The sequence below is a fragment of the Mesoplodon densirostris genome, chromosome 10, assembly GCF_025265405.1.
Source record: "Mesoplodon densirostris isolate mMesDen1 chromosome 10, mMesDen1 primary haplotype, whole genome shotgun sequence".
Classification (NCBI taxonomy): Eukaryota; Metazoa; Chordata; class Mammalia; order Artiodactyla; family Ziphiidae; genus Mesoplodon; species Mesoplodon densirostris.
Window position 1 is genome coordinate 28,929,116 of NC_082670.1, and position 72,089 is coordinate 29,001,204.

At 40.7% G+C, this 72,089-nt stretch overlaps 1 protein-coding gene across 1 annotated transcript; it reads left to right on the top strand.

Moving 5' to 3' along the window:
* Positions 1–12,924: 12,924 nt before the first annotated feature.
* ADGRF1 (adhesion G protein-coupled receptor F1) lies at positions 12,925–37,202 on the top strand. Its single transcript, XM_060110629.1, has 14 exons — positions 12,925–13,047; positions 15,176–15,233; positions 17,095–17,244; positions 18,221–18,394; positions 20,331–20,431; positions 21,442–21,500; positions 25,129–25,280; positions 26,431–26,594; positions 28,249–28,437; positions 30,752–32,125; positions 33,800–33,841; positions 34,849–34,908; positions 36,517–36,583; positions 37,129–37,202. The coding sequence occupies exons 1-14, from the start codon at positions 12,979–12,981 to the stop codon at positions 37,200–37,202; spliced, it is 2,733 nt and encodes a 910-aa protein (XP_059966612.1). The 5' UTR covers positions 12,925–12,978.
* The last annotated feature ends 34,887 nt before the right edge of the window (positions 37,203–72,089 follow it).

Here is a 72,089-nt window from a genome sequence, read left to right on the forward strand (position 1 = left end):
GTATTTATGTCAAACTTAATCTCCCAGTTCATCCCACCCTCCCTTCCCCCCACCACCATGTCCATATGTCTGGTCTCGGTGTCTACATCTCTATTCCTGTGACTCTCCTCTCTTATAGTTTCCCCTTTTTATAGTTCATACATATGAACTATACCTACATATAGTTTATGTATAGAACTTTTATAGTTTATGTTTCTTTATTTCTATTCTAATGTAATTGTATGCATTAGTATTGTAAGCCGCCTCAAATCATTTGTAAGTTATAGAGTGGTTTAAAGTGTCAACTACCTCAGGTCATTGGTAAATGTGGAGTGTCAGCTTTCAAATCAGATGACTCCTTAGAAAGAAACTGATGAAAGAAGTTAGTAAGGTTTAGCACGAGGTTTTCTAAGGACAAAGAACATACCGAAAGCCTTGGCCCTGGGCATGGATGCCGTTGCTCTCTTTTGCCCACCCCCATTCCATAGTATTCCACCCAGAAGTCCGAGGTGCCTTTGTCTGGGAAAGTAGCATGTTGATTCTTCAGCTTTGAGTGAGAAAGTGGGAAAAGGAAAAATAATATCTACCTCTCCCCCTACCTCACTGGAAAGACCCACCTCTCCCCAGCTGAAATTTATACATGAAAGGCTACATTCCTTCTGCTTTATGGGCTATAGCCCTGGGTGTCAAGAGGCTGGATGTGAAAGCTTGACAGAGTGGCATCGTGTGACACATGAATCTAGGACAGAAGTGTCCTGCATTCCCCTAGAGCATTTTTCTCCCATTTTCCTTCTGTGATTTCTGTGCTGGGAGAATCATTAGGTCTTGGGCTCTGAGCTCTTTCCTCTTACCAGGCCTGATAGGGACTTAAGTGGGAGGGAGAGTCAACATAAAGGTATTTCTCTCTTCCTTCTTGAAGAGGGTGTGTTCTGGGCTTGTCTGCCTACTGGGCAGCAACGTGCTGCAGGAGTTGCTGGTGAATCAGTGGCCTCTACGCCTGCCGGCGAGCTCCTGTGGCTCAGATATTACGATTACCTTTCCAAACAGAACAAGAAGTGATTGAGCCACGGTTACACCAGAGGAAGGGCTCCCTGGGGCTGTGATGTGAAGAGAGGAATCACAGGTAAGCCCCAAAGCTGTGATTTGATTCCTTAGAATGTATCTTACTATCATCCTTACAACCTGTTAATCTGAGATGATTTTTCCCCTCCTCATGGGGAAAACTCTGATTTCAATATCCCATTTCCTAAAGAAGGGTAACTAAAGGAACAGAGAGTGGAAAAAACAATGAGCAGATACAACAGAGTTCAGCTTCTCGGTAATTGTATAAATCGAGATGTTTGGTGAGTCTCAGACTAGAGGTTTGCTGACTCAAAGCACAGCCTTCTCTCTGTCGATTGCAACACGGTAACCCCTATTCTTGGGGGTGTGCCTGGGAGATGGATTGACTGGAATAAAGAAGGCTCGGCCAAGGGTAATTTTTAAAAACGTCTATCTCGCGGCTTCCATGAATTAGTCATAGATTTCCCCTAGCCATCTCTTGAAATAAAAATATTCTTGGTAAGGTCAAGTTTATTTTCACTTTAGGATGAATTAGTTTAAGCTTTGACCTAATTGGTATATTTCCAGGAAGTGCTTCCCGATTTAACTCCTTCCGTAGACTCTAAAAAATCCACAAACTACCCTTTTAATCCTTTCCTCTGTTCCCTCCCCAAATATAAAGCGATACACTATATTTTCTGACAGTCCTTGAAAATTAGTCATTTTTCTTTTCCCTTTTCTTCTTTTTCATGAAGAATTAATTTATGCAAACCTGATATTCTATGTAATCTATCCAGGCCAGATACTAAATAATGAGAAATTGCCAAAGGAGGTATAGGAAGAAGATCAGGGTGGAGAAATGTGGAAAAATGATGACGTTGGCATTTCCATGGAGAAATCCATTAAACTAAACCTGATAATAACACACATAGGCTGGAAATTACAGAGACAAGAGAAGTAACAAAAATAGATAAAAGTACATTCTATAATTTATCAGAGTATTAGCACAAGCCTTTTGCTATGTTCTTAATAAAACCACTATTAATTATTCAACCATAACCCAAATTTAAAAGGATTGTATGTTATATAGCCACATATAGTACTTTATTCAACCATTAACAAGTTACATAATCTTGAGCAAATTATTTAGCTTTTCTTATTCTGGTCACTTGATTTGCAAAATGATAGCCATGAACATGAAGTGTTAAAATGAGAGCCTGGGGCTTCCCTGGTGGCACAGTGGTTGAGAGTCCACCTGCCAATGCAGGGGATGCGGGTTCGTGCCCCGGTCTGGGAAGATCCCACATGCCGCGGAGCGGCTGGGCCCGTGAGCCACGGCCGCTGAGCCTGCGCGTCCGGAGCCTGTGCTCCGCAACGGGAGAGGCCACAGCAGTGAGAGGTCCGCGTACCGCAAAAAAAAAAAAAAAAAAAAAATGAGAGCCTGCCTGTGTTGAGTCTTAGAAACTTGACTTTCAAACACTCCTATTCTGTGCATGACCACAAGTTGATGGAAATTGTTGCCAACAGGCCTCAAAGGTACATAAGTCTTGCTTCTCTAAAAAGACAGTGTATTTCTTTATTCCTTTTTAAAAGCAAGGACAGGGTTTCCATCACAGGGTTTATCTCTTGTGGTGCTGGGGGTTAGGTGAGCATAATACTTTGGCATCCATGTGCCCTCTGGTGTCATTCATTCCACAATTAAAGGGATACAAATATCCTCCTAGGAAAAGTAAATGAACACATTCATTCAAACTAGGGTGTCAGTGACATTTTTTAGCACCTTGGCTGGGAGCAAGTGTGAACTGGATGAAGCAAGAGGGTACGGGGTACAGAAGGACATGAGCAGTGGCAGCAATGTGTCCCCAGGGTGAACAACCCAGAAAGTAGAGGGATGGCATCCCTAGGACAATGTCACTGAATTCACAGTTTTGCTTACGGCCGCTCCTTAAGAAACCACATTCTACCCAATCGAAACATATGTCTCTGCCGCTTTCAAAATAGTCTGCCTTGTTCTCTTTCTAAAGGTCTTTGGCAGGGAATATCCATAGCTACATAGAGTGTGTTTGAGCAGAGACATGCTCATAGGATGTCAAGGTCTCCGTAGTTCTGGACTGGATACACAGTCTTGATAGCTATGAAAATAATCTTAGAAACCTGGAGGGATGGTGCAAAAGATCTAGAACATCATCCTCTCTCCCATGCCCAGCTGGTTCTAGCCTTGCTGAATTCCACCACTGTAGCTACAGATAGCTAGAGCAAGCCACAGATAATCTCATCAAGGCTCCAGTTAAACGGCAGATTAACCACTGCGCCACCAGGGAAAACCTGGGCTCTGGGATGTTGAGGCCAAAAATCCATAAGAATTAATAAGTGTGAAAGTGCCCTGGCATTTCCTAGAATTATAGTAAATTTCCCATGCACAGTCAGTTGAATGAATAAAATGCAAAGAGGTGAACAGCCATGAGGTATGTAACCCTAAAATGCGCAAAATATAGTTAAATCTTGTTGATGAAGGTTATCTGGTCTTCATCGTGTCTCTGGGTCCTCAGTGAGAATGTCAGTCTTTAATCCCCAGAGGCCCACAAACCATGGAAACTCTAGTGGGTTTTTTTTGTGTGGTTTTAAAGAAAGTCTTTTAAACTAAAGACTTTAAATAAAGTCTTGAAGATAATTTCCTTATCACTTGCTTCTTTCTCATAAGACAAAATTTTTAAAAACCTGATCATAAGAATTCCTTTATTATTAGGGATAAGCAGGCATTTACTCTAAATTTGTAGTGTTAGGACAGCTTTGTCACAACAGAACAGATTCACACCTGCAAAGTTTTGGGTAAAGAGGTTTTGTATTAAGCAGATTATATTTTCCATGACGACCTATCACACTTGTGTTTGTACGTTAGCCTAATTTTGCTTAAAGACATTCCTATGCTTAATCTCTTAAGAGAATCGGGCTAATTATTTCTAAGAAGAGAATGACATATTTCTTAGGCGTATAACACTCTTCCACATTGTCAAACAAGTTGCCAATTAAGCAAGTCACTAGCAAAAGAAAAGACACAGATAGCATAGAATTTAAAAAATATTTAGGTTAGAATTTTATTATATGACTATGTGCACCTTTAAAATTGATAAAGAATTTTACAGGTTGTCTTGATAAAGAATGGTTTAGTCAAGAAATGTAGTTAGCGTAACTGGTTATTCATTTGGAGGAAAATGAAAGTAAACCCCTATTTTATACCGAAACCTAAAATAACTCCAGAAGGACTGAGAATTTAAAAGTATATAACAAACAAATGAGCTAACTCACTGAAAGAAGTGTTAGAAGATAATATAGGAGGATATGTTTACCATCTTTTTATAGAAAAAAAATTCTTAGCATGACCCCAGTTTAAAATCCACAATGGAAAGGGTTGACAGAGACATTCATTGATGAATGTCTTAAACTTTTGTGCCGAACAAGACAATGTAAAAAGTTAAAGACCAAAGACAAATGACGAGCACATATTTATAACACGAGTGACAAAGAGCTGATATCCATGCTATGATGAGCTCCCAGAAGCAGTTCTTAAGAAATAGGTGAACATTCCAATAGAAACACTTTGGACAATGACTTAAATAGTCAAGCCAGAAAAATATATATATAAATGATCAATAAACATCTGAAAAAAATGCTTAATTTTATTAATAATCAAAGGCATAAAAATTAAAGCAATTAGATAAATATTTGCCTATCAGTTTGGCAAATATTAAAAAGATGTGGGGGCCAGTGTGATGAAACAGGCATTTCTACACCTTACCAGGCACTGTAAATGGGTAAAAATTAGGAGGACCATTTGGCCATGTCTATCAAAACTCAAAATGTAATAACCTGGAATTAAAGATGCACAAGAAGAAGGTTAACAGAAGGAACATTTGAGGCAGATTATAGGAGTCTAAATAACAAATTTGCCATGATAATGTGTTAGATTTTCGTCTGTACGTAACGTGAAGCCCAGAGGTTTTTGAGTGTGGATTGGCATGATATTTGCAGGATAGGTAGAATGCCAGGCAACTGGCTTTATTTCTAGAAAAATCATTTGGGGAATATGACTGGAAAATGTGCTTTTACTTATTAGGAAATTATGATGAAAACACTGTTAATATGCTTAGGGAAGCTTAAAGAATGAGTGTTTTCTGGTAGATTTGAAACAATTGAGGTTTATCAGTGTGAGCACTGAATGAAAAGTCAGATATTGTTTTACTCTTATTTAAAAATAGATCACGCAAGAACAGTTTGTAACATCTTTAATCTGACATTTCACCCATGAAGATCCCACAAAGCCTGTTCTGTAGGTTCTTTCCAGTGGGCCTGATGAATTGTGTTTTCTCCCTTGAAGAGTTGAGTTTCCTTGGATGCTGGTGACACTCACATTGTTAGGAGGATAGCTTTGAAACATATATTCTTCTTTTTCCTGAATAAAGAAAGCTTAATTGTCAGGAACTCAGTTGGGGATCATCTTAATAATCATGACTAGGGCTTCCCTGGTGGCACAGTGGTTGAGAGTCTGCCTGCCAATGCAGGGGACACGGGTTCGTGCCCCGGTCTGGGAGGATCCCACATGCCACGGAGCGGCTGGGCCCATGAGCCATGGCCGCTGAGCCTGCGCGTCCAGAGCCTGTGCTCTGAAACGGGGGAGAGGCCACAACAGTGAGAGGCCCACGTACCGTAAAAAAAAAAAAAAAAAAAAAAAAAAAAATCATGACTCTATTAAAATCATGGCCCAAGCAACAAAACGAACTGGGCCCAGAGTCCAAGAGAAATAACAGGTTCTTTGGGTAGAGAAACTGAAGGAAATAGTCAATACATTCTTTTTATTTAGAATTTAGGTTTACCCTTCTCATTTTACACAAGTGTAAAACCAAAATAATTCCCACTTAATTGCCAAAATAATCAAAGCATTACGTCTGAAAGCATTTTGTAAATTAGAAAGAATTGTCCTATTTCTTCTTATGTAAATATCCCCGCCCTTGAGTGCGGTTCTGGTACTTTTTTCAAGCAAAAAGTCCAAGAGGAAGGTCAAATTCTCTGGGCTTTACTGATTGTCAGTAAGCAAATTCGAGTGGGGAAGATGGGAAACAATGACCTGGGGATTCCAGGAAGGCGGAGTCCCCAGTTGCTAAGCTGAAGTCTTGGCGGAAGAAAGAGCTTGGCACCTTTTCTGGAATGCCATTAATCATGCTTTAAGGGCTTGGTGGTAACTTATGTTCAACTGAACCATGAGTGACAGGAGCAAATCCTCAGTTACAGGGGGTTGGAATAGAGCCAACCCTTAAGGCTGGCAGTCAGGCTTTTTACAACAGAATTGAGCTAGGCTTGTCTGTGAGTGATAAACTCAACCAGTACACCCAAAGCAGTATTGGGTGATGAGCGAAGAACGACAAGCCATTCTGTATCTCTTCTAAGAAACAAAGCAGAGATAAATGAATTAAAAAAAACTAGAATCCGGGCTTCCCTGGTGGCGCAGTGGTTGAGAGTCCGCCTGCCGATGCAGGGCACATGGGTTCGTGCCCCGATCCGGGAAGATCCCACATGCCGCGGAGCAGCTGGGCCCGTGAGCCATGGCCGCTGAGCCTGTGCGTCCGGAGCCTGTGCTCCACGATGGGAGAGGCCACAACAGTGAGAGGCCCGCGTACAGCAAAAAAAAAAAAAAAACAAAACCAAAAACACCAAACCAGAATCCTTGTGATGAGGGAGCAGACAGCTGAGCTAGGCTGACAGCACCAGCAACAGGAGAAATGCTCTCTAGCTGAAGTTCCCATTCGTGGCAATGGACAGAAGGCCTCGTCAAAAACATATCTCAGTGTTTGGATGGAAAAGAATCAGATAAGAGGCATGGTCACAAACTGGACTCTGAAGGAAGATCCGTTCAATGAAACATCAGAGAGTTTAAATAGGGACCTTGGAACAGAGAGACCCCAGCAACCCAGCAGTTGTTTTCAAAAGTAGGTCCGATCATGGCTCTTGGAGTTTCCCCAAGTGGGTGGCACGAACACCCTGCCTGGGAAATGGGAGGTACTCAATACACAAGGCTCTCGATACACAAGTGATTGGACAAATCAAAGTTTAGCAGATTGGTAAAGTGTCGCAAGGAAAGGCACAACTTAGCTAAGTAATTCCTTTTGTCTCTTCCAGCCTTATAACTCCGTAGTTCTTCAAAAACCTACCGCTATTCTCAACCAAAGGGCTTAATTCTTATCAGGTTCTCAGCTCAGCTCAAAAGATGCTCAGGAATGGTAATAACCAGTTTGAGAAGGACACAGGAGCAGAGTCCAGTGAAAACAACTGAATCTTTCTGGACTCAGGTTTGATGACTGACAGACACTAATGAAAAGAACAATTACATATACAACTAGAAACTGGGAAATGGCCACATAATAATGGAATCTGAATGTGAACAGATCTGAGTGCACCCTATTTTCTTGCTTGCTTTATAGAAAAGGAAACTGAGTCCAGCAAGTTTTCTTTTTAACTTTCATAAATTCTAGCAGATAAGGGACAATGCTGAAGTTAGGGTCTAATTCATCTAGGTCTTTCCCCACAAAGTTTATTCAACATGAACACACTAAAAACATGCTGAAATATAAAATATGTGTTGAAAATTTTACTGGGAACACATGTTTATACAGACACTCACTGAACTTTTTTTTTTTTTTTTTTTTTTTTTTTGCGGTATGCGGGCCTCTCACTGCTGTGGCCTCTCCCGTTTCGGAGCACAGGCTCCGGACGCGCAGGCTCAGCGGCCGTGGCTCACGGGCCCAGCTGCTCCACGGCATGTGGGATCTTCCCAGACCGGGGCACGAACCCGTGTCCCCTGCATCGACAGGCGGATTCCCAACCACTGTGCCACCAGGGAAGCCCCCTCACTGAACTTTTAAATAACTTTATAGTCCTTCCAAAAGAAGTTGGTCTAGCTCATAAAAATTACCAAGCCACCAAACATTTTTCCATATATGACATTGGTTATCTTTTCTGTCTCCCACCTATATTCCCACCTGTCTTTACCATATCTACCTACTGAAAGGAATGCAAAGAAGCTCTTCTTAAAGGCAAATGGCCCAAGGACTCCTATACAAAGGCAGACCCCAATGAAAATGTGACCCAAAACTTATAAAATAAGACCAAGATTTTAAAGGTCCTCTGCCTATTAATCAGTTCTATTTGAATCCTGATTTCTTTCAGATCCCAGCTGGAGATCTGTTCTTTCCGTGTGTGTGTGTGTGTGTGTGTGTGTGTGTGTGTTATGCATGTGTGCACATGTGAGTCCAAGGCAGAGAGGAGGGTGACAGTTCTACTGGGAATTCTTCTATTTATAGAGGAAGAAATATAATCCCATAAATATTGATGCCAGGAAAACAGCCCAAGAGTTTAACTCTGCCTAAGAATAGAATGTTGCTAACAATGTTGGAAAATGTATGTGAGAGCAGTGCCAGTTAAGCACCACCGTTGATAAGGAGACAGCTGTTGATATAAATACATGATATTTGGATCCATAAATACATAACTGGAAGACTGAGGAGACAATGGGCAGCTGTCTCCAGAGGCGTAATAGCAAATTCTAATGATTGTTCTCTAAAAACTGAAGGACTGGGATTATCAGGAATGAATTCACTTGAATGAATTCAAGGAAGTGAGGGGAGTCCCACCACGGCCAAGCCTTCCCATGGATGCCAGGGCCTCCCATGGACGCCGGGGCCAACACAGCTGTAGGTCAGGCATTGCTGGCCCCCAGCTGCACAGAGAGACGTGTGTTGTAAACAAGCACACACACTCTGATGACAAAAACAGCTTCTCATCTATGGCAAGGGAACATGGATTCTGCGAATTTTTTAAAAAAATAATCAAGACCCTTCCAGCTTAGAAGGGACGTGCTGAAAATACCACGGGGTTTGCCTCTAGTGAAGGTAAAGTTAAGTTGGATTTCAGATTACACCTCCTCAACACACACACACACACACACACACACACACACACACAATATTTCTTGACCCTCTTTAGAGTCAGATAACTGAGTTACTGTAAAAATGTATTTTTACTACCTCCAAGCTGGGATCCCTGCATTTATACAATGCTAGCCATCAACCCAGGAGCACCTTTTATTTGATCAGTTAATTTGACTCAGATTGAAGTCAAATTCTGACACAATCCAACAAGTAACTACAAAAACTGGTGGTGAGATTGAAATGCTAGTCGTACTAATATTAGCAGCTATCAATCATTGAGGCTCACCACCTGTCTGGCATTGTTCTGAATCCTCTATATTCAATTACTCATTCAATTCTCCGAAGAACCTCTGAATTAGATACGACTTTCCCCATCTTATAGATGAGCAAACCGAGGCATAGAAAGCCTAAAAAAAGGTCCAAAGGTGTCCGGTTGATAAACGCCAGGACCTGAAGCCTTTGCAGGCTAGCCACAGACCTGTTTTGACCCATGCACCTGGAGATAACGATTTTCCTCCTTTTGATTAGTTGTCAAATACAGCCCAGTTAAATTTGAATTTCAGAAAAACAGCTGTAATTCTGGACAATGAATAGTGTCCCAAATATTGTGTGGCACATACTTACACTAAAAAATTATTTGTTATTTATCTGAAAGTCAATCTTCCAACCCTACCCCAGAGGGAGCTGAGTGCACCAAGGAAGAAAAGAAAACATTTTGATAAATTTGACGTTTGGTCCCAAACCCCAAAGGAGAATTCAAATCTCAGTACTAGCCTCAGGGCAGAACCCTTTTTCCCTCTCCTAGAAGCAGTCTAGAATAACAGCTCTCAAAGCTGTCTGGGGGTCAGCCTCACTTGGGAAGCTTTAATAATGCACATGGCTCTGCCTGATCTGCATGAGATTTAGTAGGCTTACTGTGGGATAGGGGCACCATTATTTTCAAATGAGTCCCTAAGTGTTTCCTTGTCTCCTTCCCAGTTCCTCCCCCTTTTTCATAGTCCAGCTATTCATGACTGGCCTATAGACCAGTGACTGGGAATCACTGGTCTGAAACCCTGATTTTAAGTTCCAGTTTACCATTTCTAGCCAGTCCAAGGAGACAGCCCAGGCTCCACCCTCCAGTGTGGGAAGAAGAGAGAATTAACAGGCTGAGAGGATGAGAGAGTTTCCTCACAATGCTTGGAGCTCACACCCAGGCCTCCTCACGTTGGGTTTGCAGCCTCAGGCCTGAATGCTACATGCGAGAAAGAGATTTTTTCAAAGAGAGAGAGATGGAGAGAAAGAGCCATATGAGGGCCAGGCCTCCCGTTTGGAAGCAGGCCCTGGCACAAGAGAGGGTAGATCATGTTAAAAATTGTCCCTGGAAGTGGAGGAAAATGGGAAAGGGGCTGGAAAGAGCACAAGCTCTGTCTGCAATGTGGCTGCACTCCAGGAGGGTACTGGGAAAAAAATTTAGCAGGATGTGGCAATTGACCAATAAATAAACAAATAACATATATAAATAAAAACAGAAAATATCCAAAGGGCACAGAAAAAGAAGTTCTATTTCACAAAACTGCTCAGCTATTTTACATATATATAAAATTTTCATTATATGTGAGTGTGTATATATATATATATACATAATACAGATAATATGTACACATTTTATCATGTGTGTATCTATATCCTCATGTTATAAAATATGTTTCTTTCTATGGGGTCAAAAATATTTGAAAAACACCACTCCAGAGACAAACATCCATCACTTTTGGAAAGCAGAAAGCACAGACCAGAGCGAATAGGACTCAGAGCAGGTTTTGGGAAGCAAGATGGGGAAGAATGATCTGGAGACTGGACAGCTGCCCCGAGAAAGTTAAAGCAGTCGATTTAGGGGGAGTCTTGGCAGGCAGGTGGATGGGAGCACGTGAGGACCATTCACTAAGGGGAGAAGGTAAGTACAAAACGGGTATGTGTCTCATGGTTTATTTTTCATGCTGCCCTAGAAAGCCCTAGAAAGAATCTCTGCTGACATGTAGGCCACATCTGTGGGAGTCGTTACCCTGTCTCTAATGCCTTTTCTCTTTTCTTTTTTTTATCAATATTTTTTAAAATTGAAGTATAGTTGATTTACAATGTTGTATTAATTTCTGCTGTATAGCAAAGTGATTCAGTTATATGTATATATACATTCTTTTTTAAAATATTCTTTTCCATTATGGTTTATCCCAGGACGTTCAATACAGTCCCCTGTGCTATACAGTAGGACCTTGTTGTTTGTCCATTCTATATATAAAAGCTTACATCTGCTAATCCCCACCTCTCACTCCATCCTTCCCCACCTGTTCTCTTTTCTTGTAGGTCAGAGAGCAAAGCCTGAGGCCGCACTGTTGGGATGGCAGGGCGTGTATGAAGTGTAAAGTGCACCCAGGAAGCAAGGTAAGGGCTGGAGAACCAACCCTGGGCTTCTGTGCTGCTGACCCCAGGCACTTATTCCAATGGTGGGTTATTGAGCTTGGGAATCATAACTCTTCATCTTTTCCTATGGAGATGTAAAGAGAAAGGGAATTTTATGACCATGACTATGGACTTTTGTCTAAATTATTCTAAATTATTTTGTCTAAATTATTCTGAACTTGAGGACAATTTGTTGCTAACCACATCAGCTCTGACGAAGGCCACAGGGAAGTATTCCTTCCTATTCTGTCAATACTGGCCAATAAAACATTTTTAAAAATTTTGTTAACAAAACCCCACACAACATAAAACGTACCATCTTAGCCATTTTTAAGTGTAAAGTTCAGCAGTGTTAAATATATTCACACCGTTGTGCCACAGATTTCTAGAACTTTTCCTTTTGGCAAAATTGAAACTCTATACCCACTGAATAACAACTCACCTCTAACCCCTCCTCCCAGCCCCTGGCAACCGCTTTCTTCTGTCTATTTCTATGAGTCTGACGTCTTTAGATCCTCATATAAGTGGAATCATATAGTTCTTGCCATTTTGTGATTGGCTTATGTCATCTAACATAATGCCCTTAAGGTTCATCCATGTTTATAGCATGTAACAGAATTTTTTTTCTTTTTAAAGGCTGAATAATATTCCATGCCCAATAAAACTTTTGGCAATGACGGAAGTGTTCTGTGTCTATACTGCCTAACATGGTAACCACTAGCCACACGTGGTTATTGAGCACTTGAAATGTGGCTAGTATGACTGAGAAATTGTTTTTCATTTCATTTTATTCTAATTAAAATGAAAATTATTCTAATTAAAATTAGACTGTCACATGTGGCTAGTGGCTACTACATTGAACAGAACAGTTCTAACTCGTGATTTTTTTCATTGCCACCAAATAACCTGTGTGTAAATGATTAAATCTTGTGACCATGACTATGGGCTGAGTGTTGTCTAAATTATTCAAAGATACCCATGAACTTGAGCACAGTTGGTTGCTAATTACATGAACTATGAAGAAGGAAAGTTGCTGGATTGGTTCACTATTATTTTTATGCTGAAATACTCAGAGTCTATCTTTATATTAATGGTTCTAGGGTCCTTGGTTATTTGAATGCTTGTCTTTACTGAGATGAAAAGAAAACCTCAGTGAAACATAAAAGGCTGGATGTTAAATGCACCCAGCTACAAAGTTAAGCAAGCCATGATTTTAAAATAGCCTGTGTTGAGTCAAATGTGATCAGTTAGATCAAACTTAAACTTAGAAGAGAGTTCTGGAGAAATTTTCCAGTAGGTTTGCAAAGAGAAAAATTCACTAGCTCTGCAGTGGGAGTGGAAGTGATGTCTCCAGTGGAAAAAAATAACCAAATGCTCAGGGCTTCTGATGAGCCCAGCTAGGCTTTACCCCTGTGTGCATTTAAAATTTTTGTCTTGAATGACTTGTTTTTGTGCCTCAGCCTTGCATGGCGCACACGTCTAGTCACAGACTGTGACTCCAGCTGTTCTTGTCCTATCCAGAAGCAGGAGGGGCCAGGGGAAGATGAGAGTTCCTACGCTCGGGCTCTTCTCCTTCTTCATGATCACCGAGGGCTGGAATGGTTTCCTGGGGGTGAGTTTGTGTACATCCTGTTTTCTTCTCTACCACTTCCCCTCTGTCATTCTGGCACTTTGAGCGGCAGTCACTCTCTAGGCAACCGCAATGACAAAATTTCATAGACTTGGCATCAGAAGTGGTGGGTTCTTGTCTCAACATTACCAGCATTAGCTGTGTGGCCTTGGGTGAGTCATTTCATCTCTTGGAGCTTAGATGACCTGACTGCAAAAACCAGGATCTTGGACTAAGCCACACTGGAGATCTTTTCTAACTCAGCGCATCCTCTCCTATGGCCTCTTTGATGGAGAAAAAGCATATAGATCGACATTAGCAGTCCTTGGCCTCTTTCCTACCTATACTCACTTTCTTTTTTTTTTTCCAATAACCTTTTTTTTAATTGAAGTAATAATTTACATATTTTAGTTTAGTTTACATAGTTAATTTACAATGTTGTGTTAGCTTCAGGTATACAGCAAAGTGATTCAGTTGTACATATATATATGTATACATATACATATTCTTTTTCAGATTCCTTTCCATTATAGGTTATTATAAGACTTTGAGTATAGTTCCCTGTGCTATACAGTAGGTCCTTGTTGTTTATCTGTTTTATACATAGTAGTGTGTATCTGTTAATCCCAAACTCCTAATTTATACCTCCCCCCCGCCCCTGTCCCCTCTGGTGACCATAAGTCTGTTCCCTAAGTCTGTGAGTCTGTCTCTGTTTTGTAAGTAAGTTTGTTTGTATCATTGTTTTAGATTCCCCATATAAGTGATATCATATGATATTTGTCCTTCTCTTTCTGACACACTTCCCTTAGTATGATAATCTCTAGGTCTATCCATGTTGCTGCAAATGGCATTATTTCATTCTTTTATATGCCTGAGTAATATTCCACATTTATGCCACGTCTTCTTTATCCATTCATCCGTCAATGGACACTTAGGTAGTTTCCATGTCTTGGCTATTGTAAATAGTGCTGCTGTGAACATTGGGGTGTATGTATCTTTTCAGATTAGAGTTTTCTCTGGATATATGCCCAGGAGTGGGATTGCAGGATCATATGGCAACACTATTTTTAGTTTTTTTAAGGAACCTCCATACTGCTCTCCATAGTGCCTGCACCAATTTACATTCCCACCAACAGTGTAGGAGGGTCCCTTTTTCTCCACACTCTACTCACTTTCTTGATGCTTTCAACTGGGGTCATGGTTTTAATGTTCTCTGCATGCCAATGACTCCAAAATCTGTGTCTCCTTCTCACACCTGTCCCCCGAACGCCACACTCACCTATCTACTACCTACTTGGTATCTCCAGTTGGGTGCCAATATCCCCTCAACTTAGTATGTCCAAAATTAAACTCTCGGTTTTTTCTCACCAAACCTGCTTCTCCTTGCCCATCTCAGCAAGTGGTATCACTGTCTCTCCAGCTGCTTAGGCAGAAAACTTATTATTATGCTTGACACTTCTCATAATCCATGTCTAAACCATTAGATCTTTTTTTTCTGGTTTTCTCTTTAAAATATATCCAGACTCCAAACACTTCTCACCAACTCCATGGCTACCATCCTGATCCACACCTTCATCATCTCTCGCCTATATTACTTCGATAGCTCCTGAAACGCTCTCATTGCTTCGGTGCTTGTCTATTCCCAACACGGCCGCAGGATTGAGCCTTCTAAAAAGTGGAGTAGAACACATCTTTCCTCTGTTCAGAACTCTCCAGCGGGCTCCCATCCCACTCAAGCAAAAGCTAAGCCCTTGCCACAGCCCAGAAGGAGCTCCAGGATCTGCCTCCCCAGAGATACTCTCTGACGTCACTTCCTGCCCTGCCTCCCCGACTCCACTTAGCTACTCTGGCCTTCACGTGCCAGGCATAGTCTTATCCCAGGGCCTTTGCACCTGTTCTTCCCTCCTCCTGGGAAGTTCTTTCTCAGGGATCCTCACTTTCCTGCTTCCTTCAGGTTTGTGCTCAAAAGGTGCCTCAGCGATGTCCTTTTCTGCCCCCCTCCCCCACCATCCCTGGCTTGCGTTTTAGATCCATGATTTCAGTTTATCTGGGAAATCCAACAAGGCCTTATGAAATACAATATGACCAAGTCTCGCTGTAATTCTTCTTTCTTTTTTTTTCCTCTTAACAGAGTGATGATGGCATCAAAACAAAGCAAGAACTCATTTTGAATAAGAAAAAGCCTCTAGGTGAGACTCCCTCAGATAGCATGGTACAGCACACACGGGAGCCCAGAGAGCAGGGCTCAAATCCCAGGAGTGCTTCTGATGGGTTTTATGATCTGTGGCACATCGTTAAATACCTCAAATCTGTAAAACGATAATTATAGTAATTCCTTGTGAGGATGAAATAATATAATAAAGGCATAGTATCCTGTCCCATAACCAGCCAGTAGCTGCTCCATACTCTTCCTTTCCTTCTTCATCTTGATCCCAATAATGTAACGAATGGCACAGACTTCAGTCTAGGAATGAGTTGTGGTCTGAAATTTGATTTGCGGATCTGATGTTTCAAGCCTGGGTCAGTCCTCAAAAGCCTTTTTACGGTGCCATGAATCTGCCATCCAACGATGTGCTAATAGGGCCATAGACCTTACCACATTGTAGCAAAGCTACAATTCTTTGGGAAAATGAAACCAGAACTTCAACTTGGAATGCCATGGAAAGGTAAAAGCACAAGTATATATTAAACTGTTACCAGTGCCAGGCACTATTCTAAGTGTGTTAGATGAATTAAATCCTCACAGAGATCCTCTGAGTTAGGTACAATCGCCATCTTTATTTTACAGATAGTGAAACTGACAAGGCCGGTGGGTAGGTGGGGCAGGATTCAACGCCCAGTCAGTCTGGCTCCAGGACCAGAGTCATTAATCTTTCCCCCCTTCCCCACCTATTACCTGCTTGGGCCACAGGAGTGGATATCCCCTTAGCTTACATCCCTTGGAGTAATTCCCAAGGCCGGGACAGAGTTTCCGGCCTTAAGGAGATGCGGGGAAGGGTGAGTTGGTGGCAACTACAGCAGGCAGGGGTCTCCTGTAAATGTCCTGGGACATGCTGCAGCTTCTGGATTTCCTTCTGAGAAGCCTAGGGATTGATGCAGCTGCTTTTCTTCCCTATAAATCTCCCAGCTCCTCCGGACCCTTAAGAAATGGGACAGTCTCATAGAAGCTCCCCATCTCACCTGTGCCTGTAGAAAGCATGGTCCCGTCCTGAGAGATCTAAGGGATTCTAAGAGGTTTCACTGCCGATGATAACAAAATGAGACCCAGGAAAAAAGGATGTTCACCTTTTGCCTCTTTTTCTCTGAGGCCCTTCACATTCTTAACCTGGGGTCCACAGAGGACCTTGGGAGGACCTTGAGACCCCCATGGAACTTCATACAGAGTTTCATGTGAATGTGCCTAAGTGAATTCTGGGTGGGATTCCTCTTCTCTCCCAGCCCAAAACACCTAATGGTCTCTTCTTAGGGAAACAAAAGGTACTTCTCAGAAACGATAAGGTGGAGGTGAGGATGCATCAAGGCTCAAGTAAGGTTTGGTTTGGTTTTACTCGTGCATTTCATCTCAGTATCAAATTCAGCGAATTAGTGGAACATTTGTACAGGAGAAGGAAGGGCTCTTTGGAGAGGAAAGAGGGGACTGGGGGTTTTATATCAGAGATACGTTCAGGAGACCAGAGCTGGGGGAGGAGGAGGGGAGAGTGACCAGGACTTTCTCACCTCTTCTCCCTTCAGTCTTGACCCTGAAACTTAACTCTGGATGTGACCTGAGAAGTATGTAAAGTCAGGAGGGCGATGCTTGGGTGGGTCAGAGAGCGCAGAGCAGCTGGCCTGGCAGAAGTCAGAGGAGAGAGGTGTCTTAGGCACCTGTGGACCATCTGATGCTTTGCTCGAGATGCTCATTTTTAGTCCATGTCTGGATGAATGGAAGTGACCAAGCCATGTCCGTGATCCTCAGGCTGAATCTGACAAGTGCTCTGAGGTCATTTGCTCTGCAATATCTCCCTCCCAGCCTGAGAAAAGAAGCCTTTGACTGTCTCTCTTTCTCTCTAGGTCCAATCCAGGAGTACGAGCTGCTGCTTCAGGTAGCCTATCGAGATTCCAAGGAGAAAAGAGATGTGAAGAACTTTCTGAAGCTTTTGGAGCCTTACCCTTTTTTTCTACCTGGGTCGGTGAAGATTATCAGAGCAAAGGCCACCACGTGTGAGTCAGTCTCTGGTAACTGGGAGTGGAAATGGGGAAGGTGGTGTGTGAGTCAGGAGAGGTTAGGTTATGCTGGGGAATCAATCATCCCCCCAGTATCTGTGGCTGAAAAGAATAAATGCTTGTAAAAAATATCTGGCCAACAACACTAATGACCACCACAGTGGGGTTAGGAGAAGTTAAATGATTTATCTAAAGTAAGGTTTCTCAGAGTGTGGTACCCAGACCGATAGTAGCAGCAGCATCAGGGAACTTAAAAGAAATGCAGATCCCTGGCTCCATTCCAGACTTACTGAATCATAAACTTTGGGATGAGACCCCTCCCCAAAGAGTCTGATGCATGATCAAGTTTGAGAACCATTTACTGCACACCATTGTGCATATTTTCACAACCGTATGTGGTGACTTTGCCCCATTTTTTTTTTTTTTTTTTTGGTCTACTGAAAAGGAAAGGTTTCTTAGTGGGAGTTTTAGGTCCAATACAAGCATACAGGATTGCTTAATAAAATTTTTCATCATGACTCTCACTATACAGGTCTCTCTGCCTTTGCCATATTGCTAACAGGGACTTTGGGGGAGTGATGCTAGGTGGATGGGAGCCTCCGATAAGACAGTGGACAAATACCATCTGGAACCCTTTAAATAACTCTCATATTTAACTCTCGACATATCCTCTTCTGCTTCTTTCTCCATGTAAGTGGTACCGACTGGGCACACATCCTTCTTTTAGATGCTAGCCCCAGACATTTGATTGTTATGTTAGCTGGGTTTCTGATCCAATCTCAGTATCTATTGAGTGGGACGTTTCCTTAACCTTAAACATACTTGTTTCTGTCTTGTTTTCATCCTTATAGCTTTTGGAGAGAAATATCTCTAGCTTTTGGTTCAGATTCTATATCAGAACCAAAGGTGAGAACTCAGCCATAGCCAATTTATTAACCAGGTCCCGTGAGACCAAGCTCTGTTTCTTGTGCAGACTGTGGCATCCAGAACAGGGTCCTGCGCTGTGCCTGTGACGACGGCTACTCCTGGTTTTCTCCCTCGTGCCTTGATCCCCAGAAATGCTACCTTCACACGGAGGGATCTCTCCAGAGCTGTGATTGTCATCTCAACAACCTCACCCAGAGTGTCCATTTCTGTGAGAGAACAAGTAAGTGTGTAAGGATACCAAGAGGGGAGCTGGGGCCCCTCCTACCTCCACATGTGACAGAGAGAGAAGGACCACTTGGTCTGTGCCCCAGTGTTTCTCTCTGCCTCCCAGAGAAGAGCCAGTGTTTACAGGGAGTTGGAAGGGCAATGATGACGTACCCTGCTAGGCTTGGCTGGACACAGTGAGAGCTTCGTAAGTGCAGAAAATTCAGAAACGCGAGCTGATGTTTGGGCGCCAGTTCAACCTGGAGGTACATCCAGCTCACCTCGACAATTCTACAATTCTTCTGAGACTTAGGGAGATTCCCTGAAATTCCAAGTAGGGGAACAGCTTGACTAAATAACGTTTTTCTTCCCACCTTCTGTTTACTTCTTTGGCCTACATCAATTTCCAGAAAATAAAAATTTAGAGGTGTGCAAGCAGGGATGGTTACCTAGTGATTATAATGAAAGATATTCTGTAAATTGCCAACAAATATGTTGCCAAATTGCCAAAACCAAACAAAAGTTGAAAGTCTAGTTTAGGAACCAGTGGACGCTGAGGGAGCTACTGCTGACTTAGGTTGATGTTCAGTGGATGATGGGGTGAGCCAGATGACGAGGGCTCCAACAGCTTGAAGGACTTTAAGAAACATCCCCAAAGACTAGTCCAGTTATCTTGAAGCTCCAGATTTTGGTAGAGTGGAGCAAAGAGTGAAGGAGGACCTGAAATAGCCCAGCTTTCCTGGGTCTCCCTGGGTCCCTTTTCCAGAACCACAGCAGTTCAGGTTAAGGTAACACTTATTTGTTTATTTATTTTAAAAATTTGATTGAAGTATAGTTGATTTATAATGTTGTGTTTAATTTCTGCTGTACAGAAAAGTGACTCAGTTTTATATACATCTATCTATCTATCTATCTATACTTTTTCATATTCTTTTCCATTATGGGTTATCAAAGGATATTGAATACAGTTCCCTGTGCTATGCAGTAGGACCTGTTGATTATCCATCCTGTATATAATAGTTTGCATCTGCTAATCCCAGACTCCTAATCCTTCCCGCCTCAAGTAACACGTATTTATTAAACACCATCTTTATACCCAGATCTGGGGCAAATTCTGGGAGGTCACCATGATCAATTAGCAAGCTACTTGGGGAGGCCAGGCTGTTAACACATGAAAGAAGACAATGTGATCTCTTCAACAAATTTTGATGAAAGCCTACACTTTGAAAAGTGGTCCAAGTCTGATCCATCTTTGGGGGATACAAAGATGGATCAGACAGGGATTACACTGACAAGGAGCTTCCCAAAGCAGAGTGGGGACAGACATACATGAGGTGTGTTCACAGATGGATGTGTAGGTGAAGAGGCTGGAAGGGAGGTATGGATAAAGTACTGTAAGAATTTAAAGGAGAGGAAGACTCTTCATCTGGGGTCCAGGGAAGGTCTTGCTAAAGAGGTGCATTTAACTAAGTCCTGAATGAAAGATACACAGGACTTGTCCATCCAGAGGTGGGGAATAACCTGTCCCAGAGGAGAAAAGCACCAGTGATGGGTAAGCAAGGGGTAAGTTGGAGTTAGCAAGTAGTGATTTTTTTTTTTAATTTTTAAATAGGGACAACGTTTATGCTCAGGGCCTAGACTGGGATAAGTGACTGCCTTTTATAACCACATGTGAGTGGCTACTCATTTACCTGCTTATAAGGTCATCTTGATGATCGCACTTTCCCATTATGTTCCAAATCCACAAAAGAAAATTCTGGTTTTATTGATGCTTCCTATATTACCTTAGGTGAACATTCATCATAAAAAGAAATTGACAAAAAAAAGAAGAAAAAAAGGAGTTGAAGTACCACTGTCAAATAGATGGGTTGAATTAGACTTCTGTAATTTTAAGCTATAATATATCAAGTGAGTAATTGTTATCTCTGTAAATTTCTTTTTATTTTCCATAGAGGTTTGGGGTACTTTCAAGATTAATGAAACATTTACAAAAGACCTTTTGGATTCATCTTCTGCTATATACTCCAAATATACCACTGGAATTGAAAGTCAAGTAAGCACCTTCTACTTATTACAAAAGAAATCGTTGCCTAAACGTAAGTTCAGATGTTTCCAATTCAACATATTTATTTAACACATATTCTTAATTATTCATTTTCAATGAGTTATTACATAACAGTTAATCACTCTGCCCACAAGTGATCTACTTTGAACATTTTCTTCCAAGGAGCGTTAAGCAATTGACTTCTTCCCATTTCTTTAGTGTTTAGTTTTGCTCATTTGTTAGGGTAATATTAAACCAAGCCATCTTGATTATTTTCTTTTTTCTTTTTTTTTTTTAAGTACTAAGGATCTTTATTCTCAGGTCTGATATTGAATCTGTGGCTGCAGATAATGTCACTATTTTGAGAATAAAAGTTCCCATTATCTTCATTCTTTGTAAGTCTTCAGCTGCAAAGTTACACATTATTCTCATAACAAGATAAGTGAATCAAGCCTTCTTGATTATTTTCTGATTTTTATTTGTCAAAAGAAAGTTTTCATGATCTAAGCTCAATTGTTAACATTTGGGATTTGTTCCTTAAAGAGGGTTACTGACCAAAATTTTGGACTTCATAATGAAGTCACATAAAACTACCTCTACCTAGGATGGTGGTTTAGATGTGGTTCTAACTGAAGACATGCACAAACACTTCACAGGTAGATTCAGTTTAAGCATCTATTGAAATCAATAGCTTATTTAGGGGAAGAAGAAAATAGATTTTGGATGAATTTATTACATTATCTGGCACCCGACCCATCCTCTAGCCTAAGCAGTTGGTTCTACATTCTTTATTAGCAACCTCAAAATTAAATTATATGTGTGTGCGCAGGCGTGTGTGCGTACATTCTCTGCTATCATTTTAAATGTATTTCTATAACGTGCAACTACCTCTCGCCTTACCTCTTTTCTTTTCTTGGTGCTTCCGTTGGTTATTTATTGTCTGCGACCATTTTTTGCTGAAATGTCTTGCTTGTGTGGGGACAAAGATCAACATATTGCTCTTTGCTCTCTTTGTAAAGCTTAAAGAAGCATACAGAAGTATCCAAGGTTTTGAGTCAGTTCAAGTCACCCAATTTCGGTAAGTAATACAATGGTCTTAGAAAGGCATACCTGGAATCATGCACCCGTCCTGCAGGATGCCTCATCCTGTTTCCAAGTGACCTTGACAGAAAATAAGTCAACTGCATTTTTTTTTTTTTTTTGCGGTACGCGGGCCTCTCACTGCTGTGGCCTCTCCCATTGCGGAGCACAGGCTCTGGAGGCGCAGGCTCAGTGGCCATGGCTCACGGGCCCAGCCGCTCAGCGGCGTGCGAGACCCTCCCGGACCGGGGCATGAACCCACATCCCCTGCACCGGCAGGCGGACCCTCAACCACTGCGCCACCAGGGAAGCCCAGTCAACTGCTTTTTGAAGTAGAATTCTTACTAAAACTGGATAAAAGTCTGTGGTGCTTTAAAAAATCTTAAGAAGAAAGCCTATATTCTCATTTAAATGCCTTTGCGAATATAAATATTAAATGGCATTCTCGAAGCTATGGATCAGAAACTAGAATTGGAAACCCGCATGGCTTGGAAGGAAGCAGGAGGACGTGGTGTGCATGCATGGGAAGGGGCGAGTGGTGGTGACAAAGGTTGTGGGTTGAGGAGGGATGGGTTTTCTCCTTCCATTAACACAGAGGGTGTGATGTTGTATAACTGGGGGCCAGAAGGGGCTCCTTGGGTAGAATATTATATTTTTGTGTAGATATCATGGATGCACCATAGTTCAAAGCCCAGTAGTCATTGTCTACAGCAAATAAAGAGATATTTAGTAAATTAGCCTTTTGTTTATACTTCAATTCAAAAGTTATTTGGTTAGTTACCCGTGTGTGTATTGATTACCAGCTATTTATAGTCTGCTTGATAGAGGAAGTGACTTAGAGGTCAGAGAACTTAACTTCTTATATACTTTTTTCACAGCTAAAGAATAGCTAAAGGAAATTTTCAGTAACTTTTGCTATAAATATACTGTCCTGGACATTATCCTTTAAGCCCTCTCATGTACTTATAAAAAGGCTCACATGTATAATATTCTTTAAAATTCAGTGCTAGGAAAAACACTGCTTCTTTTTTCTTATATCAAGGTCTATATAATTAATCTAACTTCTGTTTTTGACTTTGCTGTCATTGAATTCATAGACAGCATTGAAACTCAATCAACAGTTTTGTATTCAATATTCACATGTTTCTTTTCCTTGGTCCTGGTTTTCTATTTATATTTCTAATTTATATCCCATCATATCTATCTATCTATCTATCTATATATATCTTACAAACTGTCTCCAATAATTTGTAGACAAAATCACAGTAAAAGTAGACATAAGTCTATAAAATAAAACTATTTTGGTTTTACTCTTTACATACATGATCTAAAGTAAATCTTAGTCTCTCACAGTCTCAATTTATTTATCTGTCAAACAGGACTGTTAATACCTGTGGAATTTGATTTAACCTCATTACATAAAATGAAATAATAGAAAAACACTTTTCAAAGACTATAGAAGGGCCATATCAATGAGAAGACATTGTGATCATCACAGCCTAAAAGGGTATTTGGGTTTATTTATTGTGAGTTCATTGTAGTTCAATGTTAGTTCAATGTAGTGATTAAGAATTTGAGCTTTAGAGAGCCAGAGGTTCATATCCATCAATTAATCATTAATGACTTGACCCAACTTCTTTAAGACTCAGTTCTCTTATCTATAAAGTGAGAATAACCCTAACCCTAACCCTCATGGAGTTGCAGGATTAAATTAATCCACGTTATCCCACTTGCTTTCATAACTCCAAAAACCATCTGTATACAGATGGGTTCTAAATTTATTACTTGACCTCAGCCTCTCCCCTAAACTCTGGACTCCAATATCCAATGCCTATTAACATCTCCAGGTGATTTTCTAGTAGGCATGTCAAATGTAACATGTCCAAAATGGGAGTCCTCCAACTCCCCCCCGTCATAAGCTTTCAACTCCTTCTCCCACTGCCTTCCCCATCTCATTTCCAGAGATGCTGTTCTTCTAATTGCACAGACCCAAATCTTAGAGGTATCCTGTCTTAATTTATTTTACAATAAATTATACTTAATTATTGAAGTATAATTTACATACAGTGATATGCTCAAAACTTAATTGTACAGCTTTATTAGCTTTGACAAATACTAATACACGCCACCTCCTATCAAGACAGACCATTTCCATTATCCCCAAAGTTCCCTTGTGCCCCTTTCCAGCCAATCTCCATGCACATTCCTACCTCCCTACCAGAAATAACCACTGATCTTATTTCTTTCACCACAGGCTGGTTTTATTTATGCTAGAACTTTACCTAAATGGAATCATCTACTGTATAGTTTTTTGTGTGTGCCTGGCTTCTTTCACTCAGCCTAAGGCCTTTGAGACTCATCCTTGGCTTTTTGAGTATCAGTGACTCCTTCCTTTTTATTGCCCAGTAATAGTCCATTGTATGAATATACTACAATTTGTTTTTCAATTCCTTGGGGTCGTTCTTGCCTGGTTTCTTTCTCCCACACCCAAAATCTGCTCAGTTAGCAAGTCTTCTGGCTCTGTCTTCAAATACAACCTGAAACTGACCAGTTCACTTTCTCCCCCCACACACTGCTACTCAATCAGTTCAGGGCACCACCCTCTCCTTCCTAACTAGTTTTCCTGCTTCTCTGCTTCCTGCCTTCACCTATTTTCTACACAGCAGCCAGAGTGATGATCTTAAACTATAAATCTGATCATGCCATGCCTTTTCAAAAAGAATAAAACCTTTTAATAAAAGATGAAATTCAGACTCAAATTCACACTGCTCCATCTGGCTCCTGGGTACCTCTCGAGGGTCATCTCCTATCCATCTCTCACCTGCTCATTGAATTTTAGTCACGTTAGCCTTGAAGTTTGTCAGACTCACAGGCATTTTCTTGCCTCCAGTCCTTCTCAGGTGCTGGCCATGCTGTACCAATTCTCTTTGCATCACTGGCTGTTTCTTTTCATCCTTCAGGTCTCAGCTTCAAAGTTCCTCTGCACAGAGAAGCCTTTCCTGACCAGTCTTATTTAAAGTGGGCCTCACGTCTACTTGATATATATATTTTTAAAGATCTACATGAAGAAACCTTTATTTTATTTTAAAAGTTTTATTGGTGTGTTGTTGATTTACAGCGTTGTCTTAGTTTCAGGTGTACAGCAAAGTGAATCAGTTATACATATACATATATCCACCCTTTTTTAGATTCTTTCCCCATATAGGCCATTATAAAGTATTAGGTAGAGTTCCCTGTGCTGTACAGTAGGTCCTTATTAGTTATCTATTTTATATATAGGAGTGTGTATATGTCCATCCCAATCTCCCAATTTCTCCCTCCCCCCACCTTACCCTCTGGTAACCATAAGTTTGTTTTCTACATCTGTAACTCTATCCCTGAACTTGTCTCTCATAACACTTAACAAAACTTGGAATTATATATATATATATATATATATATATGTATATTTGGTGGTTATTTGTTTCTTATTTGCCTTGCCTTCTCCACTGGCACATAAGCTCCAAGAAGGCAAAGACCAAATCTGTTTGATCTATTCCCACGGACCCAATGCCATCCCCACACAGAATAAGCCTTGAGTGACTGAATGAATGAATCTCATTTTTCTTTCCACGTCATCATTGTAGAAATGGAAGCATCATTGCTGGGTATGAAGTTGTTGGTTCCAGCAACACATCTGAACTGCTGTCAGGCATTGGGCAGGCGGCTAAGAAGGCTAAGACAGGCCTGCATCAGCTTTTTCCACTAGAAGACAACTCTTTCAGAGTGTTCGGAAAAGGTAACACTGGATTCCCGTCCTCTGTAGGGAAGTAGATTAGGGGAGCCTAATTAGTAGATTGTATTATATTTTGGAGATGTTCCTGACACAGAATTGTTCTAAGACTGAATTTTAGTAGAAACAAGTAGCTGTTTCTCCTCCCAACCAGGATGAAACTCACTTTCAGCTCACTATTTCAGGCTCTTGCTCATGCGTCAGCTGAGCTCCAATTCTTAGTGTAAACATCACACAAGACTGATTCACTGCAGGCACTGATGGAAATGATTCAGCAATAGTTTCCTGGTATACATGCTGGAAGAGCCCTGGGGCTGATGAAATTCCTAAATCATAATCCAAGGGACCCAGGAAAGAAAGCATTTTTTCCAGGTCATTCACATACACCCAGACACACAAACACACACAGATATACATAGACATACACACCCTACTTCTTTTCCTCAGATGTTTAAAAAATTCTTTACATTCAGTTTTAAACCTCTCTTACCAAGATTTGTGCCCCTTTCAACATTTATTCAACAAATATTTACTAGGTATCCAAAGTGATTAGGCACTTAAGACACAGCAGCGGGGAAAAGAAACAAAATTCATAGCCCTTGTGGTTCTTCCTTTCAAGGCTTCCTCTTCGCAGTCCTCACGTGGTAAGAATATATTATGAAGGGCCAGTTGCAAGAGGAACTAGTGGCTGATCACCATGTGAGAAGCCTTTAAAGGGGCACAAAGTAGGACATGTCATCCCCAAATGGCAACTGCCTATCTTTTAACCCTATCATGACTGCTTTGTCCCATAGTGTCTTGAAGATTTTCTGGTTTTCTAGCATTCTCTTAAAGAGTGAAAATATTTCCTGGGAAGGATCACACCCTGTCTTATTTTCACCGAATAGTTAACTATTTGATAGCCCGTTAAATTCAGATTGTTGGCATAGATCAGACACCTGGAGGGAAAGGGGGCCAGCCTTGGGGAGGGTAGCACATCAGGAAAGGGGAAAAGGGGCTGATGGCGTGAAGCTGGGCATCAAAGACAAACTTCTCCTACTCCTGAGTTTTGCCTGGGTTTTGTCTGAAAACATGACTTAAAAAGTACTGCTTTATAGTTTATAGAGAGTGTCAAAATATTGAGACATTTTTCTTCTTTGTTTCCATTCTTTTCCAGCCCAGTGTAACAGCATATTCTTTGGATTTGGGTCTAAGAATGATGAGTATACTCTTCCCTGTAGCAGCGGCTACTCTGGAAGCATCACGGCCAGGTGCCAACCCTCTGGGTGGCATGTCCTCAGGGAGACATGTGTGCTCTCTGAGCTGGAAGAACTGAAGAAGGTAAAAAAAGCATTTCCACCTTGAAGATTTGCCCTGGTTTTGAGTTTCACAGTGGGTGTCTCCCAGTGAGCATGGCTCATGGTGGAAGGTAAAATGTATCCATTTGTCTCATTGGTCAGAAGTCAGTGACATCAGACCCTGGGAAACCCAGGGAGTGTAGACGTGAGTCGTGAGTCTAGGTAGCAGCCGAGAACCTCAGAAATGTAAGATTGGGTGGTTTTGGGGGGAGGGTGCTGCAGAGGTGTGAATCGATGCTGAAGAGAGCTGAAGATGGCAGAACAGCAAGTAAGCTGGCCTCTGAAAGCCTGGGAATCAAAGATCCAAGTGAAGGTATCAGTCAGAAGCTATAACCTTACTACATTTGCCAGAAAGCGGGGCAGGGACTGAGTCAGCCATATAGAATGATAGAACTCCAGTGGCTCTCCAGGGCCACGTGCCTCACCAACTTCCTTCTGTAGATCAGAAAAGGGGAGACTGAGGGGCTAGTGGCCCCTCTGGTCACAGTAGTGTTGAACTAGAAACGTGGTCCCTTGATTTCCAGTCCAGTGCTATGACCTCCACATGATGCTCTCTTAGGAAGTTTCAAGTACTTAAGACGTAGTAGATGGAAAGAAGATGGAAGCAAACGGTGAGGAGTTAAAACTCAAGTCACGGAAGACGAACTCCAAGACCAGTTCACAGACACTGTCCTGCAAATAGTTCATAGTGAGGAGAACTTCAGTCCCAGCCAGAGACCCTGCTTTGGAAGCAGAGAACCCCACGATATTCACCAAGGGACTGTGGAAGGTTTACGGCTCTCTTTCTGGACCTCAGTTTTCTCATCTGTAAACTGGGGAGGGAGATTGGAGCAGATGTCTTCTGAGGTTTATCCTTGTTCTTGCCTTCTTTGGCCCAGTTTCTGGACATGAATCGTAGCTGGGACTAGGTCACCCCAGGGTGTAAGGACAGTCAGATCCCAGGCACCCTAGGCAGAAAACAGCTCTGTCAGCTGAGAAGAATAAAAAAGGAAAACAGGGGGGATCTGGGATCCTGGGTTGATGTGCTTTCAACAAAGAGAATATCCCTCTCGGCTGCCTTCCAAATTAGCTCAGTGTCCTGGAAGCAGATGGGAGCCTCAAGGAAGAAGTAAAACCCCAAATCCAGTGACCAAGTGTAGCAAAATCTCCCTGTATGTCCCTCTAAATCCTCTCTAGGGATTTCTCAGCATAGTATAATGGATATAACATAGGATTTAGTGCCAAGTAGACCCTACCTTTCCACTTCCTAGCTGGGTACTGTTTGGAAAGTCACTGAATCTCACTGAACATCAGGTTCTGTATCATCAGGGTAACAATTTATATAAAAGTGCTTCTTAGTGAATCTCTTCAAGTTTCAGTTTCCTTAATCATAAAATGAAAATGATCATGGTACCTCCTTTAAAGGGTAGTATAAAGATGAAATCAGTGAATCCCCAGTAAAACATTTAGCACACTGTATGGAAAATAAAAAACACTGAATGACAACCATTATATTGTTGTTATTATTGTTATATGATTATCCTACGTTATAATGCACCATACAAATTCTGGTTATTCGTGGCCATGAAATCTGATTTAAGTCTGATGAAGCACAAGCATTTCATTGTTTTCTAGAACATAACCATTTCTATTCCTAGAATTTCAGTGTGATGGCCAGCAACGCCACTGAGGCAACCGTGTCTTCCTTGGTGCAGAATCTTTCAGTGGTCATTCAGCAAAACCTATCAACCACAGCCGGGAATCTGGCTTCTGTGGTGTCAATTCTGGGCAATATCTCATCCCTGTCCCTAGGACGACACTTCAATGTGTCCAGTTCGACAATGGAGGTAAGGTCTGCCTGAGCTTGAATGGCTCACTTTAAATGCTCAATCTTGCAGGAGGAATGGCAGAAGCCCCAGTTGATGGGGTGCCATTGAAAAGGACCAAAGAGCCATGTAACAGTCTTGACGTGAGCTTCACTGCTTCCTCAGCAGTGTATAAGCAACCTCCGGGATCAATTATGTGAGTTCAATGTGAGAGGGAGCTGCCTCCAGGCAGACTGCCTGGACAGCATCTGGCTGAGGGGAAGGCGTGAGCCTCTGCTCTGAATGACACAGTGCCAAGTTTTTAATATTTAATATTGAGTCGGCAGTTGTTCCTTCCCGTGGCCATAAGCTCTGACTTTAGTATATGATATTTAATATATTTTAAGAACTCCATTTTTTCGACTGGGGAATTCATGATTTAGTTTGGATATTTAAAAATTAACTTTAGGGCTTCCCTGGTGGCGCAGTGGTTGAGAGTCCGCCTGCCGATGCAGGGGATACGGGTTCGTGCCCCGGTCTGGGAAGATCCCACATGCCGCGGAGAGGCTGGGCCCGTGAGCCATGGCCGCTGGGCCTGTGCGTCCGGAGCCTGTGCTCCGCAATGGGGGAGGCCACAACAGTGAGAGGCCCGTGTACAGAAAAAAAAAAAAAAAAAAAAAAAAAAAAAAAAAAAAAAAAAAAATTAACTTTAAAAATTACTCAAATGAGACATGCTCAGTATAAGATATGCAAATAAACAAAAAGAAAAATAAGTGATATGTAATCTTGTCACCCTAGAATAGCCACTGCTTACATTTTGCGTGTCACCTCCGTGCCTAGAAAATTGACAAAGGACACATAGCAGGTACTCAATAAATATTTGTTAAATAAATATCCCTCCAAACACTTTGGATGTGTGCATTTTATATGTTAAAGCATATAATATTTTACAAAATTGGGTTATATAATGTATATGTCACATAATCCCACAATCCTGCTTAACTATATAAGGTGAACATAACATCAGAGATGACATTAAGTGTGAATAAGTTAAACCCCCTGAATCAAAGATGCTCAGATTTGTTTTGTTTTTTAGAGTCTGGCTATGCATTGTTTACAAGAGACTAACTAAAACAAGATGACACAAAAAGGCTAAAAATAAGATGAAGGACAAAAACAGAGCAGCAAACACAAACAAAAAGAAGGCAGAGGTTGCTGGGGCAATAGGAGAAGCTCACTGTGGGATTCGGGCCAGAAGCCACAGAGGGCTCAGTTAGGGTAAGACTCAGCCAGAGGGATAGACGCCCGCAGCAGATGCCTGGGAACCAGACCCGTAAGAGTGAGTGAGGGTCCTGGGTGAGAAAACGCTGCCTTCCAGGTACGTTTGGAAAAGGAACCTGGTTTTTGTTGTTGCAATTGTTTTTGTTTGTTTGTTTGGCCTTACTGCTTGAGGGATGTTAGTTCCCCAACCAGGGATGGATCCTGGGCCTTCAGCAGTGAAAGCACAGAATCCTAACCACTGAATTGCCAGGGAATTCCTTTAAAATGAATCTCAAACTGAGACTGACCCTTAAAACCCACAACAACTCAATGCTTCCTTGTTGCATGTCCAGTGTTTAAGGATTTTTGCTATATATTCTCCTCTATTAAAGAAAAGTCATAAATACAAATGAATTAAAACTTGAACATTCATGACATGAATTTAGAACTTCTAATATTAGCAGAAAAACATGATATGGGAAAGCAATTGCAAGTAACGTTTCACTCTTGGACCCTCAGCCTGAGGACTCATGCAGTCCCGTTTGGCATCTCAGAAGGAAGAAAATGCACACTCTGCAGCACCCATTGCAGGATTCTCCTCCTCTATGCCAAAGCCCCAACCGGAGTATGAATACCCAGGGGTGATCACCCTGGAACTGACATGATTCTGCTGACCCTCATTTCTTTTTTTTTTTTTTTTTTTTTTTTGCGGTACGCGGGCCTGTCACTGTTGTGGCCTCTCCCGTTGTGGAGCACAGGCTCCGGACTCGCAGGCTCAGTGGCCATGGCTCAACGACCCAGCCGCTCCACGACATGTGGGATCTTCCCGGACCGGGGCACGAACCTGTGTCCCCTGCATCGGCAGGCAGACTCTCAACCACTGCGCCACCAGGGAAGCCCTGACCCTCATTTCTTAACCCAATGCTTCCACTGCGTGGAGCACCAGAGCTGAATTTCATTGCTGAGTTTTAATGTGGTCCTCAACTGAGCCAATTCTCTGGGCAATTTTCCTGAGCTTAAGACTAATGACTATCCACCCGTAGTCCTCTGACCTGTTTACTCAAAATCCAACCTGACTTTCACCCTTGTATTTCAGAATGTCATCAGTATATCTGACCACATCCTTAATTCTGCCTCGGTAACCAACTGGACAGTGTTACTTCAGAAAGAAAAGAATGCTGGATCCCAGTTACTAGAGTCACTGGAAAATATCAGCGTTCTAGTCCCTTCGACAGCTCTGCCTCTGGAATTTTCTCGAGAATTCATTGACTGGAAAGGGATTCCAGCATCCTCAAATCAAAGCAATTTGGGTTATAACTATCAGACTGAAATGTTCCCCCAAAACTCCTCCATTCCCATCAGAGGCCATGCATTAATTAGGTCAGACCAATTCCGGGAACCCCTTCCAGAAACTATCATCAGCATGACCTCCTTGACCCTGGGGAACATTCTACCTGCTACCAAAAATGGAAATGCTCAGGTCAATGGGCCCGTGATATCCATAGTTATCGCAAACTATTCCATCAATGAAATTTTCCTGACTTTTTCCAAGATAGAATCAAATCTGAGCCAGCCTCATTGTATGTTTTGGGATTTCAACCATTTGCAGTGGAACGATAATGGCTGCCACCTAGTGAATGAAACTCCAGACTCTGTGACGTGCCGCTGTACTCACCTGACCTCCTTCTCCATGCTGATGTCACCCTCTGTCCCCCCTCCCATCGTTCCCGTTGTGAAATGGATCACCTTTGTGGGACTGGGGGTCTCCATCGGAAGTCTCATCTTATATCTGACCATCGAAGCTCTGTTTTGGAAGCAGGTCAACAAAAGCCAAACCTCACACACACGTCACATTTGCATGGTGAACATAGCCCTGTGCCTCCTGATCGCAGACATCTGGTTTATTGTCGCTACCTCCGTGGACACCACGGCAAACCCTTCTGGAGTCTGCACAGCTGCAGTGTTCTTTACACACTTTTTCTACCTCTCCTTGTTCTTTTGGATGCTTACGCTCGGCTTCCTGCTGGCTTATCGGGTTATCCTCGTGTTCCACCACATGGCCACGCCTTTGTTGGTGGCTGTCGGGTTCTGCCTGGGCTATGGGTGTCCTCTCATTATATCCATCATCACCATTGCGGTCACACAACCCAGCAATGGCTATGAAAGGAAGGATGTGTGTTGGCTTAACTGGTCCGATGGGAGCAAACCTCTCTTGGCCTTTGCGGGTCCTGCCCTGACTATTGTGGCTGTGAATTTGGTGGTGGTCCTGTTAGTTCTCACGAAGCTCTGGAGGCCCGCTGTTGGAGAAAGGCTGACTCAGGAGAGCAAGGCCACTGTCGTCCGTATAGGGAGGAGCCTTCTCGTTCTGACCCCCCTGCTAGGGCTCACCTGGGGGTTTGGCATAGGAACAATGGTTGACAGCCAGAATCTGGCCTGGCATGTTATTTTCGCATCACTCAATGCATCCCAGGTAAGAGCGATGAGAACAACCTATTACATCATCGGGTAATTGGAATAAATGTAGAGAAGTGAGGATGGGAAGACCACTCTGGGGGCGATCTCATTTCCCTGCCTCTAGCAGGACTATTATAACCCAAATTGCCTGGCAACAGTGAATAGAAAAAAATAAAATAAAAAAAGATCCCGTCTTCCCAACAGTTATTCTCATACTGAAGCAGAATATTAGGCTTCTTCAGTAATCCATTCCGGGGTTTTAAATCTGTTAGAGTTCACGTAGTTAACTCTCATCTCTCTTGCCGTTGACCCAGTCCTCTTTGTCTTGTGCTGATGTCTGTTAAAGCACACAGGGAAAGGGAAATAAATCCAGAGTGCTTTTTGAGTCTGAATGGTGCAAGGGAAGTCCCCAACGTGCCATAAAGCAGGGCCTGGCCAACTGTAGGCAGCACTGTCTTTGTAAATAAAGTTTTATTGGAACACAGCCATGCCCATTCATCTACATAGGGTCTGTGGCTGTCTTCCTTGCACAGGCAGAACTGAGCAGTTGTAAGAGACTGGATGACCTGCAAAACCTGAAATATTTACTCTCTGGCTCTTTACAGAAAAAGTTTGCCAAACTCTGCTGCCAAGGCTGGGTTTTACATGCCATGATCAGAGAGTGTTCAGGGAGTAGGTGGGCAAAGCAATCCTTAGGTTTTGGTGAATCGGGAAGAGAGTGTTCAGTCCTGGTTCAAGAAATATTTACTGGTTCTCCTCTGGACAATGACTCAGGGTAGTGGTGGTTAAATGTTTGAGCTCTGGAGTTAAATAGCTCTGGGCTCAAATATGTCATGCTATCCAACTGTGTGACTGCTAACAAATTATTTAATTTCTCTATACCTTAATTCTCTCATTTGGTACACAGGGATAATATTATTACCTGTATCTTAGAGTAAATGTGAAGAGTAAATGAGATCATTTAGCACTTAGTGCAGTGCCTGGCACAGAGTAAGTGCTCAGTAAGTATCTCCTGAATCCAGTTGGTTCTCCACCTACTGCAACAAACCAGGGTACATTTAGGTGGTGGCACAGAGGGCAGTCATGGAGAGCACACACCTAATGGTGACAGGTTTAGGGAACTTCTGTCCAGGGCCCTTGGTGACATGCTGTCTGAACAGACACCAATTGAGGGTCCTCTGCCTGGGAGGAGAATTTCAAGGTCCAAGAAAGACTCTGCCAAGGGTTACAGAAGGGCTGGATGGACCTGATGGAAAGGATGCTGATATAGTCAACTTCCTCTACTTGGCCTTGGGGTCGGACTTCAGTGACTGCTGACATCATAGACGCTTAGTTAACGTTTGTTTAATGCCTAAAGAAAGACTAAGACATAGAAGCAAATGGAAGTTCTTTGTTTTGGGTTTAGGATGACACAAAGGGGAAAATGATGCTCCATGTGTGTTTCAGACCTTATTCATGCAATAATTTAATTATATGTTCAACCAAAAAAAAAATGTTTGCATACTTTGTGTTAATCCAGGCATCGTGGAGTTTACACAGTATCCTTACCTTCAAGGACCCACAGTCAACAGGGGGACAGACAAGGAAATAATTTCAATGTTGGGGGATATAATAGAATAGTAATACATAAAAATGCTTTCTTTACTGGAAAAGGAAAAGATAATACATGTGCCTTATTCCTTTTTTTAAGGGCTTTTTCATCTTATGTTTTGGAATGCTCTTGGATAGTAAGGTATGTGTATTCATTTCTCTCTTTCTCCTTTAACCCAGGCATCTAGTCCCTCCCCTTCAGTTCTAGGGCCCTTATTCATATATAAGAAGTTAGACCATGGGTACCTGCATAATAAAATTCTATAATTTCACAAAAGGCAGGTTCAGTCAGGAGACAAAGAAACTAAACACTCATTGCTGATAATAGAGCTGTAGAGAACTAACCACAACATATAATGTGAACATTGTAGAAAAAAAGGGGAAACTTGTTTTTACTTTTAAATTATGATTTGGCATAATTAACCAGCAGAAAAACTTTCCTTAGGGGTGAATTCCTTTTTGCTCCTTTACTTAATTTATTCATTCACTTAGAATATGCTGAAAGGCCTATCTATTTGTATGTTTCTAGAATTTTATATAGTAAATATTACATAGCCTCTAACATTAAATAGAATTCCTAATGAAGGATGACCAATGTAAGTAAATGATAATAGAAAAAACCTTAAACTTCTTTCATTATTTTTCTAAGCTTTGAGCAATTCTGCAGAGAGAGGTAAAGACAATAAGCTAAAAAATGTAGCCTCTGTTTTAATAAGAAGATAAGGATATTTTATAATTATCATAATTGGTGCACATGCCTCCAAACCCCTGTTTACAAAGAAGCAATTTGCCTCCTTCTTGATTGGACTAAATAATTCTGTTGTTGGCACCATTCACTTGATGAGGACACTCTCCACTTCAAAGACAAACTTCGATTTAGCCACTATTGCCAATTACTAATGTCTAGAATCTGAATTATTATGTTTTTTGGTACTGTTGCTCTTTGTTTCATTCTAGATTTGTTTACGGGTAAAGAAAAGAAATAAAGGAAAAGCAATCCTTTCATCAGATCCACATGCTTAAAGTCTATTAAATGTTTCTGGGAAATACTACTACTAAATAACAATTACACTCTGCAGTTTTGTTCTTGATTTGCCTCTGTATGATTGCCTATGTGTAGTTCCTCACTATTTCTTTTTTGCCCTGTAGCTGCAAAAGCTGCTACTCAACAAGTTGTCTCCTTTAAGCTTTTGGAATCAAGCATCAAAGGTAATCATCTCCTGCAGTGGTGGAGGCAATTCGTGGAGTTCCAGTTTTGCACTTTTATACACAGTCCCACGGCAAGCCCACTTTTGTGTAAACCCCTTGAGTTTCTGTCACGTTATATTCCTGGTATCTGGCACGATGTCCAGCACATGGTCAATACTCATTAAAGAGCTGTTGAATGAATGAGTGAATGAGTGAATGGATGAATGGATGCGAAGGTGTGGAAAGCTTCAAGGATGCTCAGGCATGGGGTTCTGTGGTGCTCTTGTGAGCAAATACATTTCAACAGTGTTGTTTGTTATAGTCTGACTTGTCTCCCAATATCTAGAATCAATAGGGTCCTTCTCTCTGCCTGCCTGTCTAGATCTCCTGCAGACCCCTTTTCCTTCTCCAGAAAATCAGAGGGGGAAGTCTACATTAACTTCTAATATATAAAAGGATCTTTATGAATTTTCTCTTATGCTGGTGTACCTGACTTTGTCCCTTGCAATTTTAGCTCTTCAGTCTACAAACTGACAAGTTTGTATGGAAACAAAGGATTCTTGTTTTCATTCTTTGCCACAAAAGTGCAATCCATGTAAGGAACAGTATAGTTAGGATCAAAAGTACTTGCCTCTCGGTTTTGTATTTTTGACGTTAACTCAGACTTTTGTCTTTTAGCAAGACACGGAGGGCCTTTCAGAAAGGGTTCTAAAGCAGAAATTTCTGTGTGTGATAAAAATCAGCCAATTTAAGTGCATGAAAAACTACATGGATATTTAGAGATTTTTAACAAGGGATAATATAACGTTTTGAAATAAAAAAAACAGTGAGGAAATTAGCCTCTGACATTTTTATAAAATAATTTTCCTGCGTCTGCATTTCATAGGAGAGGGCTGTGGGTTAGGAAGCTGCGACCCCAGGAGCTGGCAGACCTGCCCTGTATTTCTGACTCAGTAACCAATTGGCTGTGTGACCTCAGGAAAGTCACTTAGTACCTTTTGGTTTCAATGTTCTCAAGATGTAAAAATTAAGTGTTAGACTAGTTACTCAAAGCAGAAGTTCTAATATTCTGTGATTTTGATTTTATGTCTTGAAGAACTAAAATCCCTTGAACCAGAAAATGTGAAACTAATGAATCATTCTCTACTCTTAAGAAAAGGAGGGAGTTAACAGCATGTGTGACTGCATTAAAGTCGAACCTTAGTTGGTAAAGCAAGACAGGACACTCCCCGCCCTACGAAGCAGGAAGTCAGAGTTTTTCTCATTGGAAGGGCAAAGAGAGAAAAACACTGAAAAGTAAAATACACCAAAACCAAAAGTAAAGATGCCTGACAGTGGTTTATCTCCCTGTTTTTAATGTAAATTGTTGACCCTTTTCAGAAGGCAACAGTGGTCAGTGAGGGCTTTGCATCTTCTGGATTTGTACCCCTTCTCCAGTTTCACTTTCAAATTAGGTGACAAAAATGAGATTTTGTTTTCTTGGTAGGTGGCTCATTTGCTTTAAAGTAAATGTACATTTGGCAGAAGAAAAAAATGAGTATTTGTAATTTCTGAGGGAGTTTGAATGAAAAAGCAGGCACCTAGAAGAATACTTTGAATGCCTAAATGACTTGGTTTTCTTTTGTGCAGCAAAACTCATCAGATTCATCTGTCAAACCCAGATTCAAAAAGACTTTCAACCCATTCCAACACAAAGGTGAGTTACAACAAACCAAAGGTTCTAAGGGGTAGGAAGAAAGAGCATGAATCCATCATGGGCAACTCACTTTAGAGTCCAATCAAAATTCTTTGAAGTTCAGATAAAGTTCAAGTGTCGGAACTTGAAAAAGCATATTTCCCTCCCCAAATGCTCCATGTGCTCATCCAGAAGCTTTGGGTCCTGTTATCACTGCCACCAACCAGCCTGAGGGCTTTTAATAAATCTCTTTATCTTTTTGGACCTTTGTTCCTCATCAGTAAAAAGAAAAACTAAGAGATCACTAAGTTTCCTTCCAGCAGTAACATTCAGTGATCTCAAACCAATCTCATTCCCCAGCGTCTGAAAATACGGTGCTTCTCTTCTCAAATGAGAGATGTCTGACGAATGTAAGCTTCTATGGCATTAATAAAATGCTGTACACCCTAACCTCTTCCTAACACTGTCCAGAATTGTAAGGAATTGCATAGGCTTATTTTTATTTTGGTCTTATGCTTGATTCCAACATAATAGCAATAATTCTTATCCTCTTTTTCCTCTTTTAGGCATTTATGTACTTTCTTATACTGGAGAGTCCTCAAATGACATCATGCTAACTCAGTTTTCATCAACTGAATAAGGCCAGGAGCCCTAAAATCAAGGAAAATTTTTTGGAGCAAATTGACATTAGAGCTCAGTGTCAGTGAAGAAATCATGCTCAATATTCAATGAATTTTTCTGATTTTGGAGTCTGAGAATATAATAAGGAACTCTCAGCAGTTTCATGACAGCCATCTTTATTTTCAGTTAAATGGAGAGATTTACTTCCATGGGTTTTGATTCAAAGGAATTGCTTCATAAATGTAGAAGATTAGGTTTTTGTCGGAAATTATGTCAGTTGTACTAGCCCCTCACTGCCACAAACTATGGTTTCCTTTTTCATAAAATAGCATTATTCATGTGACATTTCTAATCACCTGAATTGGAGTAAGGAAATGTCATGAAATCACTTTAGATACATTGATGGACCATGTTCACTTTCTTATAAAAAAGTCACTGGTGAAATTTCCTAGAGAAAAGGCGTTTTCCTCCAAAAACTTCCAGTTGGATTTTATGCTTGTTTTTGCTTTTTAGGTACAGTCACTGAACTTTGAAAGTTAATCAGAAACAAAATAGAAGTGTCCATTTCAGATAGCTTCATAGTCGTTACTTAGGAAGTATAAAGCAGTATTTTATATATATATATATATAAATATATAAAATGCATTAGTTTTCAGTTTACAAGTCACTTTCATCTGGTCCCCCATCCAATAATGTGAGGTGTCCAGGCAGACCTAGTGCAGAGATGATGAAATAGAGGCTTGGACAGGTGAAGTGACTTCCCAAAGTGAAGCCAGTAAAGGGCGCTTTTAGGACTTTTGGTTCCTAGTCCATTTCTACAACCTCATAACAGTCTTGAAAATTACCTGCAATCCTAAGCAAGCCTTATGAGGTTAGATACGAGATTCATCCTCCCAGAATTCTCTCTATGTAAGAGGAAAATTGAGGGAGAATTTGGTTGTCAGCATCCAGAAAGACCTTAAAGCACCTGGTTTTCTTTCATAATACACTATAGGCACTTTTGGAAGTTATTTACATGTATGGCCGATACATGTATCAGCCATACATGTAAATATATGTATTATATATTACATGTAATATATATTACATGTAATAATACATGTATTATTACATGTATGGCTACTTTTGGATGAGATAGAAAGCAGCAGGTGAAGGCACTGTAGGAAGCAACATTTCCCTTCCATACTACCATCACTTGGGGCTCACCTGAGTTTCAGTCCTGACCACAGTGCCCAGAAGAACTAAGCCCTTTGATTCATCCTTGCTTCCAGAGTCTCCTAGAAATCTGCTGTGGCATTTTTAAAGCAAGTGTTGATTTTTTTCAATAACAATTGCAGTGTTGATGATGATGACGGTGGTGGTAAGAAGTCATAAAAGAAGAAGCAACATGTAGAGAGTGCTCACTATGTGTTAGGCATTATTCTAAGTGCTTTGCATCTATTAACTCATGTAATCTTCACAATAAGCTTGTGAAGGGGGAATAATATTATCCCTGTTTTACAGCTGCTGAAACTAAGGCACAGAGAGGTGAGATGTGAGCAGGGCAACATGGATGGTAAATGGCTATGCCAGGGTAGTAGTTATGGAAGTTGAATTACAATAAGAAGAGGGTTATATAAGTCAGCCTAGCAGGATTGGAACTGCTAATTTAATTGTAATTAGAATCCTAGACTCCTTGGCTGCAAGGGAGCTCAGGCATCATCTAGCTACTATTTTATGAGTAGCCCTGATGTCCTAAGTCTCAGCAGCCTGTGATTACAAAAGTAAGTCAAGTCCACATTTACTGCTATCTGTAGGAGTATATTAGTCAGCTCAGACTGCCATAACAGAACATCACAGACCAGTGGTTTAGACAACAGAAATTTATTTTCTCATGGTTCAGGAGTCCAGGAAGTCCAAGTTGAAGCTGCCGTTGGGCTTGTTTTCTAGTGAGACTGCTCTTCTGTCTTGTCTGTGTCCTCACATGGCCTCTTCTCCATGTACATGCAAATAGAGCTCTCTGGTGTCTCCTCCTCTTCTTATAAGGACACCGATCCTATCAAATTAGGGCCCCACCCTTATCAGCTCATTTCACCTTAATTACTTCCTTACTGACCCTGTCTCCAAATAATCACATTGGCGGTTAGAGCTTTGACATATGAATTTTGCAAGGACACTATTCAGTCCATAACAAGTAGCTAGAATTTTTATTTGCCTGTTTAATTGAAATTAGGGTCTTTTAAAAGTGTGTTGGATCACATACCATATATCATGTTTGTCTAACCCACTGACTACACACACATTCAGCTCAGCTCCCTTCCAGAATGGCTACTGAAACAACAATAAAAGAATTAAAAAAGGAGAAAGACATTAGAATATTTTCTATGGCTGTGTAAAAAACTGCCACAAACTTAGGGGTTTAAAACAACCTGCATTTATTTTCTCACAGTTTCCCTGGGTCAAGAGTCCAGACACAGCTTAATTGGGTCCTCTGCTCAGGGTCTCACAAGACTGAAGGAGCTAGCTGGTCTACATCTTTATCTGGAGGCTCGACTGGAGAAGAATCCACCTCCAACTCATTCAGTTTATGGGCAGAATTTATTTCCTTGCAGCTGTGGTAAAGACAACCTTGGCTTTTCGCTGACTATTGGCCAGAGGCTACCTTGGGACACTAGAGGTCACCTACACATCCCTGCCACTGGGATTTTCCAAAATGGCCACTTATGTCATTAAGCCTGCAAGGAGTGTCTCTTAGTCCAGTCTGCTTTTAAGACAGAGTCTTGTACAATATAAGGTAATCAGGGGAGCGACATCCTATAACTTTTTCCATATTCTATTGGCTAGAAGTGAGTCACAAGTCCTGGCCACACTCAAGGGAAGGGAATTTTTAAAGGTGTGAACAGCAGGAGGAGGGGATTACCGGACCTGAGCTACTAAGGATAAGGAGAGAGAGAGGAAGCAACAGCAATAGAACTTTGGAAAGCAGGTGGGGTGAGTGCAAACTGACTTAGCTTGCCTAAGAAAGCTAAATATGAAGCCAGAAGCGGGGGAAGCCAAGAAGCAAGCTGCTTTACCCTGCAGAATCCCCCAAGACACTTGAGACTTGGCAGCACCAGTGCTTCCGTAAGAAGTGAAGTGAAGGTGGAACTAAACCGTACAGTTGTTCAAAGTCAGTTTAGGAAACAGACTCTCAGATGCCTCCCTCAGCCCAAGCAACCAAGTAACCATCCCTTCTTCCATCCTAGCAATAGAATATATGGATATGTGGGAAAAACATGGGATTTGGGGACTGAGAGACTTCAGAAGCATTTGAGGGAGAGTTTACCATCTCCAAAACAGAGAGATTCAGTGAAAGTTAACATATAACACCAGCAGCGAGGTTTACCTCCTCCTGGCAAGAGACTGGAACGATCCTCTCTGGAGAATCTGATCACCAGGAGAAAACACTGAAAGATACTGACTCTGGGTGTTTGCTAATGAAATGTTCACACAGCTCACCCTACAGTGAAGCCAAGAGCCATCAGACGCACTTTGTTCACAGACCTTCCAATCAGCTCTTCAATGTCCTACTCTGAAAAGTATAGCCAAACTGTCACAGCCCACTAGGCTCTCTAGGAAAGCACCCAGTATTAAATGCAGAAGCCAAAACAAACAAAGAGCCAGTATGGTGTCACCTAGAATCCAGTTCTATGAGCTCGACTAGAAGATGAAGGAGAAAACAGAGAAAGGAAGCTGGGGCAGGGGCAGGCGGGTGGGGGGACATGACTAGAAAGAGGGGGAAGGGCAGAGATCAATACTAACCTCCAACAGAACATTGCCTTTATGAACAGGGTGCTATAAAAAGGCACACTGGGGCCACAAAAAGAATCTTTGGAACTAAAAATAGAATAACATAACCACTAAAACACTTCAACTGAGGGGATGGAAGAGAAAGTTGAGGCAATGACCTGGAAAATAGAAATAAAAGAAAAAGATGTAAAATGAAAGAGAAAAAAATTAGAGGACTAGACCCAGAATTTCACCATTTGAATCGTAGGATTTTCAGAAAGAAAGACTAGAGGAACAAAAGGAAGGGCATCATTAAAGTAATAAATAGAGAACAATTCTTGGTCACTTAGGGTCATGAGTTTCTCTACTGAAAAGGCCCACAGAATGCCCAGTATGATAAGTGAAAATAGACCCACAGTTAGACATGCTATCATCTGAATATGTCTTCCCCCAATTCATATGTTAGTACCTAGTCCCCAGGGTGATGGAGGTAGGAAGTGGGGCCTTTGGGAAGTGTTTGGGCCATGAGGGTGGATGTTGCATGAATGAGATTCGGGCTCTTATAAAAGAGGTCTCACAGAGCTCCCCAGCCCTTTCCACCACCCGAGGATGTAGCAAGAAGCCGGACATCTGCAACCTGGAAGAACCTTCACCAGATCTTGTACTTCCCACCTCCAGAACTGTGATGAATAAGTATTTGTTGTTTATATGGCATCCAGTCTATAGTATTTTTCTATGGCAGCCCAAATGGACTGAGACAACATTATTGTGAAATTTCAGGTCACAGAAGAAAAAAAAAGACAATGCAAATATTTTCAGAGAGAAAAAGTGGGATTTACCTGAAGGATCCAAATCAGAAGATTATCAGGACTCTTCACAGCAGCAGTATAAGCTAGAAAACAATGGAAAATGTCTTCAAAGTGTTGAGAAGAAAAGATTGCAACCTAAAAGCAATTAAGTGTGAGGAAGAATAAAGATAGTTTCAGATGCAGAAATTCTTGACACGTTTTCCTGCAGTACTTCCTTTCCCAAAGGTTACTGGGGCATAGGCTGCACCAAAGGCAGCAATAAGCCCAGAAAGACTTGGGACACAAGATGCAGTAGAAGAGAGAGAGAGAGGGAACCTCTAGGGTGGGAATAAGGGAGTCGCTAGCCAGACAGCTGCCGTGGGGCAGGTCCAGGCTGGACCCACAGGGGAAATTGCTCAACAAGGTGAAAATGATAGGATACCTGATATACTTGAGTGTTATTTAGAAGAGACCTACATACTTTGAGGTAGGTTGGGTATGGATTTTTCATAAGAACACAGAAATCTAAGCAAGTAAAAAAAAGTTACACCTAACAAAAATAAAATCTTGTGCAGAAAAGGAAGAGCAATTAAGCATACTACTTGGCTCAGCTATGAATAGAGCATACAGAGTGCCAATAATGTGAAATGATTTTGATATAACCAAAATAATAACAATGTATCGGGAAGGTGGAGAATAGGAAGTATATTTGAGAGGATAGGAAAAGAGATCTAAATACTCATTCTTTGTTTTTGGAAATCAATAAAACTGAGAAACCAAGAAGTAGCATTATAGTCATGTTATTTAGAAACATAGAAATAAATATCAAAAGAATCAACTAAATCAGTTAAAAGAGTTTGTCTCTGAGAAGCAGGGAATTATAGAGTTATTTGACTCTTGAAATCATATCCATGTGACTTTGGTTTAATGTGTGTGTGTGTGTATAATTGGAGATACCATGGGACATCCTGAAATAGGAAGTCACCTTGATTGATTTGATTGGCCACAAGCTTATGTAGCCTTGGTCAGCTGCTTCAGTTCTTGGAGATGCCTATGAAACCTTCAATTTGTAATGTCCAGTAGGCCACTTGGCATACCAATCTATTGTTCAAGGGAAAATCTGGGCTAGAGATACACTCTTAGGGTCTTCACCCTGGAGATTATGGTTAAAGCCATGGGACCAGATGAAATCACCTAGCAGGTACAGGGAAAGAAGTGAGTAGGTCTAAGCATTGAGCTTTAAGGGTACCCCCATCATTTAGAAGTAGGAAGAGGAGGAGGATTCAGTAAAGAGGAAGGAGAAGGGAAGCCTGTGAAGTAGGAGGGAAACCAGGACAATGAGACCCAGAAGCAAAGGAAAGCATTTCAAGAAGGAGTTCAAGGACAGCAATTGGGTTAACTACTGCTGAGAGTCCAGAAAGATAAAGAGCCCGACTTGCCCATTCCAGTTTGAATGTGAAGATCTTTAATGTATGAATATAATAGGTACTCAGAGTAAGAAATTCCACTAGTGGAAAGTTTCACACTGAATACAGAGAACGGAATCGTGTTTAGATGTTGCCATCCCTCATATTGGATAAGCTCTTCCAGATCTGCAACTAGCTATTTTAGAAAGATTAATTTTCTCTCTGTTTTTTGGATGCTTCCAGAACAAATGGAGGGGCTGAGGGATGGTCATTTTGTCACACCTAGAATGTTTCCCAGCCTGATGCAGATTTTGCTAAAAGTCCCAAATCTATTTGTTTCTAAATGATTCTTATGAGGAAAGACAATGTGCCTTTTGTTAAAATAAGGCAGCAAAACTGTGCTGTACTTGCCTTTATTAAACTTCAGGGGGCGGGCTCTGACCAAGAAATAAAGCCTGGACAAATTGCTCAAAGCTTAAATACACCTGAGATCCAGCCTGGAATGTAGCGAGGTGAAAGGCGTTTTAATCCAACTACTCTAATTAGGAACAACTTACAGTGTTGCTACTGTGTTTTGTCTAGTAAAAGAGATTAGGGAGCTAAGAACATAATAACTCCGTCTGGGGTTGGGAAACAATACCTCTGTTTCCTGGGTTTAAGCCCAAGGGTGCTGACGAACACTTGAAGGCTGCTTTTAAGCAAAGCAGGAATTAACCATGGTTGGCAGGGGATTTTTGCCTGCTAGAAAACCAGTGTTTTATTTAAAATGTAGGTTGTCTTAACAGGATATACCTTGAGTAACTTGGGCAAATGTAAGTTAATTCAAGTATGTGGCACCAAATAGGTTGGGGATATTCCTAGATTTTTGGATTCATTGTTTACTTTGGGGGAAAATGGTTTGGCAGATTTTGTATAGTTTTGTCATACGTGAGCTTCCATGAACGAATTACCCTAACTCTTCAGGGTGGAGGGAACAAAACAAAAGAAACATAAAATAGTGACTTCATTCAGAGCAAAGATTTACTAGGCCCTCAAAGATTAATCAAGAAAGATCGGGGCTGCTTGCAATTTATTCCTCAGCCCTCTTCTTGCTGTCAGGTCTTGCATTAGTGTTATGCAGTCCAAGTTCATACTGCTCTCAAGAGATAAGGTGTTAGGACAAGGAATAGTGACCTTATTTGGAAAGCCAGCAGACCAAGAAGTTGGTGGACTAGTGTCCCAAAGAACCATCTTGCCCAGATTTGGGTGCTAGTTTCTTTTATAGAGCCAAGAGGGGAAGGTGAGGAGGTAAAGTAAAAAAAAGTGTTAAGTTTTGCAAATATTTCCTGGTTCCAGCCAGACTCCAGAGGGGATGTGTTGATTTCTTCTTTCTTGCAGCCATTCATAGGTTGGCCTGGTCAGGATGTTTCCTGTGAGCTCAAAAAAAGGTATTTTAGCTTAATCCTCAGGCATGGGAGGCAGGGTTCCCCAGGATGGGCCATTATGTGTACTTTAAGCCTTAGGCAACATCCCTTTAGTGATTAACTTGTAGCAAAAGCAATAGAATACAAAGATTAAAATAAAAGAGATCCAATATGGAGTCAGATTTGTTCTTCCCTATTACATTTTTGAAAGAAAGGGTAGGAAAGGGAACAGAGGTGACCAAAGCCCTCAGGATTCCATTTTCTGTGCTAGACTCAGCATAGATCATGCCCTTTAATCCTCAAGGCAACCCAGTAAGTTGCATACCATTTTCCCCCTTCTATAGATAAGGAAGCTGGGACTGGGAGAGTTTGGGTAAGCTGCACACAGCAGGAAGGGTCCAGAGCACTCCACCCTGCCTCACTTCCCTTGTTCAGAAAGCCTCCTTGCTTCACTCTATGGAAGCAGCAACCATTCCTAATATTTTGTGAATAGAGATTTATTGCTTTGGGATAAATATTGGACCCTCAGGCTGTACCATGAAGTAATTTATCCAGACACTTGACTCCAGATTCTCCTGATAACCTGGGCAAGGTCAGGGAAGGGTTAGAATTTGAGAAAAGGACAAGTGATGGGGGAAGAGTCCACTGATGACCACAAACTCTTCTGTAATTTGTCTCCATTTCACCTGGCTTGACCCTAAAAAAAAAAAGTGCCCATGTACCTTTCCTTGATGGGCTCCATGGGGCTTATGTAGAGGGTTCTCTCTGGGATGGAGTCCTTGGGAGGCTCACCTCTAGTTTGCCTCAATCACTTCTCTGTGGGTCAACTTCCCATCAGTAAAACACAGATCTGCATTAGTTAGATAAGCTCAGAGATCCCTTCCAGTCCTGACTTTCTCTGATTCTGTGTCTCTTCATAGGTAACACCCTGGGAGAAGAGAAATTTATCACCAAAGAGTACCAAGTGGGTTTGGCAAGACCTTATCTTGCTGGGTAGGAATCACAGATAAAGCATTGCCAACAGCTACTTTTATGCCAGCCAGATGGGAGGCAACAACCCTCTGGAATTCTGACCTGACACTTGAAACCAGAGCAGAGGAGTGCCCCAGTGTGATGTGTTGCCAAGGGACACATTGCTTTTATGGATAAGGTTTCCTGGTTCTTAGATCTCAGCCATGTCCCACAGTAGGGCACGGCAAGGCAGCTGTGGATTCCATGACAACACACAGCCAGGCACTGCCAAGGACAACTCTTTGTGGCATGAAAGCTTTGCCTGGTGCTGGTGATAATGTGACTTTGTTTTCCTGAAGTAGGCTGGGTGTGGGGAGCCAGCCCCACCTGTCCTCTATGTCACCTGATGTGGGGAATGTTATACAGCCCCCCTCCCCGTCAGCTTTCAAAGGAATATGTAAGAAGTCACATTCATGGAATCACTTTCAAAATTTATGTTGATAATTTTTTACATATTAAATTCTGCAAACATGCAGTGCACCTGCCCTGCTTTCTTTTACACTAGAGCAATGCTTCCCGAACTATATCTCCAACTGGCAGCATCAGCATGACTGGAACTTGTTAGAAATGCCAATTCCTGGACCCCACCCCAGACCTCCTAAATCAGAAACTCTGGAGTGGTGCCCAGGGAGTGCTGCTTTAACAAGCCCTCCTGGGGATTCTGATGCACACTCAGATTTGGGAACCACCGACTTAGAGAACTCAAAGGCGGAATGTTTCAAGCTGAGGGCAGGAGATTAGGATCTGAATAAACCTTGCCCTGTGCAGGAGGGTAGGGCAGGGAGTGAGGACTTTTTTGTTTCATTTTCTAATGACAGCACTTCTGTGAGCCTCAGGAATCAAGACAGTCTTGGTACAGGTGCAAGCAGAGAAGTGTTAATGATAGATGTGTAATGTAACAGAACTGATAAGAAAGAAAAGGGGTTGAGGCCTGGCTCCAACACTTCCTAACAGTATTAACTTGGTTCCATTCCCAAAGCCCAGTGACTTCATCTGTAAGCTAAGGGTAATAACTCTTTGTAAAGTTAGTGTTGGGAGTTCATGAGAGAAGCCTGAAAATTCTCAGCATACTGCCTGGTATTTGGTAAGCCTCCAACAAATACTGGCTATTACTAACATTAATAATGCTGATGTTAATAAAGCAGCATGAATTCTGTATGATATTGTCACGGCCCCAAAGTAGTGCACTTAGCGGAAAGATACAGTCTTCAAGGTCCAGAGACAAGGGTTCAAATATCAGTCCTGCTATTGACCACCTTGGACAGGCTATCTTATTTCTAGTTATTGGTTAAAAATCAGAAAGATGACAATTATCTATTGTCATCATGTGCAGGCTTGTTTAATGCCTGAACACTATAGGAGTTCAATACATTTTCTTTTTTCTTCCTCTTCTTTCAGTGGGAAAAGAAACCCAATTTTCAAGGGTATGAAGGTCAGTGTGTCAGCGATTTAATCATGCAGAACATTCATATCGGAGCATTCTGTCGAGGTGGCTTACAAAATACTTGTTTAAAGCTGAGGAAAAAGGCTATGGGCAGCTGTGAAGGAGAGAAGGACCCTGGATGTATCTTTCTTTTTCTTGTTCATTATCCTATAGAAAAGTTTAATGACCCTTGACAAGTAGAAAGAAAAATGGTCCAGACCAAAGAAGGCTTTACAGGGAAGAATCCTGAAGACCCACAACCAAAAGAAATGTCTAATTATTTTCCCTTGTTAATATAAAATAGACTTTAAGAATATCAAGAGCATCGCCACAACTTCCACTTAGGACATTTCCAAATGCACAGGACTCTCAGGTTCCTAAATTACAATGCCTTTCTAGCCCATCTCTCTTTGCTTTTTGTTTTTTACTTTAACGAAGACTGGTCACCAGCCTCAGATGTCTTCTTCCGGCCTCTCTTCCCTTCTGCCTCTCCCCAGCCCAATGTGTGTACATTTTCCTCATCCTGGCATTGCAGGTGCTGGGAGCGCTTATGTAGTACAGTCATAGACATTTGGTTGGGTGTCTAAATGAAACAAAGTGTACATTCCAAGTATAGAGCATAAGATGTATAACAGGTGTGACTATGAGTGAGTGACATTGATTCTTTGTTTCCCAAAAAGGAATTTTAAGTTTATTCATTTGAGGAAGTTGAGTACCGTGGCAGGAAGTATGGAATCTGGACTCCGAGTTTGCACTGTAGCATAGCTCTTGCACTTAGCCCTGTGTCCTCTGGCAAGTGATTTAGTCCCTCCAAGGCCTCAATTTGCTCAATGGTAAAATTGAGACAGTGATAGGAACTGCCTATAGGGTTGTTGTGAGAAGTATCGGTAAATGAAATAACACATGTAGCAAAATTCCTGGAACATAGTATGTGCTCAATGTATGTTAGCTATCATCACTTTTAGCTTTTATTTTATTATAAATAAAAAAATACATAAGATAGGATATAAAAATCCATTTCCTTATTTTACTTTTGCCTCCCCAGTACCCCGCCACCCACAGTAAATAATCATTGTTTTGGGACTATATCTTTCAAGACTTTATCCTTCCACACAAATGGGATCCACTTTCTATGTGCACATATTCTCCCTTGTCGGCTCGAGTTTGATGTTTACTTCAAAAAAATCACAGAAGAGATTTGGAAAATTTCTATGAGACTGAACCAGGTATGAAATACAGAAGGAACAGATCTCATAACATTAGAGCTTTGGAGTTATACCTAATTTTCAAAATAAAAACTGCCTTGTTCTACATGGCTACTGAATTATTCACCAAAAAAAATGGGTCTGGGTACATGTGAGTTTCTCAAAAAATTCATACCTTTCTCAAAGTTGTTGCTATTGTCATCATAGCAGATACTTAGAAGATTGTGATGCTGGCCCTGATGGTGGGGACATGTTAATTCTGCACACACATGCCCTTCTTCTCCCATCTCCCTGCCAGCCCAATCGTGTTGTAAAGCCCCAAATCAAAGTGTTAACTCAGATTCTCCCTCCAGCGCAGCCAATAACCCCATGGTCATGTGCAAAAATACACTGTAGACACAGAAATGGGCAATGAGTAATTTTGTTCAAGATCTGACATTATCTTGGCAGGGACCAGCAGCTTCTACTGCCAAGAGGTGTATTAAGCTACATTAACTCAATAGTGTTGCAAACGTTTCTTTTGGATAAACAACAGTACATGAGAGTGTATGGTTCCTACATGTGCTCATTTGTCTTACAAGATTCCCAGGGCGAGGAAGGGGAGCAAGCAGACCAGGAGTTAGGGTCTGTATGTATCACTTTAAGACATGGCTCTGGCTCCTGGTTGAACAGTTGCCTAGATACAAGTACATTTTTCTTGTGCCATCACTTGGTGATATTCATAGTTATCACCTCCACCTTATCCAGTCCTCTCAGAGCACATCTTATTAAAAATCAGTGCTTTTAATACTGGAGTATGTAGGAGTAACATGATATGGTAGCAGAGATTTGCTTTAAATTTGACAAGAAAACATAAAAGAAAAAAAGATAAAAGAAGTATGTCAAAATGTTGACATTTGTTGATCCAAGTGAAGAGCATCATCCAATCTCCTCTACTTTTGTATATATATATTTTAATTTCTATAATAAAAAGCTTTTTTAAAAAAAATCAGTGCTTTTAGAGTCAACAAGACTTCTATTGCACGTCTTCTGTGTTCCAGGTACTATTGTCAATACCAGTTTCTTTACCTAGAAAATGTCACTTGGTCCTCCTTATAGTTCCCCTTTCGGTACTGTAGATGAGGAAACAGAGACCAAATCCACCTAGAAAGTGACCAAAGTGAGATTTAAACCCAGGGACTCTCTCACCTCAAAACCCATGTTCTTCCTACTCCCAAAACTATTCAAGACTCAAGACTCGCCACAAGGCTGGTGAGGGAGGGATTACCAAGATGCCTTCTGGTATCTATCCCATTAGTCTACTTTGGTTAATGTCTTCCTATCAACCTGTTCATTCAGCCTCAGCAAGAAATGTCATCACTTAGCCACTAACATACTGGCCATGGACTTCACGGTTGACGGTTCTACTGGTGGGTCTACCTACATCCTTCACAGTCTGTGCAGCCATTTCAGGGATCAAAACTCCTTCCTCACTTCCCCAACCTTAGTGTCCACAATCGATGGAGAGACAAGAAGGTCAAAAAGTTTGAATTACCTCCTAGGAGCATGAGGACACACTCTGAGGAAGTCACACTTCCAGGCTGAATTTCTTGAATGAGAAGGTTAACTGTTGTTCTTTCTTCCCCAGTGGAAAAGTCAAAGACAGGCATTGAGAAGCCCCTAGGAAACCTAGTTTCATTCTCACCTCATCTCCAAGAGAGATAGGGAGGGACAGGGGAGAGCTGTCCAACAAACAATCAAATATGTAAAACAAAGCAAAACAAAACAAAAAAAACCTTTATTGGATGTTGGAGGCATGAGGGGGAGAAAAAAAGTAAAAAGGAGGGAAAAAAGAAATCACTTCTATTTCTACTGCTACTGAGAGCACATTGTGGAGAAATTGCAAAGGGTTCTATATTCCTAGAAGGAAAACAAAGTGCAGACACTGGGGATTACTGTACAGAGGACACTGACCTTCCTCTTTTCCTGAAGAGCTTATGAGACCACACAAGAAAAAAGAGATTTGTACTGGGAGAATCTCTTTACTTTCTTCCATTTGTCAGAAGTAAAATATCAAGGTGGAACAGGTGGAAAGGAGAGGAAAGGGCCATTTTCAGAAAAACAACAACAACAACCCTGAAATATCACAGTTACCCTTAGTTTTAGGAGAAGGAATAAAACATGGTCTCCTTTTTATTTTTGTCTTATGAAGGGGCACCTGAACTCACCATGTTTTCTTAGTTGGAGCATTTCCTCCTTCCAAATATATCCTGTAAATCTTGGGACAGATCTTTCCTTTGTTCTTAGTTGAAGTCAGGGGATTTGACTAGATTTGGAGCCATTATGCACAATAAACTCTACCATACATATTCAGTCCTCAGAGTGTGCAGATGATTCCAGCAAAATTAATAATTGAGTTGTTTGTAAAGGGCTGAACACTTGTGTGACCTTTATTAACATTAGTAGTCATGCAGACTTTGGAGTGAGCAGTCAAACTTCAAGCTTCCAGGCATGGGCAGGGAACAGGTCAGCTTAGAAAAGGACATTTACTCTCACATACTTCTGAAGGGAAGAGAACATTCCTTGAGTTCTTTCACCTTTACTCCAATGGGCAAATGGGCTTGTATTCTTAGCAAACGCCACTGAAGACCAATCCATTCAGGAAAACAAACGTAACAGTAGCTCTGTAGGTCTGAAATGGTTCTGCTTGGCAGTGTATGAGCCCAGGTCTCACTTTGAGTCTTTCCAAGATTCATTCATCCATTTGACAAAAATCTATTGGGCACCTACTATCAGCCAGACACTGTTCTAGGTATTGGGGATACAGTGGTGAACAAGATGAAGAGATGAGGTTCCTATGTGCCTCTCACCATCCATGTGGGTACAAACCCATCACAAGTCTACAACTTTTCAGCTTGTCTGGTCAGTCTCTCCTAGGCTCTGCTACTTTTCGAGAGGTTATTTTGTATTGATTTGGAATACTTGGGCCCTGTCAATAAATAATCTGATATTCGTCTACTTTTATGCTCTACTTCCAAAGGAAAAACTTACCACTCCCCATGTTGTTTCATTCAACCTAGAAAGCCCGCCCACTCTCCCTTCCACCTTTGCAAACCTCCTTGGTTCTTCAAGGTTCAGATGGCAGCCTACGTCCTGCTTGAAAACATTTCTGCCTGCTCCTGCCTAAATCGACTCCCTTGTCCTCTGAATCTTATCGTACTCAAGCAGCCACCAAGATGTTACAGGAGGTATTGATTGCATAGTTTTTCTATCATTTGCTGTTTTTTATCCCTATTAACTTTGTTTCACCTGCTGGATTATGCATTTCTCACCAGTGAAGACTGTGCTTTACACTTTGATGATAGCTGACTCATTGATGTTAGATTTGAATATCAATTGCATATATTTGATACATACAATGGAATATTACTCAGCCATAAAAAAGAATGAAATAATGCCACTGGCAGCAACATGGACCTAGAGATTATCCTACTGAGTGAAGTAAGTCAGACAGAGAAAGACAACTATTATATGATAATCATTTCTATGTGGAATCTAAAAAATAATACAAATGAACTTATTTACAAAACAGAAACAGATTCACAGACACAGAAAACAAACTTATGGTTACCAAAGAGGAAAGGGGGATAGAGATAAATTAGGGGTGTTGGATTAACAGATACACACTACTATATAGAAAATAAACAAGGGCCTACTGTATAGCACAGGGAACTATATTCAATATCATGTCAGTAATGGAAAAGAATCTGAAAAAAATACATATAGGACTGAATCACTTTCCTGTACATGTAAAACTAGCACAATATTGTAAATCCACTCTACTTCAATAAAAATGAAATGAATTGCATACCTTTGAAGTATACATTTTCATTTGTGAATTAAAAAGCTTTTCACAACATTGTAAATCAACTATACTTGAATAAAATAAATTAAAAAAATTTTTATTGGAGTATAGTTGCTTTACGATGTTGTGTTAGTTTCTGCTGTACAGCAAAGTGAATCATCTACACGTATACATATACGTTACAATTTTCTACAGGAAAGCCAGGTGATTGGATAAAAGCTAAAAGAGATTTAATTGATTATCCAGATGTTGAAAACATAGAAAAGAAACCACCAGGAGATTGACCTGCATCTTCTCAATACTAAGCTACTAATTCATGAGCTAGTCCTAACTAAGTCAGCAGTTGTTCACAGGCATCTCCCTCTTCATGCAATTTGAAAAATGGGCATCACTCTGGTCAAAACAATTTTGCCTTCTATATAATTCATTTGTAAATTTGGAGTAAGAAGAAAGTGGCTCTGGGTATGGGAGAGAAAATATGGCTGGAGGAGATGCAGAAAGTAAAGCTCATTCATTTAATGACTGTATATTCACCTCAACACAGCACGATACAGAGACACTCACAGCTCCCTGTTTTTTTTAAACACACAAATAAGCACTTCCAGCAGCTTTTTGGTATTTTCCCATCTCAGGTCTCCTCATTGTTTGCCAAGTCCTTCTGGACAAGGCAAAATGAAACATATTTCCTTCTCGGTGATTGTTTGGTCTGTAGACCTGTGTGTGCGTGTTTGTGTGTGCACTGCCCAGCTGGTAGGTAGACAGATTTCCCCCACGCCCTTGGCCTTTGAATAGAGCAGAAAGGTGGAGATTGTTTTTTAACTTAGTAATAACAATGCTGTTACAAAGCATTTGAGAAAATACCGAAGGCTGCATCAAAAACAGCTGACTTAGATGTGACACATAGCAGCGGTGACTGTCCTTAGAGACAGGGTCAAAGACAATTTTTATGGGTCCTCAAACCAAATGACATTGGGGCAGATTCTGTGTTTGAGGGGGTGGGGAGTGACATCTTATTTCCTGAGTAGGATATGCCATTTTTTTTCTGTATTTTTATAGTCTTTTTTCAGATGTTATGGTATTTTCCACTTTGTGTGAATGTGTGTGTATACCTGAATATATTGAAGAATATTTTTAGAACTTACTTTTTCATTCAATCAATCTTGTATTTTTATGGAAAATAAACTTGTGCTTTATATTTTATTTTGTTTCATTTTGTCTGTTTGTTTTGCTCTGCAACAAATGGCAAAACCAGAAATGGTGCCAGGTGAATGACCGTGAAATCAGTACAGATTAGGTGTGGAAACCTTGGAGTCACTGGAAGCACCTCCTTTAAGTGTCAGTCCTGCTATTCTAATGTCTTGAATAGCAATGAAATATGCCTTTTGAGTATGAGGGTTGGAAGGGGAGCAAGTGCTCAAACTTCAAAGTAAATAGAAGAAAAGAAAGATAATTGGGATTCTGGGTCCATAAGGTGGCAGATGCCTGGGTCGCCATCCTAATACTGCACTCTGGGATCTGTCTGTGGCCTGGAAGGTATAGGACCTATGGAGAGAGGTGAGTTCTACTGTGGATGCCCTACTTCTATGGCTCCAGCTAGAGTGACCTCTCATTGATTTTGTAAGTTTCTAGACTGGAACTTGCTGTGGCACTTTGGGTTTTAGGGGGTGAGAGGACACCACTGTCCTATAGCCCTTATATGTTTCCTTCTGTCACCAGATTCCCAGTGTTTTGAGTGTGAGACCACATGGCTCATGCATCTCTATAGCCCCAGCCTTGCACACATTCCATGGGGTTTGTTCAATGAAAGAAGAAATGAGGAATAGATTCTATAGGTGGAGAAACAGAGAATATAAGTTGCCTTTTTTTACTCTCATTTTCCCACATGTGGGTCTGTCTAAAGGCTGCACGAAGTGTGATACAGCACAGACTGAATACAGAAGCAAACATGAGGGTCCATGTCTCCTATTAAAGACATTAAAGAGGTTTGCAAAAATATAAAACAGTGACACTAGTCACTCAGTTTGTTTTTTTATTTGGAAAGCATGATTATTTTTCACACACAAAAATTTTTGTTAACATGTAATGGGTTTACTATTGCCATTTAAAATGAATTACTAACCCCAATGTTCATGTAGCATTATTATTATTATTATTATTATTTTTTTTTTTTTGCTGTACGCGGGCCTCTCACTGCTGTGGCCTCTCCCGTTGCGGAGCACAGGCTCCGGACACACAGGCTCCGCGGCCATGGCTCGCGGGCCCAGCCGCTCCGCGGCATGTGGGATCTTCCGGGATCGGGGCACGAACCCGTGTCCCCTGCATCGGCAGGCGGACTCTCAACCACTGCGCCACCAGGGAAGCCCCATGTAGCATTATTTACAATTGCCAAGATATGCAAGCAACCTAAATGTCCATCCTTTATGAAGGGATAAAAAAGATGTATTTTATACACACACACACACACACACACACACACACACACACACAATGGAATACTACTCAACCATAAAAAAGAACAAAATTTTGCCATTTGCAGCAATGTGGATGGACTTGGAGGGAATCATACTTAGTGAAATAAGTCAGACAGAGAATGACAAATACTGCGTGATATCACTTATATGCGGAATCTAAAAAACACAACAAACTAGTAAATATAACAAAAAAGAAGCAGACTCACAGATATAGAGAATAAACTGTGGCTACAGTGGTTCAGGGGAGGGAAATATAGGGGTGGGGGAGTGGGAGGTACTAGCTATTGAGTGTAAAATATGCTACAAGGATGTACTGTACAACATGGGGCACATAGTCAATATTTTGAAATAACTGTAAAGAAATGAAATGAATTACTAAATATATATACTTTAAATTCTGATTTAATTCCCAATATGGTTAATATTGATAAACATTAACTGCACAATAACTACATAAACAACAACAAAAGCTCTAATTTTTAATGTAAAGAGTTCCTGAGACTAACTGGTGTAAGAAATGCTAGTTTCACCAAAAGAAATGTTTTGAGCAAAACTTACTAGGAGAAAATGTATTTTATCACATTGTTTCATTTGGATAGCTAAACTTTTGTTTTTGCACTGTTAGCATTATGGGGGAGAAAAAGCTCATTCAAGTGAGTTTTTCATCTGGATGACGTATTAAATATTTCCTCACAAGAGAATGAAAATGTCATCAGCAGACTGTATTCTTCCTGGAAGTTGCAACCCTGAGTTCCAAGAAGAGACAGTTGGAACTACATTTGGAACCAAGGTCAAGTCTAAAGTGAGCCTACTTTGTGCTCCTAAGTAACCAGGGAGAAATATATTCTCTTTTCAAGCATGTATGTCCCTTAACCAAGGTCTCACTCTCAGCAAAAGGCTGTCTCCTCTCTAGTTTTCATGCTCAGCTCTCTCACTTTTTGACTATATTTCAAAGGATTTGAGAAGTGATAGCTGTATGAGGCTGTGTGCAGACTACAAGGACATTGAATAAGAAAGTGGTATAGGGCTTCCCTGGTGGCGCAGTGGTTGAGAGTCCGCCTGCCGATGCAGGGGACACGGGTTCGTGCCCCAGTCTGGGAAGATCCCACATGCCACGGAGCGGCTGGGCCCGTGAGCCATGGTCACTGAGCCTGCGCGGCTGGAACCTGTGCTCCGCAATGGGAGAGGACACAACAGTGAGAGGTCCGCGTACTGCAAAAAAAAAAAAAAAAAAAAAAAAGGAAAGTGGTATAGCCTGGTGGTTCCCCCATTGCGTAGGAGTGACAGCATGGTTCATATACTAGCTTCGTCACTTACTAACTGTGTGACTGACTTTGGGCAAGTATTTAACTTCTCCAAGCCTCAATTAAAATGTACCTATTCACACCAACTATGCTGATGGTGCAGAGTTGAATCAGTTTAACTTTGATCGTTAAATGTGTTGTGACCACCCATGTGGCTAGGCTAAGGGCACAAGAAGTGATGCAGGTGGAGTCTGAGGTGTAGGGAGGCTTTACAATCTAACTGGGAGATTTCCAGATTCTTCTTATTTCCAGATTCTATGCTAATGCCTCCACCTATGTAGGAAGCCTTTTGTAGTGAGGGCAGGCATCCATGATTCTTTCTGATCTTAAACACCAAACAGGATCCTCCTCTTATATTCCTGTCTCAGAAAATGTCCCCATCATTTATCTCCTCAGTCCCTCTAGCCACCTTGGGCATTGTCTCAGCTCCTTCAACTTCTCACCATGCTCTCTATCAACCAGTCTACTAGCAAATTCTAAATATTTCTCCCATCTGCCCCCTCCTCTTTATCGCCACTGCATCCACTAGTTCAGAGAAGGACTCTGGAGATGAATGTACAAAGCCCGGCTTGGCTTAAGCCCTGGGTTCTCAAGGCCAGGTCTGGAGATTACCAGTAGTGCCCAAAGTGTCAAGGACTGAAGAACAGTTCAAGGTTGTAATGCTCTCACTTTGTTCCATTGCCCTTTACAGGTGTGTTATACTGTTGTTTCTGCAAATATTTTGTATTATATCAGGACTTTGTGTGATAAAGTCATGTGTAAGTCACACAAGGTAATAATTGACTGCAGACCTTTAAGATTTTCACTTTATATTTAAAATTATACTGCTAAAATCATGTTGTTTGAAAGCCGCCTCCCCTCAAACTAAGAATAAGGAAAAATAGCTTGCCTTTTCAAATTTACTAAGTCCCCTGTGGACCCATGAATCTATTCTTTTATAACTTACCTTTCTGAGACTGACTTGTATATGAAAAATCAATTTTGTTTTGATGGCAGCCATATTTCCTGATAGCGTGGTTACATATTTGCCTTAAAGTTTCAGAGAGATAGGAGCAAAGGGTTGAAATAAATGTATCATTTGCCTTCAATGTGAATTGCCCTAGTAAATCTCTAAATGTTTGCTTTCTTGAGGGAGGGACTTAATTTCATCAGGCAATCCACATCTTATCAGGAGTTGTCTGTACTTTTGGGTCAAATAAGAGCACTGGAGAAAATAGCCACATTGATGAAATAAGAATGACATTTATGAAGAATGAATTAATTATCTTCCATTAATAATGTGTCATATTTATGGTTTTGCAAAAAGAGTAGCTTTAGGGAAAGAGATTACTTCCATTTTTCCCAGGCTCAAGTTTTGTTCTTTCCTTTTTCCTTCCAGAGGACAGAATGTCCCTCAGCATGGAAACAAGCAGACCAGGTAGCCAAAATATCATAGTGTATTCTCATTGAAACAAACAGGAAAAAACATGCTTGGAGAGAGTTTCGCTTGTTTGATGTTATGGTTCCTGTTGCGATTTTTCAAACAGAAGTTTTGAAAACAAATGTGTTCCACTGAAATACTCTGAAAAGCAGTATTTATTCCTTTTTCTACAGGTGTTTTCATTCCCATGAAAACTCAGATATCTTTTTCTGAATCGGCAATTAAATTGTTACCCTTGTATCAAAACTACAATGAGGTACCACCTCACATGGGTTAGAATGGCCATCATTAAAAAGTCTACAAATAACAAATGCTGGAGAGGATGTGGAGAAAGGGGAACACCCGTACACTATTTAATTCAGCAAGTTTTTAGTGATACTGTCTGTATATATGGGATCATGTTAGGGATATGGGGGAGATAAAGAATAGAGAGAAAGATTTTGACTACAGGAAGCTCACAGTTTATAATGGGAATAAGAGAAGGAATCAGACAACAATAAAGCAAGAAGAAAGTTCTTCCCAGAGGAGACTAGGAGATTCCAAATGGGAGGTATCCTCTGGTTGGGAGGATCAGCTAAAGCTTCACGGAAGAGGAAGCAACTGAGATTAATTTTGAAGAATGCATAGGATATCCACAAACGAAAATCAGGCTGAGATTGTGGAGAATGAATGTGTACCAGTGGGTGGATTGACTTGAGCAGGAGAAGAGCATCCAACTTAGAAACCTATTTAAAAGTCTAGATATGTTGTAATGATGGCCCAAACTAGGGAAGTGTTAGTAGAAACTGAAAGGGGAGGACAGATAGGAGAGACATTGTTAAGATAAGACTGTCGGTGCTTAACAACTGCCATTGATCATGGGGTGAAAGAGAGGAATGAGTGTCCAGCCCAAGGGACTGGAGAAACGGCCATGCTATCATCAGAAGGGCTAAACGTGGAAGAAGTGGCTTCATTAACACATTTGAAATAGGCTGAAATTCCAATATAGCAGGCAAAATAATTTGAAAGGAGAAAATTTGGTCTTTGCAAATACATAGAACTACCACTGAAAAAGCTTATAACTTTCATCTTAGACCTTCTTGGTAATTTGAATGGTATGACAAAATGGCCTTATCTTCCAAACATATTTATTTACAGATATAAATATTAGACTGGATCCTAAAACACCTAATTAGAGATATTCTTTAAAATTTTCTTTTTAAAATCCACAGGCATCTTTGTATGAAAGTTTCTGGGCATTTTAGCAAAACAAATAAAACCTATGCCTTCTAACTATGTAATTGGTTTTTATTTTAAATTCAGAAACAGAGTGTTTTGATATTACTGGTGCAAGTTTTATAATCCATTTTTAAGATCAGCTTTGGCCAATGAAGATATTTGTGATTGCAAACTCTTACGCTCTCAATAAGAGGAACAAAAATGATATACACAGGAAAAATAGCAATTATTAGAACTAAAAAAAAAAGCTGAATAACTGGAAAACAATTCATAGTATTTAATCACTAAAATAGACCACTGGGCATTGGGTGATATTATTAAAAGAATAATATTGTGTCTAATATTTATCCAAGCATAATGATGCTTTTGTGGCAATAACAGGACAATATTTACAGAAAACAATGGAAAATTTCTAGGTTAAGCGGAAATGATTTCAAAATTTGATGCTAAAATAGCCAAACACAGATTAAAAACACAGATTAAAAAAATAATGAAACAAATGATCAGTATCTAGAATGGAAAATTGTAAAAGGGATTGTTAATCAACAGTAGTAAAATAAGAATACTTAATATATAAAATTTTTAAGAATACATATCTCAGGTCAACTGGATTATATTAGTAATAAAAGTCTTCTTGTATGTGTACATTTATCATACAAATTATTAAAAACTACTAGATGAAGAAATAAAGAAATGAACATTTATAAATGTTTCATTGGCTTTTATATTCTTTGTAAAGCTAAGTTTTGACTTTTATAAGAAGCTGAAAAAAAAACTTTTAATTTTGGGCATTGATTTAAAGTTTGCTGAGAATTGTGCTCAGATGAAGGAAAAACATGTTTAAGCCAGAAGAGAACTCAGCATAGTTTGAATTTGTTACCAAGAGACAAGATTTCAACTTGTGGATAACAACGGCGTTCTATGAACCAATTTAAAGATTCTATATGTTATTTTCTATATCTGCCAAAAGGGGGAAAATGGAAGAAACCAATGTCAAATTCAGCCATGCAACTATCCTTAAATACGTCATGGCAATGTTAACTGAATGCTGTTAAAGCAGTAAGATTTAATTTAGACAAGATGTCAGATGTATAGCAGAGTTAAATAACAGAAGAGTTTCAAATAAACAGCCAACTGTGGTCTTCAGCAGAAAATTAAATTCAGTTTGAACGTGAGCTTCCCACGTTATTTTGTTATTTGGAATGAACTTTGTTTATTTGGTATAAGCATTTAAGCAAAACCTTATAAAAAGAAAAGATCAGTTTGGCCATTTCACTTTAAAAGGGTTACAAGTTTTTTTTTAAGGGAAAAGTATTTTTATAAATCAAAAGAAACTGCATATAACCTGTACAAGTAAAGTGACATTCCAATAAAATATTAGAACAAGGAAACAAAAATGTGTACATGAATATAAAGAAGATTCATGTACAAATAATCCCAAAACGTATTTCTGTAAGGATGATTTCCTGGTCTTTATGGATCACGGCATGCTCCTATTAAAAAGCGGTTTGGGCAAATGCAGCAACATAGTGCTATTTTCAATTTTCTTTTTTTTTTTTTTTTTTTTTTTTATCATTCACCTCTTCCGGAGTAAAGTTTATTTCCTACCATTATGTCACCCACAGAGCTGGGCATTGTCTTCTTTACCCAGTTTTCTTGGGGAATACCATGCTGTTACATGTAGTATTTTTTTTTTTTTTTTTTTTTTTTGGTGTAATATTTTTTTTTTTTTTTTTTTTCATTTTACAAATTTAATCAGTTATACATATACATATGTTCCCATATCCCCTCCCTTTTGCGTCTCCCTCCCACCCTCCCTATCCCACCCCTCCAGGCGGTCACAAAGAACCGAGCTGATCTCCCTGTGCTATGCGGCTGCTTCCCACTAGCTATCTACCTTACATTTGGTAGTGTATATATGTCCATGCCGCTCTTTCACTTTGTCACAGCTTACCCTTCCCCCTCCCCATATCCTCAAGTCCATGCTCTAGTAGGTCTGTGTCTTTATTCCTGTCTTACCCCTATGTTCTTGATGACATTTTTTTCTTAAATTCCATATATATGTGTCAGCATACAGTATTTGTCTTTCTCTTTCTGACTTACTTCACTCTGTATGACAGACTCTAGGTCCATCCACCTCATTACAAATAGCTCAATTTCATTTCTTTTTATGGCTGAGTAATATTCCATTGTATATATGTGCCACATCTTCTTTATCCATTCATCCGATGATGGACACTTAGGTTGTTTCCATCTCCGGGCTATTGTAAATAGGGCTGCTATGAACATTTTGGTACATGTCTCTTTTTGAATTATGTTTTTCTCAGGGTATATGCCCAGTAGTGGGATTGCTGGGTCATATGGTAGTTCTATTTGTAGTTTTTTAAGGAACCTCCATACTGTTCTCCATAGTGGCTGTACCAATTCACATTCCCACCAGCAGTGCAAGAGTGTTCCCTTTTTTCCACACCCTCTCCAGCATTTATTGTTTCTAGATTTCTTGATGATGGCCATTCTGACTGGTGTGAGATGATATCTCATTGTAGTTTTGATTTGCATTTCTCTAATGAGTAAAGATGTTGAGCATCCTTTCATGTGTTTGTTGGCTGTCTGTATATCTTCTGTGGAAAAATGTCTATTTAGGTCTTCTGCCCATTTTTGGATTGGGTTGTTTGTTTTTTTGCTATTGAGCTGCATGAGCTGCTTATAAATTTTGGAGATTAATCCTTTGTCAGTTGCTTCATTTGCAAATATTTTCTCCCATTCTGAGGGTTGTCTTTTGGTCTTGTTTATGGTTTCCTTTGCTGTGCAAAAGCTTTTAAGTTTCATTAGGTCCCATGTGTTTATTTTTGTCTTTATTTCCATTTCTCTAGGAGGTGGGTCAAAAAGGATCTTGCTGTGATTTATGTCATAGAGTGTTCTGCCTATGTTTTCCTCTAGGAGTTTGATAGTGTCTGGCCTTACATTTAGGTCTTTAATCCATTTTGAGCTTATTTTTGTGTATGGTGTTAGGGAGTGATCTAATCTCATACTTTTACATGTCCCTGTCCAGTTTTCCCAGCACCACTTATTGAAGAGACTGTCCTTTCTCCACTGTACATTCCTGCCTCCTTTATCAAAGATAAGGTGACCATATGTGCGTGGGTTTATCTCTGGGCTTTCTATCCTGTTCCATTGATCTATCTTTCTGTTTTTGTGCCAGTACCATACTGTCTTGATTACTGTAGCTTTGTAGTATAGTCTGAAGTCAGGGAGCCTGATTCCTCCAGCTCCATTTTTCGTTCTCAAGATTGCTTTGGCTATTCGGGGTCTTTTGTGTTTCCATACAAATTGTGAAATTTTTTGTTCTAGTTCTGTGAAAAATGCCATTGGTAGTTTGATAGGGATTGCATTGAATCTGTAGATTGCTTTGGGTAGTAGAGTCATTTTCACAATGTTGATTCTTCCAATCCAAGAACATGGTACATCTCTCCATCTATTTGTATCATCTTTAATTTCTTTCATCAGTGTCTTATAATTTTCTGCATACAGGTCTTTTGTCTCCTTAGGTAGGTTTATTCCTAGATATTTTATTCTTTTTGTTGCAATGGTAAATGGGAGTGTTTCCTTGATTTCACTTTCAGATTTTTCATCATTAGTATATAGGAATGCCAGGGATTTCTGTGCATTAATTTTGTATCCTGCAACTTTACCAAATTCATTGATTAGCTCTAGTAGTTTTCTGGTAGCATCTTTAGGATTCTCTATGTATAGTATCATGTCATCTGCAAACAGTGACAGCTTTACTTCTTCTTTTCCCATTTGGATTCCTTTTATTTCCTTTTCTTCTCTGATTGCTGTGGCTAAAACTTCCAAAACTATGTTGAATAAGAGTGGTGAGAGTGGGCAACCTTGTCTTGTTCCTGATCTTAGTGGAAATGGTTTCAGTTTTTCACCATTGAGAACGATGCTGGCTGTGGGTTTGTCATATATGGCCTTTATTATGTTGAGGAAAGTTCCCTCTATGCCTACTTTCTGCAGGGTTTTTATCATAAATGGGTGTTGAATTTTGTCAAAAGCTTTCTCTGCATCTATTGAGATGATCATATGGTTTTTCTCCTTCAACTTGTTAATATGGTGTATCACATTGATTGATTTGCGTATATTGAAGAATCCTTGCATTCCTGGAATAAACCCCACTTGATCATGGTGTATGATCCTTTTAATGTGCTGTTGGATTCTGTTTGCTAGTATTTTGTTGAGGATTTTTGCATCTATGTTCATCAGTGATATTGGCCTGTAGTTTTCTTTCTTTGTGACATCCTTGTCTGGTTTTGGTATCAAGGTGATGGTGGCCTCGTAGAATGAGTTTGGGAGTGTTCCTCCCTCTGCTATATTTTGGAAGAGTTTGAGAAGGATAGGTGTTAGCTCTTCTCTAAATGCTTGATAGAATTCGCCTGTGAAGCCATCTGGTCCTGGGCTTTTGTTTGTTGGAAGATTTTTAATCACAGTTTCAATTTCAGTGCTTGTGATTGGTCTGTTCATATTTTCTATTTCTTCCTGATTCAGTCTTGGCAGGTTGTGCATTTCTAAGAATTTGTCCATTTCTTCCAGGTTGTCCATTTTATTGGCATAGAGTTGCTTATAGTAATCTCTCATGATCTTTTGTATTTCTGCAGTGTCAGTTGTTACTTCTCCTTTTTCATTTCTAATTCTATTGATTTGAGTCTTCTCCCTTTTTTTCTTGATGAGTCTGGCTAATGGTTTATCAATTTTGTTTATCTTCTCAAAGAACCAGCTTTTAGTTTTATTGATATTTGCTATCGTTTCCTTCATTTCTTTTTCATTTATTTCTGATCTGATTTTTATGATTTCTTTCCTTCTGCTAACTTTGGGATGTTTTTGTTCTTCTTTCTCTAATTGCTTTAGGTGCAGGGTTAGGTTGTTTATTCGAGATATTTCCTGTTTCTTAAGGTGGGATTGTATTGCCATAAACTTCCCTCTTAAAACTGCTTTTGCTGCATCCCATAGGTTTTGGGTCGTCGTGTCTCGATTGTCATTTGTTTCTAGGTATTTTTTAATTTCCTCTTTGATTTCTTCAGTGATCACTTCGTTATTGAGTAGTGTATTGTTTAGCCTCCATGTGTTTGTATGTTTTACAGCTCTTTTCCTGTAATTGATATCTAGTCTCATAGCATTGTGGTCGGAAAAGATACTTGATACAATTTCAATTTTCTTAAATTTACCAAGGCTTGATTTGTGACCCAAGATATGATCTATCCTGGAGAATGTTCCATGAGCACTTGAGAAAAATGTGTATTCTGTTGTTTTTGGATGGAATGTCCTATAAATATCAATTAAGTCCATCTTGTTTAATGTATCATTTAAAGCTTGTGTTTCCTTATTTATTTTCATTTTGGATGATCTGTCCATTGGTGAAAGTGGGGTGTTAAAGTCCCCTACTATGATTGTGTTACTGTCGATTTCTCCTTTTATGGCTGTTAATATTTCCCTTATGTATTGAGGTGCTCCTATGTTTGGTGCATAAATATTTACAATTGTTATATCTTCTTCTTGGATTGATCCCTTGATCATTATGTAGTGTCCTTCTTTGTCTCTTCTAGTAGTCTTTATTTTAAAGTCTATTTTGTCTGATATGAGAATTGCTACTCCAGCTTTCTTTTGGTTTCCATTTGCATGGAATGTCTTTTTCCATCCCCTTACTTTCAGTCTGTATGTATCTCTAGGTCTGAAGTGGGTCTCTTGTAGACAGCATATATATGGGTCTTGTTTTTGTATCCATTCAGCCAGTCTGTGTCTTTTGGTGGGAGCATTTAGTCCATTTACATTTAAGGTAATTATTGATATGTATGTTCCTATTCCCATTTTCTTAATTGTTTTGGGTTCGTTATTGTAGTTCTTTTCCTTCTGTTGTGTTTCTTGCCTAGAGAAGTTCCTTTAGCATTTGTTGTAAAGCTGGTTTGGTGGTGCTGAACTCTCTCAGCTTTTGCTTGTCTGTAAACGTTTTAATTTCTCCATCAAATCTGAATGAGATCCTTGCTGGGTAGAGTAATCTTGGTTGCAGGTTTTTCTCCTTCATCACTTTAAGTATGTCCTGCCACTCCCTTCTGGCTTGTAGAGTTTCTGCTGAGAGATCAGCTGTTATCCTGATGGGGATTCCCTTGTGTGTTATTTGTTGTTTTTGCCTTGCTGCTTTTAATATGATTTCTTTGTGTTTAATTTTTGACAGTTTGATTAATATGTGTCTTGGTGTATTTCTCCTTGGATTTATTCTGTATGGGACTCTCTGTGCCTCCTGGACTTGATTAACTATTTCCTTTCCCATATTAGGGAAGTTTTCAACTATAATCTCTTCAAATATTTTCTCAGTCCCTTTCTTTTTCTCTTCTTCTTCTGGAACCCCTATAATTCGAATGTTGGTGCGTTTAATGTTGTCCCAGAGGTCTCTGAGACTGTCCTCTGTTCTTTTCATTCTTTTTTCTTTATTTTGCTGTGCAGCAGTTATTTCCACTATTTTATCTTCCACCTCACTTATCCGTTCTTCTGCCTCAGTTATTCTGCTATTGATCCCATCTAGAGTATTTTTTATTTCATTTATTGTGTTTTTAATCGATGCTTGATTCGTCTTTAGTTCTTCTAGGTCCTTGTTAACTGTTTCTTGCATTTTGTCTATTCTATTTCCAAGATTTTGGATCATCTTTACCATCATTATTCTGAATTCTTTTTCAGATAGACTGCCTATTACCTCTTCATTTGTTAGGTCTGGTGGGTTTTTATCTTGCTCCTTCTCCTGCTGTGTGTTTTTCTGTCTTCTCATTTTGCTTATGTTACTGTGTTTGGGGTCTCCTCTTTGCAGGCTGCAGGTTCGTAGTTCCCGTTGTTTTTGGTGTCTGTCCCCAGTGGCTAAGGTTGGTTTAGTGGGTTGTGTAGGCTTCTTGGTGGAGGGGACTACTGCCTGTGTTCTGGTGGATGAGGCTGGATCTTGTCTTTCTGGTGGGCAGGTCCACGTCTGGTGGTGTGTTTTGGGGTGTTTGCGGACTTTTTATGATTTGAGGCAGCCTCTCTGCTAATGGGTGGTGTTGTGTTCCTGTCTTGCTAGTTGTTTGGCATAGGGTGTCCAGCACTGTAGCTTGCTGGTCGTTGAGTGAAGCTGGGTGCTGGTGTTGAGATGGAGATCTCTGGAAGATTTTCGCCGTTTGATATTATGTGGAGCTGGGAGGTCTCTTGTGGACCAGTGTTCTGAAGTTGGCTCTCCCACCTCAGAGGCACAGCACTGACTCCTGGCTCCTCAATTTGGGATGATTTGTTGTCTATTCATGTATTCCACAGATGCAGGGTACATGAAGTTGATTGTGGAGCTTTAATCCGCTGCTTCTGAGGCTGCTGGGAGAGGTTTCCCTTTCTCTTCTTTGTTCTCACAGCTCCTGGGTCTCAGCTTTGGATTTGGCCCCGCCTCTGCGTGTAGGTCGCCGGAGGGCGTCTGTTCTTCGCTCAGACAGGACAGGGTTAAAGGAGCAGCCTCTTCGGGGACTCTGGCTCACTCAGGCCGGGCGGGAGGGAGGGGCACGGAGTGCGGGGCGAGCCTGCAGCGGCAGAGGTCGGTGTGACGTTGCACCAGCCCGAGGCGCGCCGTGCGTTCTCCCAGGGAAGCCGCCCCTGGATCCCGGGACCCCGGCAGTGGCAGGCTGCACAGGCTCCCGGAAGGGCGGTGTGGACAGTGTCCTGCGCTCACACACAGGCTTCTTGGCGGCGGCAGCAGCAGCCCCAGCGTCCCACGCCCGTCTCTGGGCTCCGCGCTTTCAGCCGCGACTCGCGCCCGTCTCTGGAGCTCCTTTACGCGGCGCTCTTAATCCCCTCTCCTCGCGCACCAGGAAACCAAGAGGGAAGAAAAAGTCTCCTGCCTCTTCGGCAGCTCCAGAGTTTTCCCGGACTCCCTCCCGGCTAGCTGTGGCACATTAGCCCCCTTCAGGCTGAGTTCTCGCCGCCAGTCCCAGTCCTCTCCCTGCGCTCTGACCGAAGCCCGAGCCTCAGCTCCAGCGCCGCTCGCCCTGGCGGGGGAGCAGACAAGCCTCTCGGGCTGGTGAGTGCCGCTCGGCACCGCTCCTCTGTGCGGGAATCTCTCTGCTTTGCCCTACCCAGGTATGTGGGGAGTTTCTTGCCTTTTGGGAGGTCTGGGGTCTTCTGCCAGCGTTCAGTAGGTGTTCTGTAGGAGTTGTTGCACGTGTAGCTGTATTTCTGGTGTATCTGTGGGGAGGAAGGTGATCTCCGCGTCTTACTCTTCCGCCATCTTACCCGGAAGTTCCCCCAGTTTTCTTTATACTATCCCAACTTTGAAAAACTTGAAAGGAAAGGCAATTTTAAAACATCATATGGATCTAAATTTTGCCTTGAAATGGTTAAAATCACAATATATGATAGCAATTTATATGATAAAACATAGAATTTTCTATAATGCTAATTTATCATATGTGATTCTATTATAATATTTGAACAAAATATATAAAATTCCTGGTTATTTCTCAATGTAAGCATTTCTTTAAGACATCTATTGGCAATTCTAGTTGCCTCTTCCCCTACAGAGCAAAATTTTCCAAATGTAAATCAATTTATAAAACTACCTAGAGCTGATGATGACTCAAGAAAAGTTGTGTGAGGTGACATTATTATTAACATACCAAAATCTTGATAACAACATATTTTGCAATTTTGTGGACAAGAAAAGGCAAGAAGGCAAGAAAAATAGATTTTATGAAATAAATATATAATTGGAAAGTTACATATATCTTTATTTTATGAAGCATCCAAACATCCCTGACTGGTCAAGAGAATACCCAGAAATAGGTAATAATAACTTTCAACCATCTTCGATATTTTGCTGTTTTTTCACTCATTTAAAAACCATTGCTCAATATATATTTTTAATATTATCATCGTGATGCGTATTTGTCAAGGTAGATAGTTGTTGCATTATTTCTGAACAGTTTGTCAGTGTGTTGATCAGTGTTATGTGTCAACTTGCCCAGGCTAGAGTCCACAGATATTCAATCAAATATTGATGGAGGTATTGCCCTGAAGGTATCTTGTAGATATGATTTACATCTATAATGAGTTGACTTTAAGGAAAAGAGATTATTCTAGATAATCTGGGTGGACTTGATTTTATCAGTAGAAAAGTCTTTAAGAGCAGAGCTGAGTTTTCCTGAGCAAGAAGAAATTTTGCCTGTGGGCAGGGGCTTCAGCTGGTGCCCAAGTGTTCAGCCTATGCTTCCTGATTGCCTGCCCTACAGCTTCTGGACTCACCTGCCTACCCAACTGCATAAACTAATTTTTCCAATAAATCTCCTAATATACATCTCCATCAGGATCTGTTTCAACAGTGGAATGTTGCATGATACAATTAGCTTAATTGATAATTTTTTAAATCTTGGCACACAGAGTGTGTGAGTCTCCACATGTCCACTACTCAGCTCTCTAGATGGAGGGACAGGCCTACATGCACGGTACTTCTCCCCAAAAATGTCTTCTCCAAATCTGACCTGAAATAGCTACCTTTTCTCTTTCCTTATCTTCTCTTTACTGTGTCTGTTCCGTTTTGCCCATTGGTAGGATTTTTTTTTTTTTTTTTTGCTGTACGCGGGCCTCTCACTGCTGTGGCCTCTCCCGTTGCGGAGCACAGGCTCCGGACACACAGGCTCCGCGGCCATGGCTCGCGGGCCCAGCCGCTCCGCGGCATGTGGGATCTTCCGGGATCGGGGCACGAACCCGTGTCCCCTGCATCGGCAGGCGGACTCTCAACCACTGCGCCACCAGGGAAGCCCCATTGGTAGGATTTTGACCATTCCATTGAGAATCAAGATATCTTCTCTGACCTCCTCTGTTCTCTAGATTTACCCAGTATTCCTGTGAGCCCAGATGCTGATGGTCCAGGACAAATGCTCCTCAGATGTGAGAGTTGGGCTGGGGAGGCAGCAAAGCCCCTCATAAGCTAATATCTTTGACACTTACTTGTGAATTAGGTACTCCTTAGGCTCTTATTTTTCACCCATGACCATTCAGCCTCTAATACTATTTTGCCTTCCTTGCTACCAATTCTTTTCCAGGGGCCCAAGAAGAATCCGTCCTTCTCCTTTCTTTGCCATCAGCAGCTTCCTTTTGACACCTCCAGGACACTTGCATATGGAATTGGGTGACGCAAGTAAAGGTTTTTGAAGCTCAAATGGCCACCCTTCCCCAGGAGTGTGGGACTCTGGTTGGTGTGGGTCCCTGTTCTCTCAGTGTCTTGCCCAGACCTTCCCTTAGTTCTGGTGACTCTCCAGACACTGAGTCTTTTTTTTTTTTTTTTTGTAAAGTAGTTGTTTTGTTTTCCTCCAGTTTTACTGAAATATAGTTGACATATAGCACTGTATACATTTAAAGTGTTCAGCCTAATGATTTGACCTACATACATCATGAAATGATGATCACAACAAGTTTAGTGAACATCCATCATCTCCTAAAGATACAAAATTAAAGAAATAGAAAAAAAATGTTTTCCTGTGAAAAGAACCCTTAGGATTTACTCTCTTAATTTTATATACTCCACACATCAGAGTTAATGATATTTATCATGTTATGCATTATATCCCTAGTACTTATTTATCATATAACTGGAAGTTTGTACCTTTTGACTGCCTGCATCCAATTCCTCCCTCCCCCTCCCCCTCCCCCTCCCCCCAGTAACCACAAAGCTGATTTATTTCTCTCTTTGGGTTGAGGGAAGAGAGATGCCTGGGATTTTTGTTGATATCAGGATTTGATCCAGAGTCTCTAATAATGACAAAGGATCATAAGATATAAAATATGGAAGAGTCACTGCCCGGATTTCTGCCACCTGTAACTAGATATGTTTCATTTTGTTCCATATGACAGTAAAAGGAAACCTCTCATGCTGATAAATATAAAAGTGTGAAGAGAAATACTAGTACAGTAAGTCCCCTACATACGAACCTTCAAGTTGCAAATTTTCAAAGATGCAAGTGTGCATTTCGCATGTCCAATCACATAAGTTAGTTCACGTGTGTGGTGTACATGGTCATGTGCTTGCATCCTCTACAAGTGGTTGTGTTTTGTGTACTTTACTGTACAGTACTGTATAGAGTACAATAGTACAGAGTCTTTATTTCAAGCCCAGGATGTCCAGAAACAAGCATAAAATCAGCGGTGATGTAGCTGGTACGCTAAGAAGCGCCAGCTGTTGTACTGTACTACTGTACTTTTCAAGGTAATGTACTGTAAGATTAAAAATGTTTATTTTTTGTGTTTGTTTTTGTTTGTGTTTGTTTGTTTTTTATGTATTATTTGTGCAAAAAGTATTATAAACCTATTACAGTACAGTACTATATAGCCGATTGTGTTAGTTGGGTACCTAGGCTAACTTTGTTGGACTTAATGAACAAATTGGACTTACGAACATGCTCTCAGAGCTGAACTAGTTCACGTATAGGGGACTTATGTATTAAAGAAAAGTGAAGCCAAAATTTTTGAGTACAATTCAAAGTGACTAGAATTATCTCCCCCAAATATTCATCTCCCTCCTCTATTTAGACCAGTTTCTCTCAAACATCAGACTTCCATGTTAAAATCTTTTTTATCCCAAATAATTGATTTTTTGCATAATCTTATTACTAAGATTGTACTTAATTTTTGTGCTTATTTTTCTTTGCATATGGACAATTACATAGGCTTCATGGATGGTTTCAAGAAGCCACTGGTTCATTTATTTCTTTTCTTAATTTATTTATTCAGTATTTACTATGAGAGTCAAAAAGTAACTCTATATTTTTAAAGTACAGCTAAGGGTCCATGAGTAAGTTACACAACTTCTCTGAGCTTTCGTTTCCTAGCAAAGATGGAAGGCCTCATACCCCCTTTTCAGAGTTGTTATCAGAATTGAGTGAAATATCATTCAACCTAGTAGAGTATCTGGTATCAGAAAAGGATAGCATTGTTTCTTGTTGCTGTTGTTGTTATTTTAGAAATTTTGTTTTTGTTAAACATACATTCTGCATTCCCAAATAAAGGACTATGTTTTGGGGTAGAGCTTTGTTTGTGACTTCTCAACTGCTTTATCCTCATTTCTATCCTATTTCCATCTGATATGGAAGTATGAGGGGAACAATTGAAATAATAGTAGACAGTAAATTTTTCCAAATGACATTAAAGTTGTATGCAGACTCTGGATGACATTAACATCCTGAGGTTAAAATGTTTCTAAACTGAAATGGTTATGAAATTACTTAATCGCTTAGACTGTGAGTTCTTGGGTCTCTAGTCTTGGGAACAAAATCTGCTCAGAGGGAGACTGGGCTGGAATTGTCACATCTTTGGTGCTGTTGGCAGGTTTTCTCCCTAAGGTAGCTGGGAATGATTAGGAACAAACATTAAATGAAGAAGATTCTTTGTGATTTTCAGAGAGGAATCAAGAACATGTTTTTATAAATTCCAGTTGATGTGAAGAATTAAGATCAGGGAACACTGCTGCTTCTGTGAGAAGAAATGACAGCTTATTGAGGCAGAGAGAATGAAAGTTATCCCCTGGGAATGAACTGAATCATTAACTTTGTGGCCATTTCAACAACGATAAACCAGAGGAAGTGATTTCAACCCAGGGCTGCCCACGCCTTGGTGTGAGGGTTTAGTCTAGGGAGACCTCGATGGCAGCTTAGTTTTCCCTACATTTCTCATTCCAGAAAGAAAAGGAGTTGGGGGAGAATACCTCATGTCATTTCCTGAGATGCTCAGTATTTACAGAATACATTTTTTGTCATCTTGGCCCTAGTAAGAGTCAGTATATTCTGGAAATAGTACAGAATTCTCAAGGCCTTGTTGAATTTTTCTGTGTACTTTCTACCTCCCAGCTTTGGGTTATCTGCAACCATGAAAAAGAGGCTTTCTAAGCTTTCTTAGCCATCGATAGAAACCAGTCGTCGCTTCTCTTTATCCATCTTAAAAGCCATCTGCCCTCATGCCTTTTCTTTCTCTTATTAATTTATTTATTCAATAAGTATGTGGCACAAAGAGGGGTACAAAGCTGATTAAAAGATGCAGTCAAGATTCTTACAATAGGGCTTCCCTGGTGGCGCAGTGGTTGAGAGTCTGCCTGCCGATGCAGGGGACATGGGTTCGTGCCCCGGTCCGGGAAGATCCCACGTGCCGCAGAGCGGCTGGGCCTGTGAGCCATGGCTGCTGAGCCTGCGCGTCCGGAGCCTGTGCTCCGCAATGGGAGAGGCCACAACAGTGAGAGGCCCACGTACCGCAAAAAAGATAAGCCATGCATATGCCAGGAAGATACGATATACACAGGTAAGGAAGAAAAATAAAATGTTGCTGTTTAAATTGATAAAAGTACAGCAGCCTTCTAAGGGAGTAGCATAAAGATGGAAGCTTATTTTAGAAGATACTTCACTTGGGTCATTTTGGAGGTGAAAGCTGAAACCCACTGGGCATTCGGATGAGTGAGTGCAAAACAAAAGGAGAGATGACTTACTCTGTATCTTGAGGGTGAGAAGAACTAAGAATTTATTCATCCGTGAGAGGATGGGAAAAAGGAGATGTCAGAGGCTCTGGGAAGGAAGAAGAGCCCAGACATATGAGATAGATAAAGGCTTCAGGAGAACATTAACCAGGA

Excerpts from the sequence above, each read along its gene's own strand:
- ADGRF1 (XM_060110629.1), top strand. The coding sequence starts at position 12,979 with ATGAGAGTTCCTACGCTCGGGCTCTTCTCCTTCTTCATGATCACCGAG. Across the intron at positions 21,501-25,128 it reads GTTCAAGTCACCCAATTTCG|AAATGGAAGCATCATTGCTG; the intron begins GTAAGTAATACA and ends TCATCATTGTAG. Across the intron at positions 28,438-30,751 it reads TGTCCAGTTCGACAATGGAG|AATGTCATCAGTATATCTGA; the intron begins GTAAGGTCTGCC and ends CTTGTATTTCAG.